The 72,089-nt window shown below is 37.4% G+C and overlaps 2 protein-coding genes across 2 annotated transcripts in view; one reads left to right on the plus strand and one right to left on the minus strand.

Moving 5' to 3' along the window:
- The window catches only part of LOC113331500 (uncharacterized protein At1g27050-like), a 1,968-nt gene extending 1,954 nt beyond the window's left edge, over positions 1–14 (minus strand). Inside the window, exon 1 of the mRNA XM_026578209.1 lies at positions 1–14. This exon is cut by the window's left edge and continues 390 nt beyond it. The gene's annotated coding sequence lies outside the window, so the exon portion shown is untranslated.
- Positions 15–34,293: 34,279 nt separating this feature from the next.
- LOC113331464 (homeobox-leucine zipper protein HAT5-like) lies at positions 34,294–36,598 on the plus strand. The gene is made up of 3 exons (XM_026578178.1): positions 34,294–34,851; positions 35,438–35,832; positions 35,913–36,598. Exons 1-3 carry the CDS (start codon positions 34,707–34,709, stop codon positions 36,354–36,356), a joined length of 984 nt encoding a protein of 327 aa, XP_026433963.1. The 5' UTR covers positions 34,294–34,706; the 3' UTR covers positions 36,357–36,598.
- The last annotated feature ends 35,491 nt before the right edge of the window (positions 36,599–72,089 follow it).

A 72,089-nucleotide genomic window follows, 5' to 3' on the forward strand; every position in this document is an offset into this window, starting at 1 on the left:
TCTAAGAGTTTAGATTTCAGTAGAGTTGATAAACAAGCACGTGTATCACTTTGTACGAGAAATAGGTATCACCGGGTTACCCACTGAGCCATGACCAACCGCTATGGTCCCTTGGTGAATTCAAATCAAGTTTGTTGTGCGGCGTAACAGCAAGTCCCATGGTAGATTCCAAGCTATTCGAAGTATGGAAAAAGTGTGGAATGTCAAGTCTAATGGCTTCCAAATAGGAATCTTTCATACTTTTTCCAAGACATGTTTCACGATTTTATAAAAGGAAACTTGGATTCCAACAAAAACGTTAATCTAATTGGCGCTCAACGCCATTAATAATGGCGTTAAATCTGCCGCAAAAAAAAAAACAAAAAGCGCAACAAAGAATCGCGTTGAACGCTAGTCTCAACAGCATTTTCCAAATGTTTAGATCCACTTAATCTAATCAACGGTTGTGAGTTAATAATATATACCAACTTTATTGGAGTGGACGGCATCTAATACTTCTTCAAAGATAGCAAATTTAAAGCTTCAGATTTTTTTTTTAACTGCTTGCATGTTCAGATTTTTTTTTAACTGCTTGCATGTTGTACACGTAGGCTAGATAAGAAAGGATTTGCGTCTGATTTTTTTTCTTTTATTAGTTGACTAGTCAAACGCCAAAAGGATTAGCGTTTTTTTGGATTCCACAGTTAGAGATGAACTTCCATGATCTACTCCAAATGCTAAGATGACATATAATTTGGAAGATGGAATTCTTCCACCATAAGACTTGCTCTAATGGGTTTTTTTTTCCTCTTCAGAGGCATGCCTCAACTTTTCATTGATACTGCTGATTTGAGATCAGAATCGTTACAGAGATTAAAACAGATTACCATACAATCATAGTAGTTTAACCCAATTCTTAACTTTCACTCCAACCCTTATAATCATTACAATCGAAATAGACTTCTAATGTGGTAACTCCGCATCAAACGGCCAAATCTGTTTCATAATGATACAGACTTGCATCACTGCACAAAACAGTGACGGGATCTCTAAGAGATCTAGATCAAACCGGATTTTTTCAATACTTTGTAAAACAAAGTAGCCTAAACTATCAGGAGGCCAAGTTTGTTTCTTCACAAAACAAACTTGCATCACTACCAAAAGCAGTGATGGGATATTTGAATGATCTAACCATGTTTTCTACATACACTAGCCTAATCTAAAGTAACATAAACAACAAAGGTGGCAGAAGTCTTCTGAATCGGTTGCAATCAATTGTAACAGGTCCGAGTCGGTCTGAATGGGAGTCTTGGTATCACTTGTAGTTGTATTTGATGAAGGTGATGATGATCTTGATCTTGATGAGTTTGATGTTGTAGATGTAGTTGAATCTGTTGTTGAAGATTTTTTCCTTGTGAAAAGAACTAAACCTCTGACTTTGTTTTCATTTTCATAGCAAACTCCACCTGATTTCAAAATCAAACAAAAACCTAAAAAAGAAACGATTACTAGATCGAAAACCGAAGAAAAATAAATGAAAACTTAAGAAAATAAGATATAGAGGATTATAGAAGAACAAGGAAAGATTGTTGTTGATTTGGATCTGCTCAGATCGTCTCCAAAGGAGCAAATCTGAGCAGGTGGAGTTTCCAGTTATTTGGGTTTTCAATCGCCAAAGAGTTTTTTTTAGGAGAGATAAGGTTTCTTATACATATGGTGTCTCGAAAAAAAAGAATTAAATTTGTGCCTAATGGTTGATTGCATATTTTTTTTACTTTTTCCGTTCGATCATTGGGCGTGTCAAATTTGATTTTAAGAGTTAAAAATTTACTGGCTCATTAACACTCGATTATGAGGCACAATATATCTAAACTTTATAAGTTTAATTCTGGCGGCTCTTTTTCGAAACGATTGAGAAATTTAGGCTTAAAAGTTGAATTATCATAGGGGTTGGGGGTTGATTTAAACTGCCGTGTCGTCAACTTAAATCTCAAATTTTAGAGAGCCGTCGCGGTTAGCCTAAAGATTAGTCTCAGCTCTTAGGCATATTTACTTTTTAAAATAGCCTCTAAGTCTTGAACTGAAATGTTAGCGCCATATAATTATTTGCACGATTCAAAAAGATAGCATCTAAGTCCTGATCTAAATTTATAATTCAACATTTTTTTAGATCAGTAAAGAAAAGATTATATATACCAAAAAAGGAGAGGGTACAATATATTTGTACCACCCTCATGGGTTACAGATAAACCAGAAAGAAAAAGAAGTAACAAACTACTCTTTTGCTCAAGAAGAATCAAAATGCATCCCAGACCAGTTTGTGATTGCATCTGAATAACTTGGAGGTTCCAGGTGAAAAGACGAGGGTACCCAAATACACCACAATCTTTTATTTATCCACGTATAAGTCCTCTTAGCGAAAGTGGTCGTCTATGGACAAAGTCGAGACAATACAACAAATCGGTATTCACAATTTGTGTGATTGTCTATGGACTAACCGTGATGGTAGATAACCAAGCTGTAATACATGTTTCTTAGTCGTGAATCTTGTTAAGGCTGGTTCGTGCTAAAATTCTCATACGATATAGCTGAATCGTGTTAAAATTCCCAGTCGTGGATCTTGTTCACGACTTGGATAATATAAATATCCCGGTCGTATATGTTGTTACGGTTTGGTCGAGTATCAATTTCTCAACCGTAATGATAACTTCTTTCGTATTTTTCCATTTCTTTGTAAATATCTGAATATTATTTTCCATATGATTTGTATTTAACTTTATTAAATGCATCTCTGAATGGAGAAAATGAAAAGAAAAAGAAGAGAACACAAAAAGTAACGCCTTCTAATGATCCGACTCCGGCCCCTCGTCACGGTAAACCATTAGGTGCGGATACAAGAAACACGGGAGGACCTGTCATTGGTAGCAACTGAAGAAGAGATTCAAGAATAAACTGAACGTGCACTTGTGGTTTTTGAACAACCAAATCTAGAAATTCAAGAAGAAAACTTGGATGAAACAAGTGTTACTTTTGCTATTGATAAGGGTAAAGCCGTAGTGGAGGAGGAGAAGAAGAAGTATCCACCAAAAGATACAACAAGAAAAATCATTGATGTTATGGAGTCTTTACCTTCCAATAAGAATGGGAGATCTTGGGGTGAGCCAAGAGATCGATCCATCTTGTTTGGTTACCAATCTTCATGGGATGCTAGGGTTTGTGCCGCAAAGTTAGTAAATCAAATTTAATGTATGTTATTTTTATTTTATTATTATGGATCGTTAATTATAACAACCCAAATTTTTTATTGTATGTGGTTTCTAAATAAAGCACATAAACTAAAGCACCAACAAGGAAATTTTTGGTCGTTGGATATAGAGCATCCAGATGTGGTGGCCTTGGTAAAAGCTTCGGGGTTATAGTCTGGAATCGAGGCTTTTCAGAAGACTATGATGTTGTAACAGTTTGTAGGTTTAGAGAAAGATTTCGGCGAGATGACTATCACTCTGTATGATGCAAAGAAAATTACTGGTCTTGTTTTGGATGAACATCTGTATTTGAGGGTCGCAACAATTCTATTCCTTTTGAAGATCTTTATGTCTTGACCTTATTTCCCGAAAAATCAGGGGGAAAGACGGTGCCAAGAGAGTGCATCAAGTAAGTTATAGTTGTATGTCTAGCTCTTGATTCATCCATGACTACCTTTCCACTATCATCCTTGGGGACAGAATCCTCAAACTTTTCCCTTAGATGAACCAAGTTAATCTTCCTTGCAATACGCACCGATCATGATGTTCACCCGCTAATCCGAATTCCCTTTTAGCTTTAGGAAAGGCTCCGCCACCTATCTCAAACTCTTTTTATGCTTTATCTTTGCCCCATCCAAGACAGACCTTTTGTAATTTGAAGTGGTTGAAGTCTCTCATTCTCGATCGGGAAACAAACGAGGTACCGATGTACTCGTGGAGCACATATATTATCGTAAATTCGAAACCTTAATTTTGGAAAACTCTAAATCATGGAATTGGATAATTCTCTAATATGGGTGGAAAAAAACAATCAATGGGCATGAGAGACGGCCATTAATGGTAGATGGACCTCCGAGCGTACGGAGAAATGTCCCTGAACGAGGATTAATTATTGTAGAATCCTGAAAAAATATGAATAATTATTTTTTTTAAATAATTATGGAGAGAAATGAGACCGGACGACCATCATGCCCAGGGGACCGGGAAGGTCCGATCATGGTGGTGCAAGGCCATCATGTCCCTCACACGTCCATTCCTGAAAGTTTCAGGTGTTTTGTTGGTCGTTTAAGCGATTTTCAGAAGAGTTTGATCTTTACTGAAACTCTCAATTTTGCACCAATGAGCAAGTAGGAGTTTACTCGTACATCCAAAATTTTAAGAATATTAAAATAATAATATTTAATTTGAGAAACCTGGACGGTCGTTGGACCATTTGAATTTTTGGCTTTTTTGGAGATTTGAGCAATATTGGAGAAATATGGAAACCAAAAGTTTGCTCAAACGAGGAAGTTTCATGAGATAAGAGAAGCAATAATACTAAAATAAGGGATTTGAGAGGCGTGGGACCGGCCACGGTCGTGGGATTGCCGGCCGGCCGGTGCACTCGGTCCCGTTGACGCTCTTCCCTATTTTTAATTATTTTTTTTCAACTTGTGTGGAGAAATACGGAAAACTGGGAGTTTTGCTCAAACGAGGAAGTTTGCTCAAATAAGGGAGTTTCAAGATATGAGGAAAATAATAAAATTAGGTTAAAGGAAAAGATGGAGAGGCATGGGACCGGCCACGACGACATGCTCGATCCCGTGCGCGTCTCTTATTTTTTTTATTTTTTTTCCTATTTTGCATAGGTTTGCATGCTTCCTCGTTCATCCATATTTTGGGTTCTCGTTCGTGCACTATAGATAAGTACATTCACACCATTTTCTCAGGGCTTCCTCGGTGGTGGCCCAAATTTCCGAAAAGTAAATATTTATTACTAATCCATGAAATTCAGCTGAGAAAATCCATAAAACAGAGTAATGAGATATTATGATAAAAATAGATTAGTTTCTAGGAATTCAATTGATGAATATTGCGCTAGAATTAATCAATCAATGGCTCTATACTAGTAGGAAATCTGTCTGGGAGCGTCATATTTATTCGAGAGTCAAGGTATGAGATAGTAGAAGCATCATACTCGCTCTGAATGTTATTATGTATAGTCAGGGAACGTTGCCACATCCTGAAAACGTTCTTGCTCTATACTAGTGGTCAATCCATCTAGGAGCCGTCCAATCATTAAGATTCTATATAAATATGTATTCTATATAGTCAGGGAACATTGCAACATCCTGCAGATGTTATCGCTTTATACTAGCAGGAAATCTGTCTAGGAGACCTCCAATCATTTTTCAATTCTATATAGAAGTGAATACTGAAATTTCTAGTTTGTGAAATATGTTGAAATCCCAGTTGAGAGGCTTTAATGAATGCATATTCATGTGTGCTCTAAGAGGTTTGTACGCTCAGTCAGAGATCGTGACATGAAATTTGACGTCTGAATCCTAAAATATGAATTTCACATAGCGTCTGAAGCTAGGTTAGAAGTATGTGAAACTAGGATTTTACGATTTTACCCTTTGTCAAAATTCCACCATCAACACTATTGGTTTCTGTGTAATATCTTATTTATAATTTATTTTTTCCGTCGTCGTGAGTTTACAACCATTTTAAATGCTTGAGGCCTTATCAGTATAAGAAGTGGCCTCTAGATAAACCTACAAGAGAAAGATACCTTTTTGGATGGACCCGACACAAGGCTAAAGAGACGAAAATGGTCGAAATGAGGAAAATGTTGGATGCTTTGACAATCGATGATGTGGTTTTTGATCCATATTTGAGACTTGATGAAGATGAAGAAGATAAAGTTGGTGATATAGTATTTTCTGATGTGACAACCTACCTCGGACCTTTGTTTCATCCTATCGGGTTCCTCATTTTAGATCCTCGTAGAACGCTTCGTCAACTTGGTATTGCCCAAAAAAGAGTACCTGAAACCTCTCGTTTTAAACTGAGCGTAGGCAATTCCTTTTTTACTAATGAGGATGTGAAATTGACCTATGAACCAGCACTGATGATTGGGAATTGGAATGCTCTCTCTGAAGAAGTAAACCAAATGAGTAGAACAGGGCTTCAAGCTTCTCATGCCATCTCCGATGCGGATGCCAGTTACATGGAATGGTATCAAGAGAGGTCTCATCCTTATATAGAATTTGGATCCGGAAGCGAGGAAATACTACAAGAAAGGAGAGATTTCGACATCAAGGAATGATGAAAGTGATTGGAAGGAGATGGTGGTACGTATACTATTAATCTTATGTTTGTATATGTTTTTTTTTAATTATCTACGAATACGTGTATTTGATATTAAAACATATATTGAACAAGTTCATTGGGTGGTCGAGGACCTGACCCGTAACTTTAATGCAGGTAACAAGTTAACGGTCCCTGAACAAATATTACTCCGGAATCGAGTTAAATGCATAATAAACAGTGACAACAGAGTTTTATATGCTTGTGAAGAGTACATACCAAGGAGAAGTAAGAGGGTTCGATGTTCTTCTTCTAACGATGAGTCGGATACTCCCTCCAATGAGCATGTTCAATCAAAGTAAGGAAAATGGGAGAAGAACGAAGGAAAGGTGGTTTACCCAGTCAATCACATTGTAGTAAGATTTTGAATTTTTTTTGTAGTGAAACAGGTAACACTAATGTTAGATCACTGCTCGGTCGAACTCGCATGCGTTGTTATCTCAAGCATGTTTGTCAATGTTAGTGATCAAAACTATAAGTCTTGAATTCTAGCCTATTTATAGATATCTCGGACTAGGACATAGTTTGTGTAGTTGAGCTTAGACTTCACGGCGCTTATCACTTGAAGACGAAGAACAACTAAGGAGAGCTTGTGAGACTTCATCGACAAAAGTTATGTGGAGACTTAAACTCATCTATCACTTGGAAAGTCTATTTCTACTCTATCTTCTATATTGAGACATAAGTCGTGTTACGATATAGTTTTCTTTATACACATTTGAGATTTCGAGCTGAGTATATCTCGCTTACATATTTCTAGAAATATGTGCTGGTAAGTTTTCGCTTCGACCAAATTCATCTTATATCATGAGAAAATTGTCGAGTAACATCTTACATAATTTGTGTGATACAATCATTTGGTGTAAGACTTGGAATGTTTCAACAATGATTATTTCAATATCTTGACAATTGCTTTGATGCTAATAGTGTGTGAAAACAGTTATTGTCAATATAGAAGAATGTTTCAATGATTGAAATAAAGAGTTTAGAATCATGTAACCATATTTGGATATAAGCATAGTATGTTCGCACATTAGTGTATAAGTCCAAAACCGGGAGCCTAAAGTATGCATACTTGTGTGTATACAAAAAGGTTGTAGGAGACTGGGTAAGTATGCGTACCCGTACGCATACTGGCGGAAGTTCACGTCCGTGAATTTCTGCTGAGTTTGAAAACCAAAACCAAACTCATCTAGTTACCTAAAGTACGTGTACCCGTACGCATACTGGCGGAAAGTTCACGTCCATGAATTTTTGCTGAGTTTGAAAACTAAAAAAAACTCAAATCCGGTTACTTAAGTACGCATACCCGTACGCATACTTAAGTGGTTACTTTCTAAAATCGGTTGTACATGAACCTAAAACATTTATCAATAAGGAATACAATCTTTGCAAACCGTGGCTATAATGTTCATGTATCGATTCGAGTGAATCAAACCTATTTTGCTTCAATTGTGTTCTTGTATAAATCCATGATAATATATCAATTGAACAATTTTTTAACTAGTTTCATTTGAGTCATTTGAACTAATTATGGTTAAGATGAATAAGGTTGATATGAGAGTAATCATATGGCTAACCTCGGTTAACTATTTTTGAACCAACATGGTGTACACGTTTGGGTACGGTTACATAAACCTAAAAGAGGGTACATTTCATTTGTGTGTAACAAGCTAAGTTTGACCTAACGGTTGAAAGATATTAGCTTGGATGAATCAGGTTTTTCATCTAACTGTGAATATTGAATGATTTGTTACCATGGTAGCACGGATTGCAAACCCTGATTTGAAAACTATATAAAGGAGAACTCCAGCAACTAGGAAACCTAATCCCCACACCTCTTGTGTGCTACTAGTTTCATAACTAGATTCGATTCTCCTTTAACCTTAGGTTTCTTCTCGAGACCCTGTAGGTTAACGACTTGAAGACTTCATTGGGATTGTGAAGCCAGACCCAACTATTCTCTTTGTATTTGCGTGATCTGATCTTGTTGTTTCTATCGTGATTGAGTGCAATTGCAAAATTTTCTTGAGATTTATATCTCCGATAGGCAAGATAGAAAAGTAATCACAAACACCTTCGTCTCATCATTTGTGATTCCACAATAACTTGTTTCGCTAGTCGATTAATTTTATTGTGAGGTGAATGATAATACTAGGTTGTTCTTCGGGAATATAAGTCCAGTTTATCAATTGGTTCATGTTCACCTTGATTTATCAAAAAACGGAACAAAAACTCTTGGGTATTTCTGTGGGAGACAGATTTATTCAATCCTATAGACTTCTGTATGAGACAGATTTGTTTATCAAGTATTCAACTTTGGGTCGTAGCAACTCTTAGTTGTGGGTGAGATCATCTAAGGGAATCAAGTGCGTAGTATCCTACTGGGATCAGAGACGTAAGGAGCGCAACTGTACCTTGAATCAACGTGAGATTGATTTGGGTTCAACTACAGTCCAGTCCGAAGTTAATTGGTAGTAGGATAGTGTCTGTAGCGGCTTAATACAGTGTGGTGTTCAATATGGACTAGGTCCCGGGTCTTTTTTGCATTTGCGGTTTCCTCGTTAACAAAATTCCGGTGTCTGTGTTATTTCTTTTCCGCATTATATTTTGTTATGTAATTGAAATATCACAGGTTGTGCGTTAATATCAATCAATTAGATATCCAACCTTGGGTTGTTGATTTATATTGATTGACACTTGAACATTTGTCTTGGGTATCGTTTAAGTAATTCCTCTTATATTCAATCGGGCTCGCAGATTTCTATTTTCTGATTGCGGATTGAATTAAGAGTTAGAGATATTAAACTCTTTGATATACTTTATTCTAGATTGAGTCTGACCGTCTAGTTGACTCTCTAGAAAGTGTATTGGAGTAAGTCCTCTCATATTGCCAAACGAATTGTTGGGTGTGGTTGTTAGACCCCCGCATTTTCAATTGGTATCAGAGCAGGCAAACACGTTAAAGACCTTACAAGTCTGTGTTTGTAGCAATCTGTATTCTGAGGACCTAAGAAGTATCTCACAAGATAACGCATATTGATATATCTTCCAAAGATTCTGATTACAAAAAACTTAGGTTTGCCTCAAAGGATAGCTCCTTAGTAGATTCTTCCGAATCCCGAGGGAAAAACAAGTTCTGTGAATTAATGTCAGAATCTGAAATGGAACTCACCAGATCACTAGAAAACGGTGTTGATCTTCAAGCTTTTAAAATTAAGATTTTTGAAGAAAAGAATGATCAGCTTGTGGATGAATTTGAGAAATATCTTGAAAGGGAACATGAACTCTACATCTTCAGTGAATCTCTCTCTAACGACATCGAACAACTGGTTTAAGAAACTACTTTACTGCGTAAAAAGATTAGTACTCTTGAAGATACTGTTAGAGAAGACTCAATTAGATAAAAGCGTTTGGTCAAGGCTCATTCATCATAAATAAACAGCTATCGTGTTGAAAAAGAGAAACTGGTTGCATCTCTTCAACTTCCCCGAGAACAGTGTAACACATTGAAAAAGGAAAACTCTGTCTTGATGATTAAGTCATCCTCCACACCTTCTCCTGACACTCACAAGGTTTTACCTAGCGTAAAGAAAAATTCCTCCAAGAAATTACCTACGGTAAAGCATTTGCAAAAGTTGCATGTGCAGGGAGAAGTTTTTGGTCAAGGCAATCATGTCTCTAATCCACGATGTTATTCCTTCTGTGGGAAAAAGAACCATTATGCTCTTCATTGTTTTGCCAGAAAGAAACAGATTTTTATCCTGCATAAATTACTTTTTTCTACTGTCAATGGAGTAGATCTTCGGAGGACATCTACAGAGAGATTCTTACCTACAGAAAACCAGAACTCTTATAAAAATGATTTCCTTTCGAGAAATCGTCACATGATACATGTTCATCTCAATCGTATAAATTATTGTGCCACTAATGAACACATTCCCTGTGTGTATAAAAATGAGTCTGGTAAATCAAAGTTTATGAAATGGATTTCTCTAAATCCTGATCCTCTTGAACCAATCTCAAGAGGTCCTAGATTTTGTCCTCAGAGAAATCCTTCTGACGGATATGTTAAACAGGTTGTCTCCTACTCGTATGGGATGAAAGTCAACCGAAGAAAGGCAAGGAACACAAAGGTTAAACATTCTGATGTTGTTTACAACTCTTTCCTCAATGATCGTAGTGAGATTATTTCTCACTCTACCACCTGATTCCAGGTATTTTCATCCTTGTATTTAGCTTGGGAGCTGCAAGGATGATAATTGAGGAATGCTCAAGTATGATTATACAATATTTTGTATTTTTGTGTTCTTTCTGCTGACCGGTCCACGAACGTTCTTGTCCTCCTCTAGTGAGTTCATAGGGTTTCCATAATAGGAATTTTCTTCTCCTGTTTACAAACATATATGTATTTATTATATATATTTTGTTTTCTTCATCCCTAACAAAAAAAAGTATATGGAGAACTCTGCAAAATCTCAAGAGATTGTGCATCTTGACATGGAGGAAGACACTCAAGAACGCTTTTCCTTTCAAGAGATGGTTCTGAAGAAGATGCTTGCAAGGAAGAAGCACAACTCCTGGATTGATGATTCTGTCAAGGTTTTAACTTGTTTCCAGAACAATTCAAAGGTCGAGTTTGCAAATCTTCAACTGCAAATAAACCAACTCTTAGATGGTCAGGCCAAAATCCTTGCAAATCAAAATATTCTGATACGGAATCAGAAGAATCTCATCATGGACTGTGTCAAAGCTAGACAACTTGCTCTGGTTGTTGATAGTAAAGTTTGTGTGCTTACTCACGAACATGGAGTTTCTACGGTCAAACGAGTGAAGGAAATCAGTGACACCTTCTATGATGGATTCATTGAAAGGTATGAGGTTCTCAAGGAACTTTGATTGTCTAGTAAATATTTTTTTAGAAGAATAATTAGGATTTTGAATAGCCATTATTGTGAATACACATAGCTATGTCCAACGATTTTCATCTTCAATGTTTTTAGATTTATTTATTTAAATTCTAAGTTATTTGGAAGATGATTTTTGCAATTTTAATCTTTATGATTTTATATATTGCAAATTGTTATGGGATATGTTGTTTACGTCTGTGAACCTGTGACTGTCCCATACTTGTTCAAAAGTTATCTCTATTATGTCGGTATGAAAGTATTGATAAAAGATAGGATGAACTTTTGACTTTACAAAAGTTAAAGCCTTTTATGTCATTGTTTTGATGGAATAAAGGACAAAACTTTTGTTTACAAGGATTAAGTCTATTGTCTGTCATTGTGCAAATAGTGATGGAAAATACCATGAATCCTTGTCTATTCATCAGTATTGGTCGATCTCCGATCCACATTTTTGTGCATATACTGTGTTGCTCCGTAAGTTTTCTTATGACGAGCATGTCCAATTGAATTGATCACTTTCTTCTGGTTAATTTAGTTGTGAAATTCCAATTATGGGTTTTCTTGTGGTTAATTTAGTTGTGCATTTCGATTGGATTAATCATGAATTCTTTTGTGAATAACTCAATTGAATACTTTGGACTCAAATTCTTGTTTTCATGTGATTTGGTTATGTCCAAAGAAATTCTTCTTTTCTTGTGAAAGTAAGATCGCCTTTGTTGTTCTTTCGGGAATGACATTTTATGGGGGAGAGTTCTTTTTGAACTTGTGCTTAATTGCCAAATATTTGTGGGGAGTGCGGCTGTGGAATATTATGGGGGTTATCTTGTATCTTTTCTGTGTGAGACATATTTGTTTATGAAGTCTTCGACTTTGGGTCATAGCAACTCTTAGTTGTGGGTGAGATCAGCTAAGGGAATCAAGCGTAGTATCATGCTGGGATCAGAGACGTAAGGAGCGCAACTGTATCTTGAATCAGTGTAAGATTGATTAGGGTTCAACTGCAGTCCAGTCTGAAGTTAATTGGTAGTAGGCTAGTGTCTGTAGCGGCTTAATACAGTGTGGCGTTCAATCTGGACTAGGTCCCAAGATTTTTCTGCATTTGCGGTTTCCTCGTTAACAAAATTCTGATGTCTGTGTTATTTCTTTTCCGCATTATATTTTGTTATATAATTGAAATATCACAGGTTGTGCATTAAGATCAATCAATTAGAATATCCAACCTTGGGTTGTTGATTTACATTGCTTACACTTGAACATTGGTCTTTGGTACCCTTCAAGTAATTCCTCTTATATTCAATCGGGCTCGCAGATTTCTATTTGCTGATTGCGGATTGAATTAAGAGTTAGAGATATTGAACTCTTTGATATACTTTATTCTAGATTGAGTCTGACTGTCTAGTTGATTCTCTAGAAAGTGTATTGGAGTAAGTCCTCTCAGATTGCGAAACGAATTGTTAGATGTGGTTGTTAGACCCCCCCTATTTTCAACTTATAATCGTGATGGAGTTGAATTGTATCTTTGATTTTCATACATACGCAAAAAAATAGAAGAATATATGGCTTTACTTCGTATTTTCCAACAACTTCGTCTTATAGGTGAAACTGATGATGAAGTCGTAGCTGAAGCTAAGAAGGAATGATGAAAATCGTAAGGTTGTAATTTCAACTACGAAGCTCAATTCGCCATCATCAAATACTTCTTGATACATCGTAAGGGGTGTTCTTAACTTTTGAAGCGAATCTACTGAGTATGTAATGGGTTGTAATATGGTCTAATTAATGAAAGTATTACTATCGTTCAATAATAGTATGTATTCACGTCGAAACTCTAAATTTCTCAACTTACATACCCTGTTACGGATGAAAAGTTTCATTGTAAACCTTTTAACCAAGCCGTAATAAAGATTCAGGTGATTTTAAACCAAACAACGTCCAGAAGTTCTTCACTTCCTAGCTGTTATATGTAACTACGTCTCAGAGTTCTTATTCTCCCATCTGTATTCTGGATATTACGGCTTGGAATCCATCATTTCCCAACCGTTAATTGCATTTACGGCTTGTTCAACCAATTATCCCGGCCGTAACGTCAACAAACCCAGAACTTTCCCCCAATTTTAAACGGATTTGAATCGATAAAATTGTTATGAGGAGTTGATTATATGGTTTTCCTCAGTATTTTGACTAAGGGTTTTATCATTTCTCTTCAAAGTTTTTCAAAAAAATTTCATCAAAACCATCCTTTTCCTTCTCCAAAATCAAGTAAAAAAAAATAAGTTTTTGAATTTCAAAAGATTACTCATTTGACTAGTCTAATCCATTCGATAATAGTGATTAGGTTAGTTAATTACTATAATTAGCACTAATCAAATCGAGGGTACATTAGGTATTATAAAAAATACTATGATAAGGGGTTATAAGGATTACTATTTCATGACTCGGTTTTGGACTCTAGTAAGCCCTAAAACCCAGCCGATCTCAGCACCAATAATAGGAGTCCTTCAGAAAAGTATCGACGAGTTTTTCGTCATTAGCAACCATGTTAGAAAAAAAACAAAAAAACCTTTGGCTTTATTTCAATCTGCCAGGATGCTCATGAGGTCTGTTACTCGAGCAAAATAATCAATTCGTTTGTTTATATTGAAAAGTCAATAAATAAAATCCAAAATCCGAGTATTGATTCCCTGACAAATCAAATTCTTTTTCTTAACTAGATGAATATGAGTTACTGAAAGGAATTTCCTTCTTTTATCTTGCTAATTCATATATAGCTATATGCAAATTAATAGTTGCCATTTCCAATGAATTTTGTAATAACCCTCGAAGCAGGAATAGTAGTTATCAGAGTCACGCATGAGAAGATGAGTTTCTATTAAATAGGAACTGATTTCCAAATTGTGTCAGTCGGTTTAAGAAAAAATTTAGAAACTATTCATCACAAAAAGAAGAGGTTAATTAGGATTTAGCAACGTGTACTATGTTTCCCCAATTTAACTATGAGACAATTTCACGGCTAGCACGCTGCCCAAACTAGTAGGAATTAGCCCGCTTGCATTATTCAACAACCAACCATTAGTTTCACAATTTTACATAACTTGAAATTTTTAGATTATAAAATATAACTCGATAGAAAATTATTAACCACTAGATAAACTTCTAATAAGACTTACTAAGTACAAGGGATATGAAAAAAAAAACACTGATTCACTTCTAAGTCGAATGTGAGACTCGCTTGAAGAGAGAAATTCTGACCATGGGAGAGCAAAATCGGGGGACTAAGCGGCTAAACATGTGCCACCAAGGTATATATTTTGTTTTTATAATAGTAAAATCCTAGTGGGACCTAGTCAAAGAGTTTAAACTAAAATAGAAAACTAAAAAGTATGTTTGAGATGTTGAATATCAGCCGTTCAAGAAGGTTTTTTTTCCAAGCGGCTGAAGATCAGCCTCTTAGTCTCGACTGTTGAACGCTAATTCAATTGAAAAGAGTTGTGAAAGAGTTTGGATTAATGTGTGAGTATTCTCATCCCATTATAGCACCTAATTTGATCAAATTTGATGAATGAGTACACACACTCACATTAGACTCGACATCTTCAAATCAATGGTTGAGATATATATCGGGCTTCATCTTGTCCCTTATACTCATTCGAAGCACTTGAGTTTCAGAACCAGCCCTTCCACCAGTTTTCTATTGGGCTAGGGCCGTAGAACCTAGCTTATTTTCTTTGTCTTACTTTTCTTCTTATTGTTTTCCGCTGTCATTAGTACCACCGTCCTCGCCACCATATATTACCACCAATAAATTTTGTGTTCGACGTTCCTACTTGTTCCTCAAGAAGCTTACATAATGGGTTTTTAGTTTCGATTTCTCAATTCCAAGTTGGATAACTTGATGTTCTTGCACTTTTTTCTTATTTTTTAATTCCAACAACTTTTTCTTGAAGTTGCAAGAACTCAAATTCTGATTGTGCTTCCGTAGGACCCTCTATCTCTACATCAAACATGAAGTCTAGATTCCAACTTGGAGACTTTTCACTTAAAATTTTTCTTAAGCCGCTACAGACACTAGCCTACTACCAATTAATTTCGGACTGGACTGCAGTTGAACTCTAATCAATCTCACATTGATTCAAGGTACATTTGCGCTCCTTACGTCTCTGATCCCAGAAGGATACTACGCACTTGATTCCCCTAGCTGATCTCACCCACAACTAAGCGTTGCTACAAACCAAAGTCGAAGACTTGATAAACAAATCTGTCTCACACAGAAAAGTCTATAAGATTGAATAAATCCGTGTCCCACAAAAATACCCCAGAGTTTTTGTTCCGTCTTTTGATATATCAAGGTGAACATGAACCAATTGATAAACCGGACTTATATTCCCGAAGAACATCCTAGTATTATCAATCACCTCAAAATAAACTTAATTGACTAGCGAAACAAGTTATTATGGAATCACAAACGGTGAGACGAAGGTGTTTGTGATTACTTTTCTATCTTTCCTATCGAAGATATCTTTCAACTGTTATATCGAACTTAGCTTGTTGCACACAAATGAAATGTACCCTCATTTAGGTTTATGTAACCGTACCCAAACGTATACACCATGTTGGTTCTCAAATAGTTAACCGAGGTTAGCCATATGATTACTCTCATATCAACCTTATTCATCTTAACCATAACTAGTTCAAATGACTCAAATGAAACTAGTTAAAGAGTTGTTCAATTGCTATATTCTCATGGGTTTATACAAGAACACAATTGAAGCAAAATCGGTTTGATTCACTCAAATAAATACATGAACATTATAGCCACGGTTTGAAAAGATTGCATTCCTTATTGATAAATGTTTTAGGTTCATGTACAACCGATCTTAGAAAGGAACCACTTAAGTATGCGTACGGGTATGTGTACTTAAGCAACCGGATTTGAGTTCGTTTTAGTTTTCAAACTCAGCAGAAATTCACAGACGTGAATTTCCCGCCAGTATGCGTACGGGTACGCGTACTTTAGGTAACCGGATGAGTTTGGTTTTTGTTTTCAAACTCAGCAGAAATTCACGGACGTGAACTTCCGCCAGTATGCGTACGGGTACGCATACTTAACAGTCTCCTACAACCTTTTTGTACACACACAAGTATGCATACTTTAGGCTCCCGGTTTTGGACTTATACACTAATGTGCGAACACACTATACTTATATCCAAAGATGGTTACAAGATTCTAAACTTATTATTCCAATCATTGAAACATTCTTCTATAATGACAATATCCGTTTTCACACACTATTAGCATCAAAGCAATTTTCAAGATATTGAAATAATCATTGTCGAAACATTCCAAGTCTTACACCGAATGATTGTATCACACAAACCATGTAAGATGTTACTCGGAAATTTTCTCATGATATAAGATGAACTTGGTCGAAGCGAAAGCTTACCAGCACATATTTCGAGAAATATGTAAGCGAGATATACTCAGCTCGAAATCTCAAATGTGTATAGAGAAAACTATATCGTAACACGACTTATGTCTCAACATAGGAGATAGAGTAGAAATAGACTTTTCAAGTGATAGATGAGTTTAAGTCTCCACATACCAGATGTCGATGAAGTTCCACAAGCTCTCCTTAGTAGTTCTTCGTCTTCAAGTGATAAACGCCGTGAAGTCTAAGCTCAACTACACAAACTATGTCTTAGTCCGAGACATCTATAAATATGCTAGAAATCAAGACTTATAGTTTCGATCACTAACATTGACAAACATGCTTGAGATAGAAATGCATGCGAGTTCGACCGAGCAGTGCTCTAACATAAATCTTGATCATCGTCACATCGAGATCGACCGTCTTCAAACATGTGCTTCAATCTCTCATCGTTTTCAATACAAGAGCCAAAAGGCTATAAAAAAACGCACTAATGGTGATTCGACTTGAAATTATTTGAAGGTATGAAATAGATATTATATATACAAGATTAGTAACATAAAAATAAAATCCGAAACCTAAATCACAATGTGATTTTTTATTGAAAGCAAGAAAATAACTGAACTATTACAAACCCAAATTTACTCGGAGAGTCTGATATATCAGATCCAATCCTAACAAATCTATGTTTGAAGAAGATGAAGATTTTGAAAAAATCTAGGTTTCAATAATCATTTAGAAAAAACGGCTACGGAGAAGATTCCGGAGAGAGGGGAAATTGGAAATTTTCCTTTTCCCAGTGTCCTAGTTTGTATTTGCTTTATTTATCATATTTTTTGATTGATATTCCCTGGATATTTGCATGAATACAGAATCCGAAAGTCTTTTTTTTTTATGGGAAGGAAAATTATATTGATCAAATAATATAGTACAATATATTTCCAAGATCATTTTTATGAAAAATATTGGAAACAACACTTGATTTTAATACTCTAAGCTTAAGTTAGGTTGGCATGTGTCGAAGATGCTTTAGACGAGCTTCTTTTGCAATGTAGTCCGTCGCAGAGTGATATTCTTGTGGAAGTTGTTCCAGAATTGAGATTGTTGCATGTATGGTGTTCTCGGCATTTCAAGGTGAAACTTTGCATGTTTTGTTGATTGTCTCCGCCAGAATTTTGCAGTCCGTCACTATTGAAACACTAGATAATATGTTTTCACTTAGCCTTTAGAAACTTTTAGCAAAGCTTTTGACTCTTCATGAAAGGTTGAGGAAGCCCACTCTGATCCTGCTGAAATGTGCATGAAAGTCTCATTGTCCACAGAGTAAAGTATAAAGGCATATCCCATGGAAGAATTTCCCTTTTTAAAAGCAGCATCGATAAATATTCTCTAGTCTGAAGATAAGTCAGACCATTTCTCCTTGGGGGAGTTATTTCTTTGAATCAATATTGTCTTTTGGATCTTTTCCTGAGGATTGTATTGCAATAATTTCTTGATTTGATCTATGAGGTTATTCGGATTTGGAGTGATTTTGTTAAACACTACCGTACATCTATGCTTCCAAATGAGCCAGAATATGGTTGCAATTTTATCCGAAAATTGCATGAAGTCTGGTTTCGTGATCCACTCTTTTATCCAATTTGCTATAGAGTCTGTACGAATTATTGTGCTCACTATTTCTAGAGAAAGAGCAAACCATATAGCCATTGCAAAAGGACAAAATCGAATTAGATGTTGTTTCGTTTCTTGGTATTGTGAGTTACACATTGGGCACTCAGTATTTACGTCTGTATTATGTGCCCCGAATCTTGAATAAGTTTGAAGAGCTTTTTGAGCTAATTTCCATACGAATAATTTCATCCTCAGAATTGCTTGAATCTTCCATATCCTTTGCCAAGGGAAACCACTAGAGCTATCGTTTTCTTGAGCCTGATTTATGAGAAAGTTATATATATTTTTTGCTGAAAAGATTCCTGAAGGGTGGTGTTTCCATCTAATTTCGTCTTGTTCTTGGCTTTTTGGATATATGGCTAAATTTTTTTCTTTTATATCTGGAGTGAAAAAATTATCAAGTGTATCTTGGTCCATCTATCTTCAGGATATATTAGCCCATTAACCATTTGTGGAGCAGGCTCTTGAACATTTATGGGTTTTGGAATTACATCTGTATTAGAGACCCATTTATCTTCCCAAATTTTTGTGGAAGCTCCGTTTTTGACTTGCCTGACAAAATTACCTTCCATAAGGTTTAACCATTTTTGTATGCTAGTCCAAATCCAGGACAATATAGAAGACCTAGAAAACTCCAGTGGATGAGAGTTTGGAAAATATTTAGATTTATAAGAAGTTAAACCCTAAGTTGGTCTTGTCTGTAATTAGCCGGCTAGCTAGTTTAGTAAGGAAATCTATATTAAATTTATGGGGGTTCTTGATCCCTGCCTAGACCTCATTGGGAAACAAACCTTTATATATCTTCCTCTACTGTTGGGCCTATCTTTATTCCACCAAGTATCTCTTTGGATTGCGATGATGTAGAGTTTCTTTTGAATGATTTTTTGGGGACCATGGGTTTTTTTTTGGGACCATGGTTTTATTTTGGGTAAAGACATTAGAAGTAATTCTAGGTCACCCTATATCTAGTTATTTATTTAATACCTAATCTACCCTCTTAATTAATTTAGGTTATGATTAGTGAAATGATTTAGTTAAAAACAATTAGTGAGATTAAATTAAAAGATGGGTTTATTATTAGTTGAGTAGAATTATTGTGAGAGTAGAGTTAGAGAAGATGAAGGAGAAAAACATGGAAAATAAAAAAAAAATCCAATTCACCCCCTTTGAGTATTCAAGTGATGAAAACTCATCTGATTCTTCATCTCCATCCTCTCCTAGAATATTTGTTAATCTTCAAAATGATCCGGATTTGGCTTATTTCTTAGATGGTGATTGTATTCTTCCCCAAAATGAAACTCAAGATGAAAATAATGTAAATTTTTGAACTGGATTTTGCACAGTTCGGTTACAGTATATGAAGAACATGTAACCGAACTGTTCTGAATGTGTAGTTCGGTTGCCTTGTGAGATGAATAAGTAACCGAACTCGTTTGAAGATGTAGTTCGGTTACTTTATCCAAACACGTAGGTTACCGAACTCCATATTAATGGAAGTTCTGAGATGCAGTGTTATGTTTGGTTGGTTCACAACTAACCGAACTTTACGTAAAAATAAAGTTTAACCAAGTGTATACAGTTCGGTTGGTTCGCAAACTGCATGTATCGACTATCTAACCGAACTATGTTTAATAAGTTCGGTTGTTTCGCAAACTTGAACCTAACAGCATAACCAATCGAACTTAACAAACAAAAAAAAAATATGAAGTTCCAGTGTCTAGTTCGGTTATCTACATAAAATACAAAGTAAGCGAACTTTGTTCCTTTTAACCCGACATAATGTTGGGTTGGTGCATTATGGATGAACATAACATGGAGATGTGGAAAGCTTTGGAGGAATCGGACAAAATTATACACGAAGGTTCAATTTCCCTTGGGCATGATTAAATGTACCCTTAGCTAGAATATGTATACTTTGAACATCATCATAAGAATTAAAGATTGTGTTTTTTGGAATTTGGGTGTATTATAGTGTGTTTGCATAATTTGGTTAACTAACCGAACATGGAAGTCTAAAAGTTCGGTTGTTTCGCAAATTTGGTTAACTAACCGAACTAAGCAACAACAATATTTCAAAATTTACAGTGTAATGTTCGGTTACCTGGTATTATTTCGCAGGTAACCGAACATTACACTGTAACTTTTGAAATTTGTTGTTAATGAGTTCGGTTAGTTGATTAAATCTGCGGAACAACCGAACTTGTTGTTTATCAAGTTCGGTTGTTTACCAAATTTAATCAACTAACCGAACTTCCTAATAATTCTTTTAAAAATTTGCGTTTAATGGAACACATATGAGTCAAATAGCCAAACTAACTAATAATTTCTTAAAAATTTGAATTTAACGAAACATATTATGAAATTCATTTAGTAATCCATATAACTAAATGTTGGAAGCAAACATAAGAAAACAAACTACCAAATCCGCAAAACAAAAGTCTTCCAAACATAAGGAAACAAACTACCAAATCCGCAATAAAAAAGTCTTCCAAACATAAGAAAACAAAGTACTAACTGTTGCAATCACTCATTTACCACGACTACTACGAGAAACTTTTCTACTCTTGCGTTTAGGAGCTTTAGGTCGTCCTTCGTCACTAGGAGTGTCATCTCCACTGCTTTGTTGTTGAACCATCCGACTTGAACCTTCCCCTTGTTGGCGACTCCTTTTCAACGGCATGGTCTGGCTTGGATCAACCTGCCTTGTATCGACAAGGTCGAGATTAAAAACATTAGTTATTTGGTTGTAGAGGTCTGTTTGTTCTCGAGTGTCCATCGGCTCTCCACTCCGGATTTTTGCCATCAATTTATTCAACAATTTAGAACTTGCCTTCACCTTTTCTCATCAAAAACATAAGTCACTATTATTTTTCAATACTTTATAACATTTTGAAAAACAAAAATAAGAGTAAATATCTTACCGCCGAATTCTACAAGATCAAGGCCTCATCACCACACATAGGGGTAGGCTTCATAATCTTCTGAGCCTCTTTATCCATTGCCGTCGCTTTTGCTTTATCAGCACGGGCTTGTTGGACACTGTTTATTACACGAGGATGAGAAAAATGTTCATACCATTCCATATATCCATCGTCAGCGGCATTTGGCTCATCAAACGAATCTTGTAACTCTTCGACTGGAACAAGATAATCCCCAAAGTTCTTCCAGTGGTCCACTGATGGAGCAAGACCGTATTTGGGGATGAAATTCTTCTCGCTGTTCTTAGTTCCGACCTTATTTACCTTGAAGTTTTCCACTTGTGGGACACTTTGGACACAAGAAAGTTGTCTAAGTACTCTTCGAGGATTATACATTGTACAACCCCCAGGATGAAACAACGGTCCATTATAACCCGCAACAGGTGAGAAATTAATAACATCAACATCCTCCTCGTCTTCATCTGATGCAATGCTGCAAGGATGGAAAACCACATCTTCCACTGTTAACTTATCCAATGTCTCCCTCAACTCCAACACCTTGTTTTCCTTATTCTTTTCCTGTGAGTTCAAAAATTCATATTTACCAGCTGTAGGCTTCCCATAAGGCCAAGGAGTGCGAGCATTAGACAATTGCAGTTTAGGGAAGTGGTCGTACACCCAAACCTATGAGAAGAGGCAAAAAATAATACATTCGCAATATGATTAGTAACAATACACATTCATTCACTTATATATTAAAACACACAAACGATAATTTAACGGGGTACCTGAACAAGGGTGTATAAGCCTCCAAAATATAGACTCCTAAGCCTCGAAGCTTTTCTGAGTTCCACTTGAACGAATGAAAGAACCGCAATGCCCCAAGAATAGTTGTTCACCTCATCCAAGGGGTCCAATAACTGGAGGTAATGAGCATTTACCACGTGGCCTGAAGTGTCAGGGAAGAAGATGGTTCCAAGTTGATATAACAAATAAGCAGTCACATGGTGCTTAGTCTTCTCCTCTGTCATCACCAACTTTCCTTGAGCAACCAAATCTTTCGTCCCTGAAAACTCACCAAACAAGGTTTTGAGCTTGATCTTTTTCAATTTCTTCTTGTACGTGCGGTCTTCCTCAAACTCATTATACTCATCACCTTCCTTAGGCTCTTTGTTAGCTCGCCTAAACTCACATTGTGCCTTTTTATCGCTCCATCCTAGACACCTTTCGACTAGTTTTTCAAGAACTTCATAACTCATCGAGGGATCGTAGCCATCTCTAACACTTGTTCCTGTAATTGGTAGGGCTGTGATTCTAAAACAATCATCCGGAGTTATTGCCATCTCACCAAAAGGTAGATGAAAGGTATCCGTTTCTGGATAATCCCTCTCGGCAAATGCAGTAACAGTGACAGCATCAATTTTTTGGTGCGCATGTCGTATTCCGTTCCATAGTACACAATCAAATACCGCCAGACAGACCTCATCACACTCATTTTCTATATTCCATACCTTGTTCTTTTGACGTTTCAAAACACGAACGACATTTTTATGATCCTAAAAAAACAACATCATATCTTATATACTAATATATATAGAAAAGAACAATATATGTCAAAATATAATAAAATGACTGAGAAATCTAAATCTTGATGGTTAAGATTGAACCATACCTTTGTTGCAAAGATCTTGGCAGCCCATGAGTTTTTGTAGCCCATCAATACCTCCCCGCCATCTCTTGGAGTACCATATGTTGGATTCTTTGGCGGCAAACACAAATCCTTATGAGGAATGTATGAATATCTAGCACAAGGCTTTTTAGGCGTCTTTGTAGGTCTCTTTAACACTATGTCTGCTTGTTCCTCTTCTTCTTCCTCTTCATTCGAGCCCTCCTCTGATTCATCATCATCCTTATCTCCATCCTTATCTCCGCCTTCCTCATCTTTTTCACCCTCATCATCACCACTCTCATTTCCTCCTCCTTGAGCTAGTTCATCTTCTCCACCTTGATTATGTTCTTGACTGCTCATCTCTTCCACGATCTCTTCATTAACTTGTTGGATTACGTTGTCAACATTATCTTTATTGACACCATCTTGGATGACAACACCCGGTAATGTCCCACCTCCATACTTAGCATTTTTGGTTCCACGCTTATCGGCACCTAAGTGTTTTGGGCCTCTAGGCGTGGGAGTTCTCAAATCTTTCGGTAATGGTTGGTTGGATTTCTTACCTTTGCCACACAAAAAAAACAAAAGAAATAAGAAATAATTCACGAAAAAAAAAACCAACTCAAGAAAAAAAAATCGTGTTCCAGGGTAGAGTTCGGTTACTCAATTATTTTTTCGAGAAAACCGAACTCCACATATATATGTAAATAGCCAAGAGTTCGGTTTGTCAAAGTTTTTGCGAAAAAACCGAACATATTGGAACAAGTTCGGTTATATGGGTACTAAACATATAGGAAAAAAAGAACAGTTCGGTTACATGGCCAATTTTTTTCTTTTTTTGTAATAAGGGTACAGTTCGGTTATATGGCAGTTTTAAACATTTATGCGAAACAACCGAACAAAGGTGCTAGAGTTCGGTAGTGTGGGTACTAGAAATTTTGGGAAAAATCAAACAGTTGGGTTACATGGATTTTTTTTCCTATTTTTGGTAATATGGCTATAGTTCGGTTACATGGCAGTTCAACAATTTTTTTGCGAAACAACCGAACTCACGAGTTCGGTAACCTAGTTTTCAATCCTATAAAACCGAACTGTTCTTCGTGTTCTTCGTTTCATGGAGTCCGGTTAAGAAAGTAGGGCAACAATAACAGACGCTCTAACCGAACTAAACACTGTAACTTCAATTTGAACCCTATTTTGATGATTTCTAATCAATTGAATCGATGAAAATCAAATTAAAAGAAATGGGTTTCTCGGGAAATACCCGCGAATCGGTCCCATGGAAGAATCAGGCTTCTTACTGCGTCTATTATACTGGATTATGGATTCACTTGACTTTTCCACTTCTTTATGAATCTCAAAATCACTTGGCTGATTTGCTAGATGTCCTAATGGGGGACTTGTTCCTGGGAGTCTTTTGGTTTTCTTTCGAAGAACCATTCTTATACTCGATTGATTAATCGACGATGAAAATTTTATGAATCGACGATTAATCGATGAAGATGACGTTGAAATGGGGAAGAAGAGAAGAACAAGAGGGAGAATAGTTTTCTCCTCAAAACTGTTTTCTTTTTTTTTTCCCTTTTTTGGGTGCGGCTAGGTTTAGTTTAGGTTTTGAATTAGGTTTAGTGTTTTGTTTTAGATTAAATTAGAAGTAATTATTAAGTTAGAGTTAATTTTAATTAGGATAAGGACCAAATTAGTAATCTCATGATTTTAGGACATCCCTTAAAATTATAGGGTAGGTGGCTTAATAGGACCATGGTCCCCTAAAAAAACCATGGTCCCTAAAAAATCGTTCTTTCTTTTGGTTCAACTCCGAAAGTGCGATCATCTTAATATAGTTTTGGGCCCATTGAAAAAAGCGTAAGATTACAAGTGGACAATCAGTTACACCGTAGAGAAAACTCAGTTGGAGATGATTTCCTTAAACTTCCTAAAATTAGGAATATTTTTCAAATCAATTGAAAATGTCTTCACTACCCGTTAGAAACAGAACTCAAGTTCTAGGGTTTTAGCCAAATCCCACCATACTTTCATCTTATCCTTCCGATTTCAATCAATCAATAACTGAAAAGCATTGTTAACAGAGTAAAAAAAATAAAAACGATTCCGATTCGCGTAAGATGAGCGACAATCTTTCTATGGAGAAATGCGCTGATATAATCTCTCGATTTAGAGATATAGGCGTTCATATCTTTTCTCGATTACCCGCTGAATCAATCTTTTTGTGCAAACAGGTATGTAAAACGTGGAAGAGTATTATCATTTTGTTACTCAAAGACAAAAAAATTTGCCGAGATACAAGGTCTTGTTTTCTTAGTCAAGTCTGTATACGCATCAACAGGTCACCCACTTTACTTTGGAGATTGTGATGAAACTAATGGCACTGACCTGAAGCCACTTAAATTGATTAACCATCCTCTCATTCCAACCAAAATGGTGCGCCACACAGATATGCTTGTTGGTTCTTGCAATGGCTTGATTTGTTTATCTGAAACTAGGATGGGCAATTTAAGAGATCCAGTCCACATTTGTAATCCCATTACTAGAGAGTGTTTGAATCTTCCGGGGATTAATCGAAAGAATGAGTTCGGTTATGCTTCGCGAATATTCAGCGGTTTTGGTTACGATTCTCAAACTAATGAGTACAAGGTGGTTAGGATCATGTGGTGCACTGTGAAAGCATTTATACAAGTGTACACTCTTGGCAGTGGAAATGGGTGGAGATATAAAGGGGAGATGGTGATGACCAACGAGTTTAATTCATCGTATGGTGTCTTTGCTAATGGAGCTCTTCATTGGGTGGACAGATACAAAAATAAGATATTGGCCTTCGATTTGTCAGATGAAGAGTTTCATATCCTTCCATCGTTAGAGACGTTTTTTTCCCCTTATTATGACAGGTTTTCCTTTCGCCGGTCAGCTGGAGAGTGTTTGTGTGCTATTGGATTCACAGACACGTGTTTAGATGTATGGACGTTAAAGAAGAAGAAGAAGACATCTCCAGAGGGAATTACCGATACAACAACAGCGACAACAACTACCGACAATGTGTATGACTCGTGGAGCTGGTGTATGGAGTTTAGTATAACTCCTAACGATCGACAACCACGCCCTTGGTACTATAAAACGGTTGCGCTCACAAAGACTGGTTCTGTTCTACTGTCGTCTCACAACAAGAAATTCTATTGTTATAAACCCAAAATGAAGACTCTAGAATCTCTTGGGGATTTGAAATTTCTTGAAGTGATTCCTCATACCAACAGCTTTATTTCATTGAAAGATCTAGGAGAAACTACAAGCAAGAAAAGGAAAATAGGAGAAACAGCTCGTAAGTAAGAAAGGAAATATGGCAAAAAATTATTGAGTGGTGTGAACTGTGAAGTGTGAAGAACCATATCCAGGCTAGCCAGCGGGGATTTCAGCATACATGGTAATTGTATTGCTTGTTAGTTTCGCATTTTTTTTTAGTTAGCATCAAGTTTGAAATTAATATGCAGATTTGCTTTGTTGCATATATGTTTGGAGTCTCTAATCTTTTATTATCTGCTGCCAAGTTATATGTTATTTCTATTCATGCCAGTTTGATCACACCTTCATGAAAAATTATGCATCTCAACCATGAGAACAGTAACTTGCCTGGAACAGTAAAGTTTGTAGGGAGCTAGGTTTACTATGAGCTCCGTTTTGTTGTTACTTTGGCGCTACTGATGCTAGCTTTCCTACACAAATACTGAGAATCTCTGGTCAGGTATTCCTGTGCTGGTTTGATGGATAATTTCTTAATATTTACAAGGAAAAATCTCGAGGTGGTAAGGTCCTTTCCCGCCTTCATTTCAACCATGAGAATAGCAACTTTACACACCTAGCTCCCTATAACTTGAACACTTGAAATCTCCCCCTTGATCTGCACTTGCTTTTCCTTGTCCTTCAACATTTACAGTTGTACCGTAAAATGACAGCAGCAACACGACAATTACTCTGACAGTTATGGCAATGACAGCAACAATGGTATAATGTTTCTCATTGAGTTTTCAGACTGTGCAACACAAGGATATCCTTTGTACTCCAGATGATCAACTACAACATCCATCGTTGCTGGGTTGGGGTCAGACTACGTTCAGTCAGGAGCCGACTGAATTGAATCTTCTCCTTGTGAATGTCGAATAAGAGCAACATGCTTATTACTATCTTGAACTTCAGTATGATTATTATTGATTATTGTCTCTTCTTCTGAGCAATAAATTGGATGTGGTTCTACATTGCTGTGTTGCGTATGGGAATTACGTGCAGATGTTGTTGCACTAAATATCAAAGCTCCTTTAGTATAAAGATAGCATGAATAGAACAAAGGATTATGCTTCTGAAAGACATCTGACCAGAATTGTTGAAATTATCTACCGAGTCAGTCCTTTTGCCGTTCCCGATTCCAATTGGAAGAAAAAATTCCTTAAAAAAATTCCACGAGATTTGGCATTTACCGGTTGCTTCTTTTCATTTAAACATTCTTTATGGCATTTACAGAGGCCTTTGAGGATGCCTAAAGGTAGATACTATGCATACAGGCGCGATTAGAAGATGTGCTGACCACCATTTTAAATGTACGTGAAGTACAAGGATGGCCGAGTCATCAATCAATTTATTTTTTAAAACAAATTTAGATCAAAGCTAATAAAGAACTCTTTTTTTGGTTGGAAGATAAAATGTTTTATCCAAAAATAAAAAATTCTCCAAAGAAAATGCAGCCAATGAGAGAACGACTGATTGGAGTTTAATTTGTTTTTATATATCAAATTTGACTTTGTCATTTATTTTTGTATTCTTTTCCTCTCTTTCATCCCCTCCTCCTTTCTTTGTCACTGACGTAGATCACTTCTCTCAGCAGGCGGATGAGTTGGCTGTTCTTTCTATCTTAGTTCCAAAAAACTATTTGAATACAATCCAATTACATCCCCTTCGTACTTTTTCTTGAATAGAGTATAATGGATGGACCACAATACCAGATTCTTATGCGTTTTTTAGTTTTGTACAATGCCAGATTCTTCTATACAGCTCTGGCCTGGATGATGGAACACAAAACCATCCAAGATAAGAACTTGTTAAAGGTACGTTAGACAAGTACTTAATCACGTATGCACCGGCATCGAGGAAGGGTATAAAGCGTATCGGCACGGCACACATTAGAGCATCCCATGGTGCGTTAAGCCATGTTGTGAAAATAAATGTTTTTAAATTTTCATGATCTTTGCATAACGGATAATTATATTAAAATTTCAAGATAATTGTAATAATAGCTATCAAACTAATCCAAATTTTATTTATATTACATTTCATTTCATGATTTTATTTCTAGAAACAAGTGCGTGCCTAAATTTACACGGTAAAAGATATACTGTTATCCACCACCTTACAAGTATTCATGTAGAGAATTTACGTTTTATGGAAATTTATCACAAAACGTGAATATCTATATATAAAGAGTTCAATAAAATAAATTATAAAATTTATGGATGTTTAAAGAGTAAATTCTATGAGAATAATATAACATCTAAAATTTTAAATAACTAGATTTAATATATGGATGATAGATACCCTACGGTGAGGACCAGATGGTTTATTTATGAGACTGTGTGACAGCACAACTCTGAAATAATTATATTCGTCGAGTATATTAGTTTGACATTCAACAACTACTATAGTCATCAGAAGATGGAGGAGTTTTGAACTAGTGACTATGTCTTTAACCTGAGAGGAGTGTTACAAACAGAAGAAGAGCAATAAATATTGATATATGAAGGGCGAATTCAGGGTTGAGTGTTGGGACAGAATTTCAAACTTGAAACTGCCAGAGGAAGGCCCAAAATCATGGGATTCATGGAAGTAAAATTCATTGGGAAGGGAGCGGGAATCCCAGACGCTAATAAGACAAAATGGATATATACTGATCATTGGGTGAGACAACTAACACTACTATTTTTCAAGTATAAATTACCAAATGAACGATAGAAATGACATATTTAAAATGTTAATTTTAAGTATTCAAAAATTCGATGAATACTTAATAAATTCAGATATTTTATGTATTAATTGTCATGAAATTGATCAACATGCAAAAAATAAAATGGTCAACAATTGAGTAGAACAAAAATATTTTTTGTGCAATATGCGGGAAATATGGTTATACTTATTTTGACGTGATTTACATATGATGGTTGTACTTATTTTGACTTGATTTACATATGATTGTTGTACTTTATACGTGGTGTACTGCGCTTTCTTAGCGAGTTAGGTTGTGTCGTATGTTGTGGTATGTTATGCCTCGTATTTATCTGTGTTATAACTTGAGATTCGGATCAAGGTGATAAATTGTCACCCCAGCTCTTTATATATGGAATGGAATCATTCTTTAAATTTAGAAGCCATGCTGAGTGAACTCATCAGCATCATGGCGTTACAATCGGTTGAGGAGTTCTCAGTATCTCTTGTCTTCTTTTCACTTACGATGTTAAACCTTTACTCATTTCGCCCCGTATGTTGTCCATCGTCAATAAGTTCAAAATCACTTTTGGTTAGGTTGTCAATCTTCAATCAAGTTATTTCCTTAGGAAAAACGTATATCTCATCTATGTAGTTCTCCTATCGAATCTTTAAATATAAATAGATTGGACCTCAAAATAGTATTTGGGTATCTTTATAATCAAATTTAAAGATAAGTATTTCGATTAAGAATTCCAATGCATGTGAAGACAGAATCATAAGGAACTTAAAATAGTTATTTCTCGGTTAACTCGATATATAAATTCCAAACATAGTTGTTTATCAGTTAACTCTACATACAAGACTATCACTTGTAAATTAACTTCAATAATCCTACTTCTAAAATATTTTGGAAAACTATTATCCTCTATAAAGTCCATCAATTCACTTAAAAGCGCTGAGAAAAATCCTTCCTACTAAAGTTAAACTTTCCACTCATACAATCTAACTACAATACTTTTTGTAGCATGTGTGAAAGAGGAAGGAAGATTGCAGAGCAGTTTGGGCTTCTACTGCTTTTGGATTAAGATTTTTTAATTATACATGCAAAAATATATCTGTTAAACAATGACTAAATAAGTGGTTATTTTCAAAAACTAATAGAGGTTGGAAAGGGAAAGATCAAGGGTAAGGCGGCTATTTGTACTATTGTTGTTCCTACCGCGACAACGGAATCTGAACGAGGTAATATTAGTCTTACTTCACTTACTGATAATTCTAAAAGGGATCATCGATGGATTCTAGATTTCGGTGCCACTAAGCATATGCCTTTTGATGCGTTCATATTAAAGGACAAGTGCAATCCTAGTTGTTCTAGTGTTACGAATGCTAATCGTATGACATATCCAGTGACAAAAGCAAGGAGAGTTGAAATTACTAGATCTTTATCTCTATAACATACCTTATTTATTCCTTCTCTCTCAAATAATCTTATGTCAGTATCTCAAGTAACATAGAGATGAAATTTAGTTATATCACAGAAGACTAGGTCATGTTTATTTCGGATATTTGGAACATTTATGTCCAAAATTATTTACTTCGTGCAAACCATCTGATTTTCAGTGTGTGAAACTTGTATTTTGGAGAAAAGTCACTGTGCTACTTATCCTGATAGTTTTAATAAAAGATTTGTTTTGTTTGCTTTAATTCATTCTGATGTTTGGGGACCGTCAAAAGTTGTTACTACTTCTGGTTATAGATGGTTTGTCCTATGTATTGATGATTATACCCGTATGACTTGGATTTATATGATGAAAAATAAGAAAGATGTGTCAGACTATTTTCGTAATTTTCACAAAATAGTTGCGACACAATACTCTGGCACTTTAAAGCTTCTCCGAAGTGATAGAGGTGGGGAATATATTAATCAAAGTTTTAAAGGTTTATTTTGTCGAGCATGGTCTTGTTCATAAAACTACTTGTCCATCAACACCGCAACAAAATGGAGTTGTTGAAATAAAAAATAGGCAATTATTAGAAATTACCAGGGTAAGCTTGATTGGAGCAAACATGAAACCGAGTTTTTGGGAAGAAGCTCTTACTACTGCTGTGTTTCTTCTTAATCGAGTTCCTACTAGGGTTCTGAAATTTCAAACATCAGTAGATAAGCTAGATTCATTTGTGATTCTTCCTTATAATCTGACACTTCCTCCATGGGTATTTGGTTGTGTAGCGTTTGTACATATACAAAAGCATTTACGTTCAAAGCTTGAGCCTTATGCTCTCATGTGTGTCTTTGTTGGGTATACCTAATTTCAAAAGGGTTACAAATGTTATCATCCTCTAACTCGAAGGATGTATTACTATGGATGTGACTTTTTCTGAACATGAAATGTATTTTGCTTTCATTATCCAATTTCTCTTATTCGGGAGAGATAGTGAATGAAGATTTCAATTGGATGAAACTTTTTCCAGAAAATTGTGATTCAATGCTAGAATCTACTCCTCAAACAGAAATATTATCCACTGGAAACATTGATGAAGAGTATGTGCATCAAGAATAAGAAGTTGAAGAGCAAGATAGTGCTACAGATAAAGAATTTAATGAAGAAGATGCAGTACCAACTCAAGAAACTATCGTAGAAGATACCCCTATTGCCTTAGTACCCGTCACTTCTACCAGTTCTACTCCTGCTGCTGATGTTCTTAAGGTAAGTAAAGATTCAACTACTATTAGTAATAACACTAACGATTGTGGAGTTGTTGAAACTAATAGGTATGAGTTACCTCCATAGAGTAATCATGGAATACCACGAGATAAATACTCTCTATAACCTATTAAAAAGGTAAAATATGTTATTGATGATTACATGTCAACTCATAGATTGACAGATTCGTTCCTAGCCATATGTCAGACGTTATTATACCCACTATACTTCAAGAGGCTTTATCTGATCAAAGGCGCCTCGATAATATGATTGAAGAAATGAGAGCTCTTGAAGAAAAAAATGGGACATGAGAGTTAGTAATACTACCAAAGGGGAAAAAAGAAGTTGGTTGCAGATGGGTCTATACTGTCAAGATTAAACCTGATGGTTCTGTTGACAGATATAAGGCGAGACTTGTTGCTAGAGGATTTACTCAAACATATGGTACAGATTATCAAGAGACCTTTGCTTATGTAGCAGAAATGAACACTATCAAGGTGTTGTTGTCCATAATATCAAATTTAGGTGGCCGCTACAACAATACGGTGTAAAAATTCTTTTTTACATGGAGATTTACAAGAAGAAGTTTATATGTCATTTCCTCCAGGATTTGGTGATTCGAATGATCCCAATGTTGTGTGTATATTGAAGAAAGCATTGTATGGTTGGAAGTAATCTCCATGTGCTTGGTTTGGAAGATTACAAAATGTAATGAAAACATTTGGGTATAAACAAAGTAATGTTGATCACACTTTGTTCTTAAAGAAATACGAAATTAATTTGACAACACTAATTATTTATTTTGATGATATTGTGGTAATTGAGGAACTTGAAAATATACTTATCTTATATGTTGAAATAAAGGATCTGGGAGTTCTCAAATATTTTTTTGGAATAGAGGTTATACGGTCCAAGCAAGGTATTTTCTTATCCCAACAGAAATATGTGCTTGATTTACTAAAGAAAACATGTATGTTAGGTTGTCAGCATATCAATTCTCCTATTGAACAAAATCATAAACTAGATGACGATTCTGATCAATTTCCAGTTAATAAAGAATAATATCAGAGGTTAGTCGGGCATTTGATTTATCTTTCTCATACTAGGCCTGATATTACTTATGCAGTAAGTGTTGTTAGTAGGTTTATGCATAATCTTGGTAAACGACATATGGATGATGTCATGAGAATACTTAGGTATTTAGTCTGCACCTGGAAGAGGTTTGATGTGTATTCAAACCATGGAAATCTGAATATTTCATGTTATACTGACTCGGATTGGGGTGGACAAGGTGATAGAAGAAGATCAACTACAGGTTATTTCACATTTGTTTGAGGTAACCTTGTTACTTCGAAAAGTAAAAAGAAAAAGGTTGTTTCTTTGTCTAGCACAGAGGCTGAGTATAGAGCAACGGTCAAAGGAATATGTGAATTATTGTGGCTTAAGAAACTTATGGGGGTCTTGGCTTGTTCGTGGAAGTTCCTATGAAACTGTTCGGTGATAATCAATTAATAATCAAGATTGCACATAATCATATTCAACATGATCGAACGAACCATAATTGATCGAAATTTTATTTATGAGAAGATAAAAGGTAAAGTTATTGAAGTACCATTTGTCCGTTCCGATGAACAATTGGCAGATGTGTTGACTAAGAAAATACCAAACTCATCATTTCATGATTCTATTGCCAGGTTGGGCATGTTAGATGTTTATGCACCACCTTGAAGGGGAGTGTTGAGATATTGTTACTGTAAATAGATTGTTACTGTAAATAGGCTATCTAAGCTTGTAGGTCAAGAACACTTGATTGCTAAGTCTCTGCAGATATAAATACCTCCATAGTTGGAGTTGTAAATTATCTTTCATCAATATATTCATCATTTGCAGCTCCAAATCAATAGACGCCTAATTTGCTATGTCAGTTACAATACACAAAAGAAAAGATTTGTTCTTAATGTGTTTATTGATAATTGTTTGTTTACAACTACCGCAGTATCCTAGAAGAATTACGCGCCAATGATTTTAATTCCTACAATAGTTTGACATCGTCAAAGCTCATGATACATGTAATCTGAATAATAACTTTATATCGGTTTCAGATGAAGTTAATCATATGGATTCTTTCATCGAAAAGACAACTCAGATTAATAGTTCCAAATGAAACTAAATATGAAGATTAATAGATTTTACGGGTGGTAATATATGGTATATATCTTTATTTTCAAAGAAAAGGATTATTATTATTCGTTTACTAGCTTCCACTTTGTCATAGTTTGCCAAGAAATGTTGCTTTGAGTCTCGTTTATCATCTTCCAAAGGTTTCTACAGCTGATTTCAATTTGGATATCGGCAGCCCCGAGATGTACTGCTGCCCAAATTACTTCCAGCAATCAAATTCCAACCGGTGATGGTTTGGATGCCCACCAATAGTCCTACATGGGCTATCAGCAAAACAAAAAAGCCAATCGAAATCAATTTCCAACCAAATTTCCAATAATTTGGGTTTCTTTATTTTTTTAATTTATTTTCTTTTAAGCATGTTTGGGTTGGGTGTTTACTGTTGAGTAGACAAAGAAAAAGCTAGAAACAAGGGCATAAATGTAAATGAAGTGGGAAATGTCTCTTCAATTTGCATATTAAAACCCAACGCCACCTCCAAAAACACAGAAAAAAAAGAATACTCTTCTCTACTCTCTCTTGCTTCGTCTCCGTTTCTTTCTTTCTCAAATTCTCACCAGAAAACTCAGACACCTGAAGAAGAAGAAATTTTTAAACAGTTGCCATTCCTTCAAGCAGAAAACTTCCTTTCTCTAGATTCAGACTCTCAATTTTGAAGGGTTTTCAACAAAATTCCATCTTCTTCTGAGTGATGGGTGTGAGTATCCGATGGTCTCATACTTCTCACATAACTGAGATTCTCATTACAAGTTTTTTCCGTCATAAATCTTAGACCCAAATTAAAAAAAGAAAAATCAGTGTAAGAAATCATGACTAATTTAAAGTGTCAAAGTTATTAATTAGTTACAAGAATTCTTATAGATACATAAGGGTTTGCAAAGAAAAATTATGGAAGGTGGAAGGGTTTATGGTGGTTCTAACATCAGCTCGATGCTACTTCAAAATCAAAGGATTTCGTCTTCTTCTATTGTTGATAATAATAATCTCTTGATTCCTAGCTCTTCTTCTTCTGCTGCTGCTGCTGCTTTTCCTGGTAATTATTCGTCTCCTTCAACTTTCTATTCATTTTCTGAATTTTACTGTAGTTGTTTGACTTTGGTAAATTGATCTGTTCAAATTGAATTATGGGTTTTCTTGATCATGTATAAATGTTTGGTCTTTATTCTGTTTGATTCTACCCCTCAGTGAACCTGTGATCTATTATGGATTGATTGATTAGGTGTTTGTGGAGTGATTTCATAATGGGCTATGATCTTTCCTTTTATTTAATCATTCAGTTCATGATTCTTTAAAAAAGTTATGTTAGGTTCTGTTGCATTTAGAAATTGAACGAAAAAAAGATCTGAAAAGATGATAAATGTAGCTCTCCATTTGGATTTTTTTTTTATTGATTTGGAATGAAGCTGGCAAAATTCGCTTCAATTGGCGATGTGGAACACCCATTTCTCTAGAAACATGAAAAAGGTGTCGACAAGGTTGAAGTGATGGCTGCTAGTTTAAGCAAATTGTTGACTGCATTACAGCTTCTAATGTGAATTGGGCTTGTTTGGTGATTTAATGTATATTAAGCTTATGGCTTGTGAAGTGTATATCAATGTGTCGTTGACTTTGGTTTGCAGGTTCGAGATCTATGGTTAATTTTTCAGATGCTAATGGAATTAATTTCTCGGGCAAGTCGTTTTTCCAATCATTTGATTACGATGAAAATGGGGATGAAGATTTCGATGAGTATTTTCGTCAACCTGAGAAGAAAAGGAGGCTGACTGTCGATCAAGTTGAGTTTCTTGAAAGGAGTTTTGAAGTGGAGAATAAACTTGAACCAGAAAGGAAAGTTCAACTTGCAAAGGATCTTGGTTTGCAACCCCGGCAAGTTGCAATATGGTTTCAGAACCGTCGTGCTCGGTGGAAGACAAAATCCTTGGAAAAAGATTATGATTCTCTGAAGGCTAGTTACGACACTCTGAAGATCAACTATGAAAACCTTCTGAAGGAGACAGAGAAACTTAAGACTGAGGTAAATTAAATTCCCCTTACAATGACGAGATTCTTGCTTCTATTTTAGTGCTAGCACTGATTAAACTTTGCTCTAAACAGGCTCTTACCCTCACAAACCAGCATTTGCTGAACGAGAAAGAGATGGATAACTCAGAGTCGTTGCATCTTATCGAACAATGTCACACGAGAACACAGAATTTCATCCCAATTGAAGTTTTTGGGGAGAGACCACTGGATGTAACTTCTGTAGTCTGTAAGCAAGAAAGTTTTAATTCATCAAACAGTGATGTTGTAGATACTGATAGCCCACGTTACATCAACGGTCTACACTCTTCTGCTCTGTTGATGGAGCCTGCAAATTCATCTCATGTCTTTGAAGTTGATCAGTCGGATCTCTCACAAGATGAAGACGAAAACTTTAGCAGGAATATGTTACCTGCCATGTACAACTTTTCAAAGCCTGAAGAACCAAACCCACCTGCAAATTCTTGTAACTATGGCTTTTTGGGGGAGGATCAGCCTGTTTGGTTCTGGTCTCACTGAGTCGCTTTATGGTAATTATGCATGTATTTACTCTCATAATTTGCTTTTCTTGTGGCATGTTATATATAAAAGTGGAATAAGCACTAGAACGTCGATTAATTTCACCCCCGGACCTTATGTGGTGGTGGGTTTGTTAATAGTCAGTTTGAACTATGAAGTGATGACAAATATGGATTTTGTTTCCTCCATTGTAATATTGTTCTTGCTTATATTGTTTAGTTGTTTGTGCTACTTGTGTGTGATTTGTCAGTCCAAGTTTACTTTGCCATTTGAGCTCGTCAATGTAGTTTCTTTATCATGTAAAAGAAATGCAATAGATATTATAGAGTTTCAGCGCCTCACACTTCCTCCTTGGAACATACAAGAGTCAGGCTTGTGCCTGCAATGAAGTTTTACAATGCCCAGGGCCAGTGAAATCCTGATGATGATCCGCATTTGTAGTTTAAACTTTTAGAGGCCTTAATAGTGGTAACTTTTCAGACTTGATTGAGGAAATTAGGTTATAAATTAAATTTGAAAATAACTTCTAGAAGTGAAAAAATGTAAACTGTATTATATTTTCCATGAAGCAGAGCTTTTTTGCTTTTGGGAAACTATTTGATACTTCTGTAGAGCTACTTCTGGCCTACAAACTAGTCACATTGCATTACAAACCAATCCTCTCAAGTGCTAGGGTGTCTGGCAACATAATGAGCATGTATTTTTAAGTTGATTTTATGTCCATACCATATGTCTCTTAAATAGTAAATACGACAGCTTAAAATAGCATGCTCATTATGGATCATAATAGTAGTCAATCACAAATCTACAAGTGCTGAGCGCGCAACCAAAATCACCAATCACAGTCTAGATAATCTGCTTAACTTCTAGCTTATCCATAGGAAAAATCTTCTACCAAATGTGTGATAGCAACACCAGCCATTCCAAACCCACAAAGTGTACATGCAACTAGCTAATATAGACATCCAGCATATATATATAGCATATGAAAAACAAAGCAAACAAGATCCATTCAGATAAAAGTCCCACATGGCACTGTCAGTGCAGACGATACACGTAACTGTGATGTCTTGTCTTGGACAGACAACCACATATTAGCTTACGTGTCAACTTCCATACAAGTCATCAAACCATCATTCACCACGAGAATAGAGATCCCTCGACATCACGGGCCCCACTCTAATTCCAGCAGACCCGTACACGTGTCAAAATATCGAACGGCCGGTTTCCTTATCAAAATCTATCTGTAGATAAGAAAGAATGGCGTATTACTGAATAATAACGTCAAATCACTAAAACGCGGGACCCAGAATTTTGATGTCGTAAAAAACATGTCCACGTCGTCAAGTCTTCAAATAGGGAATGACATCATCATGGACCCCTAGCACGTGGCTGTCACGTCGATCTTTGTCAGGCCGTATTAAAAAGCAAACGACAGATTTGGTGAAAACAAATGATTAACGTACACGTAATAACCCACGAGCTTATTTACACCATTGATTTTTCAAAATTAAGACATCAGCTTTTGATTGTAAGGTCGTAAAAAAGCCGAATTTTTTCATTTTTTTACCGGGAAAAAAATATCTTACAACAACGTTTAACAGGTGTTAGCAGCATATTAGGAACTTATTTTAGCAAAAACCTTTAATTTGTTTGACTTGCTGTGATCATGATTGAATTGTCAATAAACTACGAATTACTGTCTCACACGTATGTGATGTCGCGTAGGAAAAGTCTTGCCAACAGACGTCTAAACGCTATGAAATTAAGCTTCAAATAAAATAAAATAAAAGACACGCTATGAAATCAAGCTTCAAATGAAAATGCGAGTATGAAATTGTCGAACTTAAAGACTTTTTCTTCCTTAATTATTTTATCTTAATACGAGTAAGTTATGTATGTACATCTTTCATCATCCACCACTTGTACAGAAAGAGACACGTGAAAGGCATGCAAAACAAGATATCAAAACATGATGGTTCAAAGGAGCACCAGATAATACCCCTTGGGTGTTAATACACCCAATCCCGAGGAAGATCCCAGATCAACGGTTGAGAGGAAGTTTGACTGACACAGATGTGACCAGACAAAGAGACACTTGCCTGACACGAGCAGACATCCATCTACCCGCATTAAATACCAAAGAGATATACACGTGTCAATCAGCTCGTGGAAGAGGCGAGGATAACCCTTCGTATTCAAGCTCAGGCCGCAGCATATGCCGAAGACCTCTGCGTAATGGGCACAAGGTACAAGAAGATCCCAGATCAACGGCTGAGAGGAAGTTTGACTGACACAGATGTGACCAGACAAAGAGACACTTGACTGACACGAGCAGACATCCATCTACCCGCATTAAATACCAAAGAGATATACACGTGTCAATCAGCTCGTGGAAGAGGCGAGGATAATCCTTCGTATTCAAGCTCAGGCCGCAGCATATGCCGAAGACCTCTGCGTAATGGGCACAAAGCACAAGAAGATAAGATTACAACGGCACCTCAGAAGTAGGACCCACGTTCCAACCCTATAAATACCCCTCTCCACTAAGAGAGAAGAGGTCGACCAATCCAGAGCAATTATAGGAGAATATAGGAGAGAGAAATAGGAAGAGTAAGTAATCCCCCTACTTCCGCATACCTATGTATACTCTAAATTCATTCGATTATCTTTGTAATCATTCAATACATAGTGAAACACCAGCCCCGTGGATGTAGGCCTTAGTGCCGAACCACGTAAATCTTTGTCTTATTTACATTTCAGCACCTTACATTCAGCGTTGAACTTCATGTGCTTTACATTTATACTTGATTCTCTGTTTATTCCTTTATACGAACATTATTTATGATAATATTCGACTAGACAATGACAAGCTCGAAGGCTTCGAGTCGATGAATCGTATAATCATCCCTTTATACATACAACGTACAATTCTAGAATTAGACTGTATGCGAATATTGTTTGTGAACACGTGGATGGATTCGTGATTTATGTGTTCACAATCTAGCGCTAGAAACAGGGACTTTGTCCCGGTAAAAGATTTATCTTATCATGTGATTTCACCTTAAACGCGCATTATGGTTGTGCCCTATTCAGGGTTCAGCGTGCTTTCAAAACCTTTTTTATTCTGGGTTCAGCGTGCTTTCAAAACCTTTTTTATTCTGGGTTCAGCGTGATTTCAAAACCTTTTTTATTCTGGGTTCATGGTCTTTATTTTCACAAACACCATTTCAAAGCAGACAAATCCACGGCTATCTATCACAGATTTGCACGTGAGGCCTTTGTCTTTTAAAACTAAGACTTAATAATCCAGATTCATGAGTTCTCGCGACGGATCTGCCTTTTCAAGAGTTTTCCTTTTCAAAAGTAGTCTGAAAACAAGGTCCATGATTGTTTATTAGAGGATTTGTATTGCGAAAACTAGACCGATGGAGTTATTACCGCGCAATGGAGGATCTGCGTGATGAGATGATGGCTGAGATCAGGCAGTTAAAAGCCAGACAAGGCGGAGGAAGGCTTGAAGAGGTGATGAAAGAAGCTAACTCCACACCCCTAACTCATCGCCTGACAAATGCCCCCATTCCGTTAAAGTGCCATGTCCCAAATTTTGAATGCTATGACGGATCCATTGATCCCGCGGCACATATCCGGTATTATAATCGTATCTTAGCCCGATGGAGTCAAAATGACGCCGTCCTCTGTAGGTATTTCCCATCAAGTCTAAAGGGATCGGCTTTGTCTTGGTTTGACAACCTGCCACCTGATTCCATCAACTCCTACGATCAACTCGCAGAGAAATTCTTGAGAACCTACATGTACAACAAAGCTGTCAACACCGTAATGGATAAACTTTTTTCTATGGCAATTGGTTACAAGGAGAACACGAGGGAATACACCAACAGATGGCACAAGATCTGCCAAACCATAGGGAGTGTGGATCCCGTAGTAAGCATCAACTGCTACAAGTGGGGATTAGACCGAATGAGTCCACTATTTGTTGAGATCCACGGAAGCGTACCTAAGACAGAAGGATATCTTCGAATAATTATTGAGAAGTATGCTCTTCTTGAAGAAATCCAGCGTGAGAACCCGAGGGCACAAACGCAGAGGTCTCACCGTACCAATTCCGCAGAACAAACCAGCGGGGCCAAAAGAAATAGCTCAGTGGAACGACCGCACGAAGATAGGAAGGAATGAAGAGATGAACGACGAAAAGACGATCGAAAATTTGAAGATCAGGTTTACACGAAGCTCAATACTAGCTACGCTCGGATCTTGCGAGATATAAAAGGAAGGGAAAATTTGGAGTGGCCGTGGTCTAAGGGAAAACAACCCCCAAGAACCGAGAAGTCTAAATATTACTGTGAGTATCATTGCTTCAATGGACACCAGACCGAGAAATGCAAAAACCTCAAAATAATGATCCAAAAATTGATTGATGCTGGCGAACTCAATCAATACATACGAAAGGAGGTCACTGATGACAGATCCAAACGAACCAAGCAAGTCCAACTTTCAGAGGGAAACCGCACAATCAACACCATCTCGTGTTCCGAAGCCGCAGGGCCCTCACTTACAGCGCAGATAGGAAAGAGGCTACGAAAGCAATTCGAAGACCACTGCGAATTATATAAAATTGATGGCGTAGAGGTGGACGAGCACGAAGAGTGGATGGACGCACCTATCATCTTCGATACTGAAGATGTCGAAGAAGATATGGAAGACCATAACGATCCCTTGGTCCTCACACTACCAGTGTCCGGATGTAACCTCAAAAAGATCCTCATCGACGGAGGAAGCTCAGTGAATGTTCTATTCTACGACGCCTTCAAACGGATGAAGCTCCATGATGAACAGCTGATGACCTCTTATTACACCATCTACGGGTTCAACGGAGCGCCCACAAATCCATTGGGAGACATCGTGTTGCAGGTGAACGTCGGGGCCATGAAAGTAGAAACACGATTCAGCGTGGTAGACGCCCCATCCCCCTATAACACCATTATTGGACGAAAGTGGGTACATAAACTCAATGGAGTGGCAGCAACTTACTACCAATATCTCAGGTTCCCTACACCCGAGGGAGTAATGGAAATCAAGGGAGATCGGGTCTCTGCAAAGAGTGCCATGCCACTCAGGATCGTATCAACAACGAACATGAAGAGCAGCGAAAAACCCGAAGGATCAAAAATAAAGAAGCTGCGAAAGAAAAGGCCATAAACCTGTTCCTCAAGGAAACCGCAGGGAAGGTCTTGACAAAAGATGATAATGTCCTTAACACAGAGGCAAGTACTTCAGCAGCCAACGAAGGACAGAAACATACCAAATAGCAATTAAAGAACGTCCCAGTCCTTGGGGACCCGAAGCCGGTGTTCACACCAGTGAAGCCCGTAAAAGAAATCAACATAGGAACGGAAGAAAACCCGAAGATGATCAAAGTAGGGACCATAATGGACGAAGAAAGAGAAGATTCCTTAACCAAATTACTTAAAGAATACGTGGATGTATTCGCATAGAAGTTGAGAGACATGCCGGGGATTGATCCAAAAATAATCCAACACGAGCTGCGCATCAAACCAGGCACGCCACCTTTCAGGCAGAAAATAAGAAAAGTTGCACCAGAGTATCATAAGGCAGTAGAAAAAGAACTTCAGAAACTACTAGAAGCAGGCTTCATCAAGGAAGTCAAATACCCTACATGGATCTCCAACATGGTCGTCGTTCCTAATAAAAATGGAGGGGTTAGGATATGCATCGACTTTACTAACCTCAACAAGGCATGTCCAAAAGACAGTTATCCCCTACTGAGCATAGATCAACTGGTTGAAGCAGTGGAAGGGTACGAAGAGCTGTCATTCATGGACGGATATTCTGGTTACAACCAAGTATCCCTGGCAGAAGAAGATCAACTACACACAGCATTCTACACCCCGCATGACCTTTATTGCTACACTAGAATGCCCTTTGGACTTCGAAACGCAGAGGCAACTTACCAGAGAATGGTCGATGCTATCTTCAGGCATGGATTGGTAGTACCCTAGAAGTCTACGTTGATGACATGCTCGTCAAAAGTAGGTTGCGCAAAGATCACCACCAGGACCTGAGAGATATTTTCGAAGCAATGAGGAAACATCACATGAAAGTAAATCCAGAAAAATGCACTTTCAGTGTCACCTCAGGGAAATTCCTCGGATATCTGGTAACAAAAAGGGGTATTGAGGTAGACCCCGCGATGATTCAGGCCATAGTGGAAATGCCATCTCCGAAGAATCTAAAAGAAGTGCAAAAGCTCAATGGGTCCTTAGCAGCCTTGGGCAGATTTATTTCCCGATCCTCGGACAAATGCAAACATTTTTTCAATATTCTCAAAAAAGGGAGTAAGTTTGAATGGACCGCAGAATGCGAAGAAGCCTTCCAAAGAATCAAGGAACACCTGGCTTCAATTATAATCATGCAAAAGCCTGATCCTGATGAGGTTTTGGCATTGTACATAGCAGCGAGAGAAGACGCAGTTAGCGCAGTGTTGGTCAAAACCAATACGAAGATAGAACAGCCTATCTATTATGTCAGCAAAACCCTCAATTCTGCGGAAAGGAATTACACGAAGATCGAACAACTCATCCTGGCATTAGTATGGGCTACTCAAAAGCTGAGAACCTATTTCCTAACTCACTTCATCCGCGTCCCATGCAAAGCACCACTGGAAGCAGTCCTCAAAAGCGCGGGAAAAGTAGGTAGAATAGCCAAGTGGAACACCCACCTGGACCAGTTCAACATCATTCATGAAATTCAACATTCCCAAAAATCCCAAGTTTTGGCGGATTTCTTAGCAGACCTCCCCCTAGACAACGATGAAGAGATTAGGGGAATATCAGAAGCCGACGAGGAAAGCAAGGATCCAGTTGATGTCCTCGAACCCGCGAGTCAAAGACAATGGGAAGTCTTCGTTGATGGTTCCAAAAATAAGGAAGGGGCAGGAATAGGCATTGTCATCACCACCCCAACTGAAGAAAGGATCGTACAGGCACTCGGGTTAGATTCAAAGAGCATACTAACAACATCGTCGAATACGAGGCAGTCGTACATGCCCTCCGCTTAATAATAGAGATGGGGGTAACTGATGTAATACTGACAAGTGATTCGCAGCTTGTCATACGGCAAATAGGGCTCGAATACAATGTGTACGACGACACCCTCTCAGCTTACATGGCCTTGGTCCAAACATTGGCATCACAAATTCCGAACATCAAGTTCCGGCACTTATGCAGAAGGGATCTCAGGCACGCGGATGCCCTAGCATATATATCATCCATGCTGAAGGACAAGAGTATCGAATCTATCAAAATAACAAGGGTATATGAGCCTTCGATTGCATCACAATTTTCCTTTGCTACAAATCAAGATACGGTGGAAGAGAATATCGAAGATCAGGTGGGAGAAGACATCCGTGACGATTTTGACGAAGAAGATATCCTGTCAATAGCAAATCAAGACGAAGATTTCAACAACGAAGATAATTGGAGAATGATGATCCATGCGTTTCTCAAAGATGGAACCTTACCCGCGGATCACAAACAAACCAGGAAAATACTCTCCAAAGTAGGAAGATATGATCTTCGGGATGGGATCCTGTACAAGAAATCTTTCCTCGGACCATTACTACGTTGCTTATCCAGGAAAGAGGGGCATCGAATTCTAAACGACATCCATTATGGGGACGCAGGGAATCATAGCGGCATGAGATCACTAGCCGACAAAGCAAAAACGCAAGGATATTACTGGCCCACAATGATACAAGATGCTGCAAGAATGTCCCGACGATGTGAAAAATGTCAGCGTTTCGCCAAAAAGATACACGCACCAGCAACAACGTTGAATTCTGTGGATATACCGTGGCCATTTGCAAAATGGGGCATAAATATCGTTGGGCCTTTCATCGAAGGATCAGGGAAAAGACGATTTTTGATAGTAGCCACGGACTACTTCAGTAAATGGGTGGAATCCAAAGCCTTATCCAGGATCAGAGACGTGGACGTGTTTACTTTCATATTCCAAAACATTATTTGCAGTTTCGACATACCAGCGGAAATCGTGTCCGATAATGGTAAACAATTACATGGGAAAAACATAGACATGCTCTTCGACACTTTCAAAATAAGGAAAAACAAGTCCACCCCCATATACCCTCAAAGCAACGGACAAGCGGAAGCTACTAACAAGACCCTCGCCCTTATCCTCAAAAAGCAATTAGACGAACACAAGGGGCGATGGTGTGAACAAATACACAATGTATTATGGGCATACAGGACAACACGAAGATCTGCCACTGGGGAGTCCCCATTTATCCTCACTTATGGAGCTGAAGCATTCATCCCAACAGAGATCCTCATGCCAACCACAAAGACCGAAGCATGAGAGAAAAATCTCACAACATACATGATGTTAGAGAGACTGGACGACCTGGAAGAAAGGAGGGAAACAACATTGCAAAAGATGAAAAATTATCAACGGAGACTAGCGAGAGAGTACAACAAAAAGGTTAAGCTTCGAAATTTTGTAGAATGGCAGTATGTGCTAAGAACAATCTCGCAGTATCAACGAGAGAAGAAATGGGGAAAGTTAGCACCTACATGAGGAGGACCTTTTATAATACACGACATTGCGGGAAACAGTTCCTATTATCTTCGCAATCTGAAAGGCGAGGTCCTCCGGCACCCTTGGAATGCTAAATGGCTCAAAACGTACTACCCATAGGAACATCGCAACTTTGCATCTGCGTGAAGAATACCAGAAGAAGAAGGCAGCGTAACCGCTTTACATGTTTCTATCTCTGGACGAGGAGTAGCAGGCCTCAACCTATCAATCAAACAAACCTTTTTGGAAATCTTCAAGCAAACGAAATGGTCAAAAGGCCCGCTGGGTGAACACATGTATATTACATAATAAATTAACAATATTGGGGAAAGTAGTTAATCTACAATCTCTCAGAGCTCCCCTATCAGTATCTATGAGTGTAAGACCAGGGGGAAGGCACCCAGCAGAAAGAGATACCCAACCAATTTTAAGGCAGCGGGTCGACGGAATGGGTGCATGTAAATATTTAAAATAAGCATTCCATACTAGAATGCTGCCTCGACCCCCACCGTTTGGGAATCCTCTAGCCCAGGATTCGCCATCGGGGTGACATGTCTCAAGACGATCACGAAGGTATTTACCTTCGGTATCGCACCCAAACACTCTCAACTTTTTACAAAGCAAGTTATTTCTAGTTTAACACTTCACAATACTTAAAATAAACATGAATTGATAACGCAGGTATGCCAAAAGGATGATCCATTTCATAAAGAGTTGATTACAAGTTCAGCAAATAAGATAAAGCATGAAACACATCAAAAAATGATCCGAAATTATATAATCAAAAAGGATCAACTTTCTATGACTAATAAAAGAAATCTACTTAGACGATACAACTCCATCAACAAGGTTGTGTCTGCGAGATGAAGGTACGCTACCACCTGAAGAAGGCCCAGAAGAACCAGGCAAGGGCGCGGGAAGGGGACGACGCGGATAATTCTTGACAAGACCATGTTCGACTTTAAGATCAAGTTCAATCTTATCTAGGACTTTGTTGGTCTCCTCAGCCAACTGACATCGAGCTTTATAAGTGATAACAGCGGTCCGCTGGTTGGCCTGAGACAACAATGCAGATAGGCATTCCGCCTATTTAGAGGCAATCTCCGCTGCTTCCTCACGAGACGCGGCCAACCCTTTAAAATAGTTGGCTTGTCCTTCCTGCTGCACTAAGGCATATTAAGTTTTTTTAAGCTCATCATTTGCTGCGTGAAGCTATCCCTCAAGTGCTGAAAACAAGAAATACCAAGGGGTTAAAACGAAGAAATAACAGAATCACACCCGATAAAACGAGGTTATACCTTCGATATTAGCCGAAGCCTCTTCATACTCATTAACAACTGCGTCCCGAGCCTCATCAAGAAAGTCATATTCTTCGGATAGTTTCTTATAATCCGTGTGAAGGTTCGTAAGAGCAAATTGACTCGCGTCTAAGTCTACCTGCTTCATTGAATCCAAGTGACGAAGATGGTTGACTTCGTCATTCATCTCCCCCATCCTTTTATGGAGTCGATACACATTCACTTCAAGATCTATTTCAGATTCCACTTGGCGAGCAACATCAGCTCGAGACACTGCTAGGGCTTTACTAAGAGCACCAACCTCAGCCCTAGCATTATCTCTTTCCTCGGAAAGATGCAGCATACTATCCCTAACCCTGGGGTCTAAGAAAGAACGAGCATGTTGTAACTCTCCTTCCAAAAAGCGCACTCTAGCCTCTAAGTCCGAAGAATGTCCTCGAGCATCACGCAGGTTGTCACGCGTCCACAACAGCGTACCATTAAACAGACAACGGTCATGATTGTACTTATTTTGCATATCAACCATCAGTGTTCGCTTTTCACGCCACTCAGCTGCTAAGGCGTTGTGCTCATCAGCACGAGCATTCCACTTTACGGCTTCGCTTTTCAACTTACCCACCAACTCTGCAATGCAGGATTTCTGTCGTTCCCTTTCTTTCCAAATCCATATGAGCTCGGGGACTCCACCCACTGAAGATAGGGTGGGGAGACTGAGACAGAACACCAGAGTACAAATAGGGAATCACGAGGAGTAAAAGACCAATAAAAAAATACGAACCTGTGAGGGACGAAACATTTCTGCGAGCTTGCTCCAATTCATTGCGGACTATAGCAAGTTCCGAACGGAGACTCTCCTCGGCATTACCCAGCCGCTCCTTTTCCTTCAGGCGACCCTTCAGTTCACCTATTTCCATCTCGTCCGCAGATAGTTCTTCTTCTCTATGACGAAGCTTAGCCTCCAACTTTAAAGACTTTGCTTTAAAGAATTGGTATAGAACATGGTTATAATGTTCACTCCTCATCATCTATGTCACAAACGACAAACATTATTATACCCAAGGGATCGGATATCGCGAAGAATACAATGTTCGTATATCATGAGAGAATCAGTACAAGGATTTACCTCTAAGACACGCTGCTGGGGAAAACTGTATTGATACCCATCATCTATGGCCATCATATCAGCAACAGAAGAGGGAGGGTCAACCACTAGGTTAGCTTCTGAAGATCTTAGATTCTTCTCCCACATCTCAGCATCGCGGACTTCAGAAGACACTTGCATCATCTGACGAGTATAAGCATCAGAATTCTTCTCACCGGGGACCACTGGGGCAGGGTTGGGGACGAACATCAGACTTTTTTTCTTAAGCCAAGCCAAAATGGCATCTTCGCCTTCAGGCATTAGCGAGTAAGGGAAATCCTCTGAAGGAGATTCAAACGCAGACTTCCTTTTGGTTGTTCTCCCCTCACTCACGCAAGTCTCGGTATCACCATCCTCAGTATGACCACCGGCGTTTTCAGCCTGCTGACCGGTGGCATCTTCTTTACCAATATCCCCAAGGACATCCCAATCATCATTTGGGGAAAGCAATGAGAAGTCTTCGGCAAGACCCATGGAAGCATTCACATCAAAGGATTCCCCCGCGGAATATATCCTACCGAAAGAAAAATCAGGGGAAATAACAGGCAGAGTACCCACACCAACAATATTATCACCAACAGGGGCATATCCACCCCCGCCAGTACCACCAACGGTAATATTTCCCTCAGACTCACCATCACCACCCGCGGAAATTCCTTCTTCACCATCACTACCCGCGGCAACTTCTTCTTCACCATTACCACCTTCGTCATCAGGGTGAGAAGTGTCGGTACGCTCTTCCCCATCGGACATTTCTTCATCCTCAGCATACCCTTCGTTTACAGGACTCGTAACCTCCTCATAAACCTCAGCCTCACCGGTAACCACGGTAGAAGATTGTTTGGGTCCAAGTTTCTTCTTCTTCGACACCTACAAACCAGTATACATCCCCAAAAAGGCTCATTTTTTCCCTCACTTCAAAAATGAAAATTATTTCAAGCAAGGAAAAAGGGGCAAATAGAATAGAGAATATAAGAAGAAACTATACCTTGGCAGCAGCAGCACTCTTCGTTGGATGGGTAGCACCAGAACCCTCCTCCTCATCTCCATCAACGACATCAAAAACGTAAGGAAAATTCATGCCCGCGAAATCCGGACGCCAAGGACAGAAATCTCCATAACGAGCAGGAGGAGTTTCACGAGGCTTGCTGTTTTCAAAAGGACGCCAACCGCGCGGACCCGGAATCCAACCATAAGCCCAAGGACCAACTACCTCAATAACAGTAGCATGCCATTCATAATCATGGTCACGCTTAATCCTTTCACGAGCAGGAAAGAGTTTCCGTTTAGCAGATCCCTCAGTACCAGGAACATACTTCATCTTGGCATCACTCACCTCACTCAAAAGACGAATTTCACCACGGGGAGCAACAATATTACGAAGACTAACACTCCACGGCTTACGGTTTCTACTGTTGACATAATCCCCAAAAGAACTGTTAAAATTCTGAGGAGTGTACTACTCTCTCTCAGCAGGATTTGGAACATAGCAGGTCATCATAGTCTCTCCCTTGCTTCGCAGGTAACATTCCTTCAGTGAACGAAGAAAATTCCCAGATAGTTGTGACACGGAACGATTACGAGTGTTCGTGGAAGATCCTTCGCGACTATCCAACACGTCATAATAAAAGGAGTCACCCGACTTATATAGGGGCAACATGAGACCCGCCTCAAAGGCTCCAACCGTAGTCAACATATGAAACTCGTCAAACTGATACTTAACAAGGAGCTCGTAAGTGATATCATCGTCAGGGGCATAGAAGCGAACCTCAAAAGATTTAAGTTCATGTTTTTCCTTGAACATCTCAAGATCAATATGCTTGAAAGTGACCTTTTTCTTACCAACTGAAATGCTGCGTATCACGGGGACAGTTTCTTCTTCGTCTGCGGAATCATAAGTAGGACTCAATTCCGAAGCTTTCCTTTTAGAAGGAAGATTTTAGACGGATCAACTCTCGACATAGTACCCTTGGAGTAGTTCCCTTTGAAAGAAACCGCGGGAGGAGGCGGAAAAGATTTCTGCGGAGGCACTAAAGGAGGAGCCATTGAACGAAAGGGCGGAACATCCAATGTTTCAATACGAGGAGGAGGAGCCCGCGTACTCCTAGAGTCATCACGAGGAGGAGCCTGCGTACTCCTAGAATCTTCACGAGGACGAGAAGGGGCACGGTTAACAGCATACCTAGATCCAGAAGGACCCTTCGGCACATCCCCTTTCTTAGTAGGCACAAACTTCGTACCAAAGGAAGATGAAACCCTATGACCCCGAGGGTCCGATTGCGAAGACTTGTAAGGACCTTCCCCAAGTGGAGATCTGTCAGAATATCGACGCGGAGGGGATCTTGGCGGACTAGACGACGGGGTTTGGTAAGGAGCCCGCGGACGATCAGACATATCTACAAGGAAACACAAAAAAAGTTTAGAGAAGAATACGAGGAGATCACTAAATATCAAAAAACCCATAATTGATGGTTCATCCGGATAAACATTAAAAACCCTAAGAACTAAAAATAACCAAAAATACTCTATCCAACTCCAGGGATAATACTTAGATACAAACTCACAGACTTTGTAACAAAGAACAGGGGCAAGCATATATGCTTCGACATGTGTGTTCTTCATCACAAAGCAAAGAATACAGCAGCAGGAAACAAACGGGTAGATACATAGATAAATCAATGATGAGCATCTAATGAAAAACCCCATACCTGTATAGAAGAGGACGACAAGCACCAACCACAGTCGAAGAAAGGAGGATCGGAGATATCAAAAGCTAGTTGTCTGCGATACAGGGTCAACAACAATCGAGAGCGAAAGAGACAGAAAATTGAATGATGTTATCTTCCTCACAAGAATGACGATAATAAATGACTAAAGAACAAGAAGAGGATGAACACTGACAAGAAGAGAATAAAAGTTTTTTTTCACATTCTCTTTCCTATTTATGAAGCTAGAGAGGACAATAATTGTTCCTCGTACCAAGGAGCAGTTATGGGGAAAGTTAATGCAAAGTGGGAAATGTGTAGGACGACCTTTCTTATTCTAAATTGCAAAATACGCCCAAGTCAGAAGAAGAGGGGCAAATTGTATGTACACCTTTCATCATCCACCACGTGTACATAAAGAGACACGTGGAAGGCATGCAAAACAAGATATCAAAACATGATAGCAACCATCTCATCAGAAGATGCCACCGGTCAGTAGATCTGACGGTCAGGGACAGAGGATCACAGAGGTATGATGGCTCAAAGGAGCACCAGATAATACCCCTTGGGTGTTAATACACCCAATCCCGAGGAAGATCCCAGATCAACGGCTGAGAGGAAGTTTGACTGACACAGATGTGACCAGACAAAGAGACACTTGCATGACACGAGCAGACATCCATCTACCCGCATTAAATACCAAAGAGATATACACGTGTCAATCAACTCGTGGAAGAGGCGAGGATAACCCTTCGTATTCAAGCTCAGGCCGCAGCATATGCCGAAGACCTCTGCGTAATGGGCACAAGGTACAAGAAGATCCCAGATCAACGGCTGAGAGGAAGTTTGACTGACATAGATGTGACCAGACAAAGAGACACTTTCCTGACACGAGTAGACATCCATCTACCCGCATTAAATACCAAAGAGATATACACGTGTCAATCAGCTCGTGGAAGAGGCGAGGATAATCCTTCGTATTCAAGCTCAGGCCGCAGCATATGTCGAAGACCTCTGTGTAATGGGCACAAAGCACAAGAAGATAAGATTACAACGGCACCTCAGAAGTAGGACCCACGTTCCAACCCTATAAATACCCCTCTCCACTAAGAGAGAAGAGGTCGACCAATCCAGAGCAATTATAGGAGAATATAGGAGAGAGAAATAGGAAGAGTAAGTAATCCCCCTACTTCCGCAGACCTATGTATACTCTAAAGTCATTCGACTATCTTTGTAATCATTCAATACATAGTGAAACACCAGCCCCGTGGATGTAGGCCTTAGTGACGAACCACGTAAATCTTTGTCTTATTTACATTTCAGCACCTTACATTCAGCGTTGAACTTCATGTGCTTTACATTTATACTTGATTCTCTGTTTATTACGTTATACGAACATTATTTATGATAATATTCGACTAGACAATGACAAGCTCGAAGGCTTCGAGTCGATGAATCGATATAATCATCCCTTTATACATACAACGTACAATTATAGAATTAGACTGTATGCAAATATTGTTTGTGAACACGTGGATGGCTTCGTGATTTATGTGTTCACAATTTATAAGTTTGATTCGCCTAGAGTTGACATGATTCTAAAAATAAAATATGATTAATTGAAGTATGATAAACTACAACAGATTATACAAGCCAGTTCATGGCGGCGTATGATTTTTACAAACCAGTTCAAGCCAGCTTATTAGAGTCCTGCTGACTAACGCATGACTGGAATCCACATATGATTTGGATTTGTAATTTTTGGGCTTTCAATTACTATGATGGTGTCCAACTGTCCATAGATAGATACAAGTAAGCACGGCCATCACGTACCGTGAAATGGTACTTCGGTTTGCACCGTGTGAGATAGCTAGCCCCACTTGAATCCTTTCTAATCCCGATGCAGAGAAGCATTGTCGGAACCGCACGATCATCTCTCGGGACACACCGCGGGAGAAAAGCTCGGTGTGTGTATCATCACTCCTGATTTATACTGTTTCAAGAAAAAATAAAAAAATCATACTATGATTCATCCCGTAAGAAACTATTGTTAGAAACACCAACTGGATTCTTTTTTACTTTTTTGTAAGGAACACTTATTGAAATTTATAGAATCAAAGGATATCTACCGGAAAAATCCTGAGAGTAATAGTTGGTCTCATTTTGTCCCAAAAGGTTGTTCAAACACCATTGGATCAACCTCTCGGATTTTACTTGGGATTTTTGGGCTCTCTGTAGAATTCGGATGTCTAATTTTGTCATAAAAAACTCGTAAAAAAGTCAAATTCAACGTGGCTCGAAAAAAGATCATGTGACCTTAAATCTACGCGTTAATAAAAAATCTTTAGAAATATTCGAAAACTATTATGCCAGCCAAAATTTTGGATCTGTAACAAGGGTTACCAATTAAGCAAATATTGATGTTGAGGATTGTTTTGTCTTATATATATTTGGTAACTCATCTAATAGTTATGCAAAAACTATCATAGGTTTCACAATTTACTAAGACTGGGTCCAGTGGCTTTCCCCAAGCCATTCCCAATTGGCTTTCCACATCAGCTGGGGCAGAGTCTAGCCTCGACGATAATTTTCTATTTCAATTGCGGACGGTTAATGGTTCGACTATACTAAAGGAAAAAAACGGATAATCATTAACCGTTCTACTAAAAACGGACAATTACTACCGTTTCTAATGACAAGGACAATCATAAACCGTTTCTAAACTTTGACTAGTCAACCAGCTTTGAGATGGGTACCATTACAAATTTGTTCCTAAAAGCTGGTGCTGGTTGAAGACTTTTCTCGAACAGTAGGTGTGCATTTCGCCGGTGATGCTTGTGTATATGAAGTTCTCTTTTATAACTCTCCAAGTCACTGCAACACTCAAGTAATATTTGTACCCTAATATTTGGGTACTAATATGGGCTAACTATCAGCAGGAAAAATCTATTGGCCCATGCCCACAACCGGTATGTGATGGTTCAGTTTACTGACCCATGTCCACCGGCTTATTTCCGAACCCCAAGAAGAAAGTTCCAGAATTTTCTAGCTTACTTAACAGACTAGTTTGTACAATTATATAAGTACATGAGTCTAAGCCGTAAGGAAGGGATCTATTCTATTTTAGCTTTGTAACATGAAGAAAACTATTTTAATGCTTATCAATAAAATATCTCTCCCCAAGGGGATTCATCCGTGGATTTAGGCAGATCTTACCGAACCACGCTAAATTGTTGTCTCCATTATTTATCTTTTATATTTATGTGAGACCTAATTTACTTTATGTTAGAGCACTGCTCGGTCGAACTCGCAAGCGTTGCTATCTCAAGCTTGTTTGTCAAGTTTAGTTGCCAAAACTATAAATATTGATTTCTAGTCTACTTATAGCTATGTCTCGAATTAGGATAGAATGTGTAATTGAGCTTTAGACTTCACGACGTCCATCAATTGAAGACGAAGAACTACTAAGGGTGGCTTGTGGAACTTCATCAACAAAACGTATGTGGATACTTGAACTCATCTATCACTCAGAAGTCTATTTTTATTCCATTTCCTATTGAGACAAAAGTCTTATAGCCGTATTGACTTTACTTTATACACATTTGATATTTCGAGCTGAGTTTAACTCGCTTACATATTTATCGAAATATGTGTTGGTAAGCTTTCGCTTTAACCAAGTTCATCTTTTATTCTTGACGAATGTCAAAATATGATCATGTGAAAATCGCCTTGTAACATCTTACATGATTTGTGTGAGATAGTCATTTGATGTAGACTCGGAATGTTTCGTATTGATCTGTTGATCACTTGAAAAATTGCTTTGAAGCTAATAGTTTGTGTGAGATGGCTATTCCAGTCTTCTAAGAATGTTTCAATGATTAAAATGGAGTTTAGAACAATTAACCATTTATTGGATATAGAACAGTATGCGTACTTAAGTGCTAGCCGTTGCATGTTACTCCAAGTCCGGGAACCATAGTATGCATACCCGTATACGTACTGGTTTAACAGTTGAAGACCGGGAACTTAGTATGCATACTCGTATGCGTACTGGATTAACAGTTCAAGTCCGAGAATTTAGTATGCGTACACGTCTGCATACTAATTCAACTTAGTTCGGCTGTGAACGAAAGTATGCGTACCCGTTTGCATACTGATGGACAGACCAAGTCTGGAACTCTAAGTATGCGTACCTGCTTGCATACTCGAGTGGGTTAAGTTCTAAAATCGGTTTATTCTTGAACAAGTACATTTATATAATAAGGAATGCAATCTTTTGCAAATCGTGGATATAATGTTCATGATTGAGTGAATCAAAATCTATTTTGCTTCAATTGTGTCTTGTATACTTCTATGAGAATATAAATAATTGAACAACTCTATAACAAGTTTCATTTGAGTCATTTGAACTAGTTGTGATAAAGATGAACAAGCTTGATACAAAAGTGTTCATATGGCTAACTTCGGTTAACTATTGTTGAACCAACCAAGTGTACAAGTTTAGGTGCGGTTACCCATATCTAAATGAAGGCACAGTTCATTTGTGTTTAACAAGATAAGTTTAATCTAACGTTTGACAGATATTAGCTTGAATCTAATCAGGTTTTCGTTTAACGGTGAATATTGAATGCTTTGTTACCAAGGTAGCATTGATTTCAAACCCTGAATTGAAGACTATATAAGGGAAAAATCTAGCAATTGGGAAACCTAATCCCCACAGCTCATGTGTGATACTAGTTGAGACTAGAGTCGATTCTCCTTTAACCTAGGTTTTTCTAAAACCATTATAGGTTAACGACTTAGAGACTTCATTGGGATTCTGAAGCCAGACCCAACTATTTTCTCTATAGTTGTGTATTCTGATCTTACTTTGTTCTATCGCATTGAGTACTATATTCTCTAAGATTTGCTCGAGATTCAATCTCCGATAGGTAAGATAAAAAGTATTCACAAACATCTTCGTCTCATCGTTTGTGATTCCACAATATCTTGTTTCGCTACCATACGGTTAATATCATTGTGAGGTGATTGATATTACTAGCCCGCTCTTCTGGAATATAAATCCGATGTATCAATTGGTTCCTGTTCACCTTGATTTATCAAAAGACGGAACAAAAACTCGTAGATATTTCTGTGGGAGACAGATTTATCTATTCAATAGACTTTTCTGTGTGAGACAGATTTGTTTATAAAGTCTTAGACTTTGGGTCGTAGAAACTCTTAGTTGTGGGTGAGATCAGCTAAGAAAATCAAGTGTGTAGAGCCCTGCTGGGATTCATAGGCGTAAGGAAAGCGAATGTACCTTAGTCAGTATGAGATTGGTTAGGGCTCAACTAACTTCCAGTCTGAAGTTAACTTGAAGTCGGCTAGAGTCTGTAGCGACTTAATACAGTGTGGTGTTCAAATCTGGACTAGGTCCCGGGGTTTTTCTGCATTTGTGGTTTCCTCATTAACAAAATTTCTGGTGTTTGTGTTATTTCTTTTCTGCATTATATTTTCTATATAATTAAAATATCACAGCTTGTGCGTAGTTCAATCAATTGGTGAATCCAACCTTTGGTTGTTGATTGAAATTGATTGACGCTTGGATATTGGTCTTTGGTACCATCCAAGTTATTTCTCATATTAATCTGGCTCATATATTTCTATCTGTTCGATTGCGAATTGATTTGAGAAATTGAGATATAACTCTTGGATGTATTTTCCTTGATTGAGTTTGAATGTATAGTTGATTCTCTTGGAAATATATTGGAGTTAGTCCATACATATTTCCTAATATTGGGTGTGGTTGTTAGACCCCCGCTTTTTCAATTGGTATCAGAGCAGGAAAACACATTTAAGACCTCATAAGTCTGTGTTTGTAACAATCTGACTCTACTGACAAAAACGCTATCTCTATAAACGTACCACCAGTCTTCGATGACTCGAAATACTTGAAAAAGTGGGGGTACAACAACCACACCCAATATTTCACTTAGAAATCTGTATGGACAAACTCCAATATACTTTCTAGAGAATCAACTAGACAGTCAGACTCAATCTAGATAAAAATTATATCAAAGAATTTATATCTCAATTTCTCGATTTGATCTTTACTCAAGCAAATAGAAATCTGCGAGTCTTTATCAAATACTAGAGAGATAACTTGGATGGTACAAAGACCAATATCCAAGTGTCAATCAATTTAAATTAACAACCAAAAGGTCGGATATTCTAATTGATTGAACAGCGCACAACCTGTGATATTTCAATTATATAACAAAATATAATGCGGAAAAGAAATAACACAGACATCAGAATTTTGTTAACGAGGAAACCGCTAATGCAGAAAAACCCTGGGACCTAGTCCAGATTGCACACACACTGTATTAAGCCACTACAGACACTAGCCTACTCCAAACTAACTTCGGTCTGAATTGTAGTTGAACCCCAATCAATGTCACACTGATCCAAGGTACAGTTATGCTCCTACGTCTCTGATCCCAGCAGGATGCTACGTGCTTGATTCCCTGAGCTGATCTCACCCACAACTAAGAGTTGCTACGACCCAAAGTCGAAGACTTTAATAAACAGATCCGTGTCACACAGAAAAGTCTACGGTAATAGATAAATCCGTCTCCCACGAATATACCTACGAGTTTTGTTCCGTCTTTTGATAAATCAAGGTGAACAAGAACCAATTGATAAATCAGACTTATATTTCCGAAGAACAACCTAGTATTATCAATCACCTCACAATAATCCTAATCGACGCAGCGAAAAAAGATATTGTGGAATCACAAACGATGAGACGAAGTGTTTGTGATTACTTTTCTATCTTGCCTATCGGAAATATAAATCTCGAGCCAATTATTACAATTGTACTCGTAATGATAGAAGATGCAAGATCAGATCACACAACTACAAGAAAAGTAGTATCGGTCTGGCTTCACAATCCCAATGAATAGAAGAAGAAACCAAAGGTTAAAGGAGAATCGACTCTAGCTATGCAACTAGTATCACACGTAAGGTGTGAGGATTAGGTTTCCCAGTTTCTAGAGTTCTCCTTTATATAGTCTTTCAAATCAGGGTTTGCAATCAATGTTAGCTTGGTAACAAAGCATTCAATATTCACCATTAGATGAAAACCTGATTAGATTCAAGTTAATGTTTCACAACCGTTGGATCGAAAACTTAACTTGTTACACACAAATGAAATTTCCAATTTTGGGTTTATGTAGCCGCTCCCAAACATTAACATTTGTTGGTTCAACAATAGTTAACCAAATGGTTAGCCATATGATCACTTTCATATCCACCATATTCTTCTTCACCATAACTAGTTCAAATGACTTAAACGAACTAGTTAGAGAGTTGTTCAATTGCTTAGATCTAATGTAACTGCACAAGACACAATCGAAGCAAAAACGGTTTGATTCACTCGAATCAGTTCATGAACTTTATAGCCACGGTTTGCAAAAGCATTCCTTAGTTTATATAAACATGAGTTCAAGAACAACCGATTTTAGATATAATCTTCTCAAGTTCGCCGACTCGGTTCGCGGACTTAAGCTCACGGAAGGAGTTCACAAACTCCAGCAGAAATTCTCGGGTCGAGAACTTCCGCCAATTCGCGGACTTGGCTCACGCCACATTCTGTTTCTCTTGATCAACAAAGTTCGCAAACTTTGGTTCAAGGAATAAGGACTTATACATATATGTGTTTCCACAATAATGCTTATATCCTACCAATGGTTGTGTAATCTAAACTCTCATTTCAATCATTGAAACATTCTCAGAGGATGTTATATAGTCGTTATTCACAGACCATTTTTCGTCAGAGCAATTTCCAAAGTGATTGAAACATAACATGACATTCGTCACTAGGTAAAGATGAATTTGGCTAAAGCGAAAGCTTGCCAACACATATTTCGAGAAATATATAGGCGAGTTACACTCATCTCAAAATAGCAAATATGTATAATGAAAGTCTATATATCAAAACGACTTTTGTCTCAAGAATAGGAGATAGAGTAGATAGACTTTTGAGTGACAGATAAGTTCAAGTCTCCATATACCTTTTAGTCGATGGAGATCCACCAGTTCCTTGAGTAGTCCTTCGTCTTGTATGATGATTGCCATGGAGTCTTGATCTCAACTACACTTTCTATCCTAGTCCGAGACCTTTAGCTATATAGGCTAGAAATCAAGACTTATAGTTTTGATCACTAACATTGACAAATATGCTTGAGATATCAACGCATGCGAGTTCGACCGAGCAATGCTCTAACAATACTTATGGTGGAAAATTGTTATGCGTTCCTTTCTTCAAGCACGTGATTTTCAACCATGGGTTCGTGTAGTTAATGGCTATGATCCTCCGGTTTTTACAGAAGGCGATGTAACTGTTCCAAAGGATATTGGTGCATATGATCCTGTCGAGATTCTCGCTGCAAAGAAAAATTCTGACGGATTAAATGCTGTCATCCATGCCCTTACCCCAGATCTTCAGCACCATGTGACTACGTGCACTAAGTCTAAAGAAGCCTGGGATATCTTAGAAACTGTATTCAAAGGAAATTCCTCTGAGAAAGAAGCTAGGCTTCAAAACCTAAATTATGATTGGGAAAAACTTTGTATGGCTGATGAAGATTCATTTGATGAGTTTAATCACAAAGTGTTTGAAATTGTTAATGCATCTTTTGCATTGGGTAAGACTATTCCTGAAGGACATTGTGATGAAAATTCTCAGATCGTTGCCAGCCAAATATGATTCTAAGAAACATGCCATCGTTGAGGGAAATAACCTTGATACTCTTTCCAGAAATACTCTTGTCGGAAAGCTAAAGATTTTTTTATCTTGAACTGAGTAAAAGAGAAAAACTTCGTATGTCTTGCAATCATGTTGCTACATCTGAAGTAAAGTCACGTTGTCTTGAATTGATTGATACAAAGGATGAGAAGTGCTTTAATTCAACTCTCTCACTGTTTGTACACAGTTAAATAAAACTCTAAGACAGAAAAAGAAAGTCTCAAAAGAATTTGTCTTCAATCAATGAAAAGGAAAGAAAAGTTCACAAAAACTATGATTATGGAACTTGTTCCATGTGCTATGGTCATTCTAATAAGGAGGTTAGTGAGTTAACAAAATCATGGATGAAAACTCTTGACTACTGTCTTGAGGAAGAAGCCTGTGAATGTTCTCTCACCTACTTTGCTGCAAATCACACTTGTCCCTCAAACAACTCTGACTGTTCCAGGATAAACAATCTATCCTCCCCAGAAAAGAAAATTGATCTTTTAACCAAAGATTTGACTCAATGAAGAGTAAGTTTCAACTACAAAATAAAGCATGGATTAAAAGGATCGAAAATCTGGAGAGTCAACTGAAAAAATTGAGACAAGAGAAAGCGACATCTCGCAATCGTGATTCCAAGAAAAAGAATCGATTAGTTTCGATAAGCTCTCTCAAACTGTATCAACATATTACTCCTGAAAACATGTCATACTCAAATCTCTCTTGTAATGATAAAGACATAAAATACAATAGCACAACAAATCAATTGTGTCTCTTGTATTAAAACCAGGATCACCCGCAGATGTGTGCACAAAGGTTCTTAAAAATTCTTCTTCAAGTAATTCTTGTTATCAGAAGGAGAAAATAAAAACTCATAAGAAATCTGTATCACTTTCCAAAGAGATAATCAGAACCGTTCATAGTTTTCGAAAATCAATAAACAGGGCTTTCAGAACACTGCATGAAAGGAAGTCGTCCACCCTTGATCGTCTCTCTATAAAAAGATATCAGAAACAAGGAAAACAAAATCTTCCTCTTCTCATAAGAATCCACCCGATCCTTTATTGGATGGGAGAAATTACAATCTATAATAGGTTCTGAGATTTTTCTTGTTTTCCCTTGAACAAGGACTATAATCTTCAAGAGGGTTGTGAAAAGATTTATGTTATTTTTTTTTCTTGTCTGTGTACCTTCTTTTTCCTGTAATTGTATTTTCTGAGTCAAGAACCGTTTATGTGCTTAAACGGTTTTCCTAATAAATTCCTTTTCTTTTGGATACCCAAAATTCTGTTAGGGTTTTGGTCAAAGGTTTTTTTAGGAATTTGTTCCATATCTTCTTATTTTTAAGTTGAAAAATTTCATTCCTTTAAGAAAGCATTTCATTTTTTGTATCCTATCATGTCATCTTCAAGTCTTTGCAGTAAAGAAGATGATGTATGGACTGTTCTTTTTCCCTTTAAGAAAGTTCTTTTTGGTTCCTCTGATAATTAGATGTGTCAAGACAAACGTGATTCCTCGTCCGATGTGAATCCTACCGTCTCTCATTTTGAAAAATTCTCATTAACTATGAATCTTGTCTTGGAACAAGTATGTGTTTTGAAGAGTAAACTCGAATCTTCTACCAAAAGACTTGAGGACAAGATGGATAATCTCGAATCCAGGATTGATCTAATCGAAGATGAGCTTGATGATTATAAGGAATATGATAAGAGTCTTCAAAGTAAGTGAAATATTTTTCTACTTCTTGCTTAAATAATGTTTAGGAAACTTCTGATGAGAATTTATTCTTGTGTTTTAAGAAGGATAACTAGGGTTTGTAATATCCTATATTGTGATTACACATTGCTATTACCGACGATTTTCATCTTGCAATGTTTTTAGATTTATTTATTTAAATTCTAAGGTTTATTTGGACGATGATTTTGCAAGTATTGATCTTTATTGGTTTTATATATTGCAACAAATGTCATGGGTTATGTGTGTTTGCGTTCGTGAACTATGATTGTCCCATATATGTCAAAAGTTAAGTCTATTATGTCATTATGCAAACATTGATGGAAAATAGAATGAACTTTTGATGACAAAGATTAAGTTTATGGTCTCATTGTGAAAATATTGATGAAAATAGAATGAACCTTTGTATATTCGGCAGTATTTATCTTTCCCTGATCCACTTCTATGTGAAAGTCCTGTATGGCTCTGTAAGTTCTCTTATGTTGAGCATTTCCTATTGAGTTGATCATGGGTTCTTTTGTGGTTATTTTGATTGAGTTTTCTGTATACAAATTCATGTTTCATGTAATTTGTTAATGTCCAAAGAAATCCTTCTTTTCTTGCAAAAGTAAGGTTACTCTTTTTGTTCTTTCGGGAATGACATTCTATGGGGAGGAGTTCTTAATTGAACTTGTGCTTAATTGCCAAATCTTTGTGGGGAGTGTGGTTGTGGAATATTGTAGGAGTTTTCTTGTATCTTTATAAACTCCTTGATGAATACACTAAGTTTCGACTATGTGAAATCATCGAAACAAAGTTGATATGTTCCCTTTTAGTCATGAAGTATCTCTATGAGAATTTCATTATGATCCCGCTAGTTTTTGCACCTTTATCAATTTATATTGATAAAAAGGGGGAGAATTATTGTGGAGTTCACACTACAAATGCATATGGTTTACGGATCATTATGTAATAGGGAGTGGTTTTCACTGTGAGATGAAGTATTGACTAAGGGGGAGTGATACATATCATCGTAGCATTATTGTCAAAGTTGTGATACAATTGAATTTTTTGATGTGTAATAATACTATGACACTGTATAAAAATAATTGAGAACAATGGTTTTCTTATTGTTATGGCCACGGATCTTCAATAACTATGATGTTGAGTTGAACACGTTCAGAATCACTGGAGTACTTGGAAGTGACGAAGATTTCGAGTAATGTTGAAGAACCAAGGAAATCAAGCATTTGGATGAGAAGCTACAAAATTTATTTATTTTGTAATCCATATGTATTGATAGTTTTGTCACTAAAATAGACGAAGGGGAAGATTGTTAGATCACTTCGAAGATTGTTAGATCAGTTCTCGGTCGAACTCGCAAGCGTTGCTATCTCAAGCTTGTTTGTCAAGTGTAGTTGCCAAAACTATAAGTCTTGATTTCTAGTCTACTTATAGATATGTTTTGGATTAGGATAGAATGTGTAGTTGAGCTTTAGAATTCACGACGTTCATCGATTGAAGACGAAAAATTACTAAGGGGAGCTTGTGGAACTTCATCAACAAAAGGTATGTGGAGACTTGAGCTCATCTATCACTCAGAAGTCTATTTCTATTCTATATCCTATTGAGACAAAAGTCGTATATCTATATAGACTTTACTTTATACACATTTGGTATTTCGGGCTGAGTTTAACTCGCTTACATATTTCTCTCGAAATATGTGTTGGTAAGCTTTCGTTTTAACCAAGTTCATCTTTTATTCTTGATGAAACTCAAAATATGATCATGTGAAAATCACATGGTAACATCTTACATGATTTGTTTGAGACAGTCACTTGATGTAGACTCGGAATGTTTCGTATTAATCCATTGATCACTTGAAAATTGCTTTGAAGCTAATAGTTTGTGTGAGACAGCTATTCCCGTTTTCGAAGAATGTTTCAATGATTAAAATGAAGTTTAAAACAACTAATCATTGAATGAATATAGCACAATATACGTACTTGAATGCTAACTGTTGCATGTTACTCCAAGTCCGGGAGCCATAGTATGCATACACGTATATGCACTGGTTTAACAGTTGAAGTCCATGAACTTAGTATGCATACCCGTATGTATACCGACTTAACAGTTCAAGTCCGGGAATTTAGTACGCGTACCCGTTTGCATACCAATTCAACTGAGTTTGGTCGTGAATGACAGTATGTGTACCGTTTGCATACTGGCGGGCAGACCAAATCCGGAGCTCTTAGTATGCATACCCGTTTGCATACTTGAGTGGGTTAAGTTATAATATCGGTTTATTCGTGAACAAATACATTTATATAATAAGGAATGTAATCTTTTGCAAACCGTGGCTATACTCAATTACGCAGAATCCTACTGGGATTCAAGAGGCGTAAGGAACGCGTCTGTCACTGAATTGTTGTGAGGGTTTAACTCGGTCTCAACTACATTCCAGTCTAGTTAATTGTTAGTTTCTGCCGCGGCTTAATACACTTTGGTGTTCAATCTGGACTAGGTCCCGGGGTTTTTCTGCATTTGCGGTTTTCTCGTTAACAAATTTTCTGGTGTCTGTGTTATTTGTTTTTCCGCATTATATTGGTCATCTTTATAATTGAAATATTACAAGTTGTACTGGTGTGGAATGGAAAACACACAAAACTTGCAAGTATACAAGGCCAAGTTTTATAGTATAGGGATGAGTAGGGGTTTGTCCACAGGGAGTGGGAGCATACAAGAAGTTTTCCTAAGCTATCAATGAGTGCAAAGCAATATGGCAGTGAGCAGTGATGGATGAAGGCAGTGAATAGCACTAAAACAGTTAGCAAAGCAAAGCAAATGACAAAACAGCAAGGAACCAAGGCTGTGAGCCAAGGGCAGAGGTGAGTTTGTGCACTGATTTCAGTGCACAACAGCTACAGATTGCAAGAAATTCAACAAGTAAAACAGGCAAGGAGATAAAACAGGTAAGGATATTAAACAGGCAAAGATTAAACAGGTAAGTGACAGTAATAGGGATTGTGGTTAAGCTAAGGGCTTAGAATCCACATTGTGTCCTAATCAAGCAATGCAATTCTAGGTTGAAATTAGGATCTTAAGCATACATTAGAATGGGAGGAGAATCAGCTTTCTCACTGATATGCCCCTAGTATTGACTGTCTTTTGACAGCACAGCCAATCACAGGCATATCAGAGCACTGACTTCTTCCCATTACTCAAGCAAGACAAGCATTAAGACGACTATCCTAGCAATTCATCATTTAACAGTGCACTAGGCTTCATCTGAGCCTTAGCCAGTGCAACTTAGCTCATGCTAATCTTGTGAACAACAATAAACATCATACAAGGTAATTCAAACAACACACACATGGTGAGCAATTACAAAAACATGATAAACATAATTAACATTTGAAATGGAAATTAACTGAATTAAGAACTATAATAGAAATTCACAGAACATGGATAATTGAGGGCACTGGCTAGTCCAGGCCTCTGAGGTGGTGCTCTGGCTAATCCAGGCATAACCCCTTTCACACACATCACAACTCTATTTATAGTTACATATAAGAAAAATCCCCAAAAATCAGTGAAGCTAGGGTGTACCCAAAAATCCAAAATTCACTCACCTAACACACTGATAACAACCCAATCAACCAACCCATGCTTCAATTAGACGTACAATTGTTTTCCCCCAAAAAGTTCCCAAATCAGAAAAATTAGGGTTAGGGATTTTTCTTACCAAACCTGCGATTTGACGCTTCCCTCTTCAACCCATTCCTCTCCTCGGTTTCCTGCTCCTCTCCATGCCTTCAATTGCTTTTCTAGCTTCACTAATTCGTCAACCACTCACCTAGGGTTTCTGCAGGGGAGAAATTGACGAATTAGGGGGCTATAAAGATGGGTAATAGCTGTAGGAAGGTAGGGGTGATGATGGTGGAGGTGTGGTGGTGGTAGAGGAGTAGGTAGTGGTGGTTGTGGAAGTGGAGTAGGTGGTGGTACGGCAGGGGATGGTGGTTCTGTTGCAGAGAGGGGGGGAAGAGAAGATGGAGTCGATGGGGTTTGAGGAAGGGGCTGTTTGTTTTGCGGGTATAGATATTACGTACTAGGGTGTTGAGCAGGTGTAGAGGATTTTGATGTTTCGCGAAGCTGGACCGTAGGATTATAGGATGATGGAATGATCCAACGGCGCGATTGAAATGGATGAGGGGAGACCGTTGGATGACGAGATACATCAAAACTGACGGCGAAGATCGAGGTTAGGTGTTGTAGTGTTAAGCGGAAGTATCGAGATTTGATGAGCAGGCAAAGAAGCGACCGTAGGATCTAAATGTGATCTAATCTGAAGGATTGGAATTTAGGTACTATGGTGTTTTGCAGGGACTTCAGATTTTGATGAACGATGAAGAAGCGACCATTGGATGATGAGATGGATCCGATCTAACGGCTGAGAATGGAGGCGGGTATGGATATAGAAAATGGGTTTGGGTAAGGGTTTTGGGCCTTGGGTATGCCAAGCCCATATCTTCTTTAAGAACAATTCTTCCTTCTTGAGCCCATTCCTAGCTTTTTGGTCTTGCGCTCCATTCTTTGCGGCTTCCTTGCGTAATTCTTCCGGCTTTTCACTACTCTTAAGCTCTTTTCCGCTCCGCAATTCATCCAAACTTTATTTACAACCTAAAAATGCAAAATTAATTAATAAAAATATTTATTCTTGAAAACAAAGAAAATACAGAATATGGGATAAAATGTAGAATTAATGCACAAAAGATGAGTTAAATGCCAAGAAAAATATATAGAAATATGCACTTTTTAGCACTCATCAAATACCCCCAAACCTGAATTTTACTTGTCCTCAAGTAAAACAAAACTAAGGAAATCCTAACTATACCACTGTCGCTGGTCTCTCGAATGCATTTAGCATATGCACTAAGCCTTTTAAACCACTAAGTGTCCCTAGTGGACGAGTTGAAGTCTCGTGAAGGTTTGCTTAGAACGTACCTACAAAGTTCTAGGTCAAAATATAAGATCATATTCCATCAAATGTGACATGTGCAAGTCAGTTAAGCTCACAGCAAAATGGAGATGTCAATCTAGCTATCGAAGGCACAATCCTAGCACTGATAACAAATAAAGACATGTGATAAGAGTGTAAAGTGTATCTACACATGTGTAAAGAAAGATCTGAAGTTATGACTACTAATCACCAAGAAATAGTTTCTCAGGCTAAGAACCAAGGTCGAAATCTAGCTAGCTGTCCGGACTTTACGAGAATTGTGAATGAGTTGGAGGTATTTCACAATTACTCGCGTTGTACATCAATGGCATACACCCTCCTTGCTTATTACAATGAAACAACAAAATGACTATTTACATGACTCTTATTTACATTGACTACTCTCTTTTATTTTTGGAACAAGAGAGAATGGAATTGATAAACACTTGATTTTTTTGTATTTTTCTGATATTTTCTTTTTTTCTGAATATACATCGTTTTTTTTTTTTTTTTTTTTAAAGATCACTTTTGATACATAAGGAAAAAGAAACAAAAATTACATGACACTTCGCAAGAGGTAGCCCTTTTTGATGCACCCAGTTAAATTCGATGGTTGTTTTTCTTAATGTAACCTCCACCTTCTATCCCAACCAACCAAAGAACAAGCTAGTCAAGTTTCGTTCAGTATTCTAAAGTGATTGGCAATCGTAACTTCCTATCAAACACCTTGAAGATCGAGGCCATACATGTATTGGTAGATCGTGCGCGTGCAGATTTCTTATCACTATATGAATTGTGCTAGAATCAGGGTGCCTAAATATCTAGACTAAGACTCCTAAAAATTACATATTTGCACAAGAGTCAACATTTCAAGGTAAATGAGCTCCATTTTTATGTTTTTTTTTTTTTAATTTTTTTTTTAATTTTGATTTTTGATTTTTTTTTTTTTTGGAATTTTTCAATTTTTTCAAAAAGATGGAGTTTTGTTTTCAATTATGGCATATTATCGTGGTATCTACTCTATACCCCCAAACCTGAACTAAACATTGTCCTCAATGTTTCAAAATATGAACAAAATTATAATACAACATATGAAGAGGATCATGTTGAGTAGAGAAAAAGGAAAGAGAATACCCGATTTCGGCGAAAGCAATATTAGAACTCCGTTATTCAAGGCAAGAATCCAACATATGTCAGCCGAGATCATATTGGATTAGCAAAATATATACAAAAGGAACAAAAGGGTTTTTAAGAAATTTTGTCTACTGGATTATATACAAAAAATTCACCATACACTAACAATCTAAAGAGTTGAGGATCAACCCAAATGACAAAGTGTAGAGGTTTCAACAGCTTCACACAATAATAATATGATAGGCATGCAAGTGAAGCTGTGAAACAAAATGAGCTACCCCCAAACCTGGATTTTTCAACGGATAAAATTTTGGAAACAAAATCTCGCAGTTTTGGGGGTTCATCATGCACAAGGTCTAACTCGAAATGAACTTTGCTAGGGACGGGTACACATGCTAATTCCAACTGTGGTTCCTCAAATGTATTATACTTAGAAGCAAAATAGTCCAAAAGGACTTGGGAAGCACACAGTTCCAAACCTAGATTAGGGACTCTCAGAAAAATTGGTTTGACAATATGGGTACAAACCAAATCTAGGTTGGGTGGAAGGCTATCAGATTGTGACTTAGGCAAGAAAGTGACATCTAAGCGTCTCACATGCATGAGATCAAGAGTATCAATATTATCAGTCACATCAGCATTATCTGAGTCACACTCAAGATGTGTAGCATGCTCATCATCACAAAAAATTTGCACAAGTCCTAATTCAGAATCATGGTTATCCAATATATTCAAATTATCATCAACAGAAGCAATATATTGTGGCTTAAGTATGGAATCAGACACATCAACTATGTTTTCATGCATAGGATCATTAGTGTCAACAGAAGATTTACCTAAGTCATTCTCTTCACAGGATAATTGCACAATATCTAAATCAGTATCAATATCACATGCATATGAAATACTAGAAGAAATAGCATTCATGAAGGTCGGGGCAGAAAAGCCTAATGTATTTGAAACCAAAGGTTCCACAACATTTTCAGTATAGACATGTTCTTCTAACATAACATCATCATCATCATCATCATCATAGTAATATGCATACTTGTCCCTATTAGCAGTTGTGGTGTCATTAGTCAACTCATGTTCCTCTAGATTAGGTTCATATTCAATATCATACACATGAGAAGGACTAGACATGCTATTTCCAAAGTTCAATTCATTACCACCTATATCATGTGACAGTGTCTCAGTTTCCCTAATGGATTCCCAGTGACGGGTTTTCTCTGCAATCTCAGCTAAAAATTTCCATGCATCATCCACAGTTTTATCAAGAAATTCACCATTACACATACACTCAACCATGGCTCGAGATTTAAAGTCTAGTCCCTCATAGAGGATAGCGACAAGTCTCCACTTCTCAAATCCATGGTGTGGACATTCGCTCAACAAATCATTAAAACGTTCAAAATAGTCAAAAACAGTTTCCTCATCCAATTGGACAAAACAATTGATACTTTGACGAATAGCGATGGTCCTATGATGTGGAAAGAATTTTTTGAAAAATAGATCTGTGAGTTGGTCCCAAGTGTTGATTGATTGTGGTCTCAAACCGTAAAACCATGTTTTGGCCCTTTCCTTTAGAGAAAATGTAAACAAACGCAATTTCAAAGAGTCTTCGGACATACGAAAAATTACTAAGGGGAGCTTGTGGAACTTCATCAACAAAAGGTATGTGGAGACTTGAGCTCATCTATCACTCAGAAGTCTATTTCTATTCTATATCCTATTGAGACAAAAGTCGTATATCTATATAGACTTTACTTTATACACATTTGGTATTTCGGGCTGAGTTTAACTCGCTTACATATTTCTCTCGAAATATGTGTTGGTAAGCTTTCGTTTTAACCAAGTTCATCTTTTATTCTTGATGAAACTCAAAATATGATCATGTGAAAATCGCATGGTAACATCTTACATGATTTGTTTGAGACAGTCACTTGATGTAGACTCGGAATGTTTCGTATTAATCCATTGATCACTTGAAAATTGCTTTGAAGCTAATAGTTTGTGTGAGACAGCTATTCCCGTTTTCGAAGAATGTTTCAATGATTAAAATGAAGTTTAAAACAACTAATCATTGAATGAATATAGCACAATATACGTACTTGAATGCTAACTGTTGCATGTTACTCCAAGTCCGGGAGCCATAGTATGCATACACGTATATGCACTGGTTTAACAGTTGAAGTCCATGAACTTAGTATGCATACCCGTATGTATACCGACTTAACAGTTCAAGTCCGGGAATTTAGTACGCGTACCCGTTTGCATACCAATTCAACTGAGTTTGGTCGTGAATGACAGTATGCGTACCGTTTGCATACTGGCGGGCAGACCAAATCCGGAGCTCTTAGTATGCATACCCGTTTGCATACTTGAGTGGGTTAAGTTACAATATCGGTTTATTCGTGAACAAATACATTTATATAATAAGGAATGTAATCTTTTGCAAACCGTGGCTATACTCAATTACGCAGAATCCTACTGGGATTCAAGAGGCGTAAGGAACGCGTCTGTCACTGAATTGTTGTGAGGGTTTAACTCGGTCTCAACTACATTCCAGTCTAGTTAATTGTTAGTTTCTGCCGCGGCTTAATACACTTTGGTGTTCAATCTGGACTAGGTCCCGGGGTTTTTCTGCATTTGCGGTTTTCTCGTTAACAAATTTTCTGGTGTCTGTGTTATTTGTTTTTCCGCATTATATTGGTCATCTTTATAATTGAAATATTACAAGTTGTACGTAAATCAATCAAAGTAGATACCATCCTTGTTTGTTGGATATGACTTGATTATTCTTGGATATTGATCTTTGGAATCATCCAAGAATTCTCACACATAAATCGAGTTCACAGACTTGTCTCTGTAAACTTTATGATTGTGAGAGAAAGAGATATAACTCTAAATATTATTCCATGATTGAAATTCGTTAGGTTGAACTCTCAGAATTGTATTTAAGTTTGTCCATATAGGTTGCCTAAGAAAAAGTTGGTGGTGTATTTTGGTACACACCCTACCCCCCGTTTTTACATCCAAGCCAAGGACTATATTTGATTCTATTACTACATTATAAACCCTAACTACTAATATGAAAATATAAAATGAATTATAAAAATCTGATTAGAGTGAGTACCTTTTTTTTAGCAAATACTTCAAATTCCCTTACTTATACAAACCCAGAGAATCGATTTAATAGTGGGTTACTATAAACCATGGATATTAAAACCAAAAAATGAAATATCATTAAGAAATAAACTTGTTAGAGTATTTCTTGGTTGAACCCACCAGGTGTTGGTATGTCAAGTTTGGTTGTCATATTTTTCTCCAAAACTCGAAGCTGCTTGATTAGATTACTAGAATAGACTTTGGTAGGTTATACTAGGAACATTAGAAATATTGATACAAACTCATGTTACTCTGAAGAACCTGAAGACGTATCGGCACCAACGAACACATCATCCTTATGTTTGAGGTTAGTAATACAGACTTGACTTGTTCCCAATTCTATCTACGTTTATTTCAAGTCGTTTAGATTAAAAACATAACATACGAAGTATATTTACATGGTCAAAGTGTCAAGAAAATATATACTAGTTGATTTACATAACTTTGGTATATTGGATTACAAATTATAACGTTTATCTTTTGAAGTTCGTAGATGCAACATAACACTATCTTTGTAATTCGTTACTAGTTAGGGTGTTAAACTTTAGGTTTGTTTCATACCTAGAAAACTATGCTTAACTACATGAGTTTAAGGAAGTATACTTGCTAAACTTGTTTCATAGTTGAAGGAATCAAAGGATTTATTCCAAGACCAATCGCTTAAACAAAGATCTTTACTAGGACCAGTCCTTAGTATCTCTAGTAGGACCGTCCCCTTAAGAAAGGATCTCTACTAGGACCTCCCAAGGATCTCTAGAAGGACCGATCCATTCACAAGGATCTATATCTGGACCGATCCCTTGATTAACCAATAAAACTTTTTTCCTATTTCGCATATAAACTTTGAGTTTGATAGCTAACGGACATAATATTTAGTTAACATGGAAAGTTCACCATGTGGACATGCTATTTTGAACATGTGCTAAACTCTTATTACTTAATGTTCAAGTATTCATTGATACTTAAGATGAGATACCAAACCGAAATATTTCATAATATCTTTTTTGATATTTGGAATTTAGGTTCCATTCATATCCTAGTGGATTATCACATCTCTGGTCGCTATGTTAGTAAAGTATATTCTTTACGTTATCTAATATTGCGTTGACGTACAAGAGAGATTTCGGTATATTAGTTGGGCAATAATTGGAATATTTACAAAACCAAAAATAAGGTATTTATTACATATCTTTTAGTATTTTCGGATTTGGTAATTTCTTGTGTCCAAACTATCTTGGTCATTATAAATAGTGAAGTTTGTATTTCTTTCAAACTTGTCGTGTAAAACATGGAACTTCGTGTTTAGTGTGAGTAAGCCCACTAGTAGTATTCTCGTAATAATCACTAGGGAGGAGCGTATCATACATAGGTGAAATGTCTTACGTGTTGTCCCTTTAAAAATTTATTTAGGATCAAGAAGTTTCTGGGAAACTAGATCGTATTGTTTATTTATTTTTCGATTATTGATTTGATTGGCTAACAGTATGTTGAACCTTGATAGATCTAATTTGTTTATGATGTACCTTCTCTTCTGATATAAAGTCACTCGAACTAGTTCAAGGATCAAAGATTTCATATGTGATCTTTCTAGATCTCAAGATATTACTTGTGATTACATTATTAACAGACCTTGTTCTGTGCATGATCGAGTATGAGTATAATCAAGATGTTTGTCAGTTACTTTCAGGACTAAAGATTTGAAGATTAGACTATTTTCTTATTGGTTTTCTGATCTTTGTGATACTTTGTACACTCTTGATTGACTGGAATATGACAAGCTCATTTAGCTTGATATATCTTTTATAGCTTGTTGTATAGATATGTGATTTATCATTAGGTATTTTTCTTTAAGATCTACTATGGTAAGTTATGAACTAAGATTGATTATTTAGGTAATCTTGATCTTAGTGGATCTAACAAAAGCAAAGGAGTTTATATTATTTAAACAAAATAACCTTTGTAAATCAACATGTATCCTTGGTTAACGAACTGAGATTGATAGAGCGGTTGCTGAAATAGATCATTCATTTACTGTTTCAGAATACGATCCAAAGATGTTTAGTGATAGAAGTCTTCACAGCATGTGGAACGACTTAAGGTATTGGACTTTATCTCAGAATTCACGTGTGCAGACCGGGTTGGTAGTAGGCACAGGGGTACTAAAG

Source organism: Papaver somniferum, unplaced genomic scaffold (genome assembly GCF_003573695.1).
Source record: "Papaver somniferum cultivar HN1 unplaced genomic scaffold, ASM357369v1 unplaced-scaffold_125, whole genome shotgun sequence".
Lineage (NCBI taxonomy): Eukaryota > Viridiplantae > Streptophyta > Magnoliopsida > Ranunculales > Papaveraceae > Papaver > Papaver somniferum.

Bases quoted from the DNA above. Each gene is read 5' to 3' on its own strand.
- LOC113331464 (XM_026578178.1), top strand. From the start codon at position 34,707: ATGGAAGGTGGAAGGGTTTATGGTGGTTCTAACATCAGCTCGATGCTA. The intron at 34,852-35,437 runs GTAATTATTCGT...TTTGGTTTGCAG, and splicing joins TGCTGCTGCTGCTTTTCCTG to GTTCGAGATCTATGGTTAAT. The intron at 35,833-35,912 runs GTAAATTAAATT...TGCTCTAAACAG, and splicing joins CAGAGAAACTTAAGACTGAG to GCTCTTACCCTCACAAACCA.